General features: G+C 40.6%; 2 protein-coding genes across 3 annotated transcripts; one reads left to right on the plus strand and one right to left on the minus strand.

The window, feature by feature from the left end:
* Positions 1 to 8,829: 8,829 nt before the first annotated feature.
* On the plus strand, positions 8,830 to 43,051 carry plxnc1 (plexin C1). The gene is made up of 31 exons (XM_083935501.1): positions 8,830 to 9,876; positions 11,706 to 11,828; positions 15,520 to 15,654; positions 15,740 to 15,840; positions 17,702 to 17,807; positions 17,884 to 18,040; positions 18,255 to 18,357; positions 19,225 to 19,300; positions 20,536 to 20,577; positions 20,675 to 20,808; positions 22,720 to 22,899; positions 24,564 to 24,672; positions 25,208 to 25,381; positions 25,464 to 25,631; positions 26,262 to 26,358; positions 26,497 to 26,598; positions 27,742 to 27,845; positions 27,961 to 28,002; positions 28,089 to 28,213; positions 28,952 to 29,150; positions 30,244 to 30,390; positions 35,498 to 35,666; positions 36,152 to 36,252; positions 37,808 to 37,883; positions 39,218 to 39,252; positions 39,417 to 39,512; positions 40,508 to 40,671; positions 40,759 to 40,906; positions 41,556 to 41,696; positions 41,778 to 41,852; positions 42,247 to 43,051. The coding sequence occupies exons 1-31, from the start codon at positions 8,842 to 8,844 to the stop codon at positions 42,349 to 42,351; spliced, it is 4,569 nt and encodes a 1,522-aa protein (XP_083791627.1). The 5' UTR covers positions 8,830 to 8,841; the 3' UTR covers positions 42,352 to 43,051.
* Positions 43,052 to 43,985: 934 nt separating this feature from the next.
* cep83 (centrosomal protein 83) lies at positions 43,986 to 58,360 on the minus strand. 2 transcript variants are annotated; one of them, XM_083934804.1, is made up of 16 exons: positions 58,300 to 58,360; positions 52,802 to 53,008; positions 52,502 to 52,652; positions 52,311 to 52,403; positions 51,160 to 51,291; positions 50,788 to 51,039; positions 50,454 to 50,585; positions 49,907 to 50,021; positions 49,463 to 49,607; positions 49,198 to 49,347; positions 48,597 to 48,672; positions 48,327 to 48,481; positions 48,083 to 48,212; positions 47,718 to 47,821; positions 46,044 to 46,233; positions 43,986 to 44,851 (listed from the first exon to the last, which is right to left on the minus strand). In XM_083934804.1, exons 2-16 carry the CDS (start codon positions 52,999 to 53,001, stop codon positions 44,714 to 44,716), a joined length of 2,163 nt encoding a protein of 720 aa, XP_083790930.1. In that variant the 5' UTR covers positions 53,002 to 53,008; positions 58,300 to 58,360; the 3' UTR covers positions 43,986 to 44,713. The 2 variants fall into 2 exon arrangements, with proteins under 2 accessions (XP_083790930.1, XP_083790929.1); XM_083934803.1 differs by having other exon boundaries at positions 48,327 to 48,484.
* Between the last annotated feature and the right edge of the window lie 13,729 nt (positions 58,361 to 72,089).

The following is a 72,089-nucleotide window of genomic DNA, read 5'->3' on the forward strand; positions in this document are numbered from 1 at the left end:
CAGAGGTCCTTGTCAGGCAGAGGTGAGAGAGTTATTATAAAAAGTGGCAGGATAGATTTCCTGAATCTGTTGCTACGACAGCGACGCTGAAGCAGCCATCTGGAGAAGGTGCTCCGTTGCCTGACCAGTGTGAGTTGGAGAGGGTGGAGAGGATTATCCATGATGGATAACAGTTTTTTCAGTGTCCTCCTCTCTACCACAGCCTCCAGAATGTCCTGTTTGCAGCCAATCACAGAGCCAGCCTTCCTGATCAGTTTGTTGAGTCTGTTGGTGTCGCTGGCTCCGATGCTGCTTCCCCAACAAACCACAGCAAAGAAAAGTACACTGGCCACCACAGACTGATAAAAGATCTCCAACATCTTGCTGCACACGTTGAAGGATCTCAGCTTCCTCAGGAAGTAAAGTCTGCTCATCCCCTTCTTGTGAACAGCTTCAGTGTTAGATCTTTAGTCCAGTCTGTGGTTGATGGTAACACCCAGGTACTTGTAATCCTCCACCGCCTCCACATCCTTTCCCAGAATGCACAGAGGTTGGAAAGCCGTCTTCCTCTTCTTCCTGAAATCTATCAGTGGTCTGGTCTTGCTGATGTTCAGCCGCAGGTGATTCTGTCCAGTCCATTTCACAAAGTTGTTAATTAACCAGGCGACCCGACCCCGGATAAGCGGATGAAGATGAGATGAGATGAGATAAGATGTAAAAACTTGGTTGAGTTAAATTAAAGTGAGATTTTGTCTGAGGTGTAAAGTTCATTGTGTAAGAGGAAGCTTGGTTTAATCTAACCAAAATTAAATTTTCCACGTTCATTTAATACTACTCTCCCATTTAAAAAAGGTCAGAGGTAAAGATCCCTGAATGTAGGTTTGTGTCTGGTGTCAATCAAACTTCACTTGCCTACATAGTGCAGTGAAATAAATCTGTTAACTTCATCTATCAGAAGTCAGGAGGAAGACACTGCCCTGTTATTGGTGGTTGAGCTGGAATCTATTGAAATGATAAAATGATAGGCTTTAACCCATGTCTCTCTTGGTTTGTGCATCCATTTAAACAACATCTGACGTTGTGGTCAGTGAACAGCTGAGCTGTCTTTTGTGAACATGGGGAGGAAGCTTTTGCCCTCAAGATGAGCATGATCAAATCGCGACAATGCACAAATCGTACATTTCATCACGCCTAATAAATTACTGTCCGAACCTCTCCACAGGAAGCATCACACTCCTAAATATATATATCAGATGTGTGGTCTTAAAATGTTAACCCTTTAATACCAAATCATCTTATACCATACGGTATAATATACACATACAACAGTTGAATACAGGTCAATCTATGCTTGTTGTGCATACAGAACATTTATTTACTGTATGCTGTTCCACCTACTACAAAACAGAACTTATTCAATTATCCATGCTATATTTATTACAACACTCTTTTTACTCGTATTACTATTCAAACTACATTTCATTGTTTAATCATGATTATTCAGTGAGGAAAAATTAACAACAGATTTGATGTTTTCCTTTTTACAAGAAACCCAAGATATACAGCAATGTGAATTATTCAAATATATAACCTGTCATGTCACAGCAGGCCTAATCATCAAACTTAAATATTAAGTCATAAGTGCTTGATTTTAACATTGCCTTTCCTGAGACCATTGTAATTGTGTGGGATAAAGTGACTTTGAAGATATGAAAGTTACCTTCAGCACTTAGGTGATTTACAGAGGTTTGGCCAAATAGCTATACTTGTTGCTAACTGTGGTTAGCTGCTATTAGCTCAGTTAGCCGTACAGTTAGCATTCCTCATTTTGTGTTGTTCTTACAACAAGCTAATGTTCCTGTTCTGTGTAGAAACAGCAGAGGTAACACAAGACTGCTGGGCAGATTTAACCAACTTTCAACCATTACAATAACACACCCATGACTTTCCCAAAGCTTATTGAACGCCCAAACTAGACTTGAAAAACTCCTCAACAGCAGTAGTCCTAGTAAGATTGTAATGGTGTAGAAAGCCCTCTGCTTTGATTGGTCAACTCTTTCCCTCTTTCCACCCTTTTCCCCTGGCCCTGGACGAATCAGAATGCAGAGAACAGAAAGGCTGCAGAATGCGATGATGACCAAGAAGAAAACTGAGAGGCCTATATCCATGATTGCGAAGCCAATATCAAAAGCCGCCGCCATACTTGCCATTACAATGATAAGCAGCCAAACCCCCCCAATGGTAATATTTCTGATTCTGATCCCTCTCTCTCTTCTCAGGCTCAGGTAGGTAATGGGATGAATGACAGCAAGGTAGCGCTCCAAACAGGTCAAGATATGAAAGAACATCTCTCCATACCAGGGAAACCCCCCTAAAAAAAACCCCACCTGTAATCGAGTGACATGATACCTGTAGATACTAGAGAAACAGAGGATGCACCCCAAGAGCCCAATCAACTCAATCATGACCAAGTGGTAGGTTAAGCTGTCTGAGTGACTCAATCCTGCTGTGGAGGTGGAGCGCTTTTGCCGCCATTGTTGGAGACCCTGGTAAACCACGAGGACGCAGAGAGGGAGGAGGAGGAGGATGTAGGTGATGTAGAATGTGGTAATGACAAAGGAACTTGGTCTGGTGACAAAGCAATGAAAGTCGTGAGGGACATCAGGAGGAAGGGAGTCATTGGAGGAGGAGTTTATTGCCATGCCTAGAAGAGAAAAAGACAATCAAATGGACAAAACTTATAAATTGCATTTATTCATTTTACTTTAGATGCATGTTATAGGTTTCTCCTATACTCTAAGTATCAAACCTGTGACAAGCTTGTGCTGCTTGAAAATGAGCACATCATTAGACTCAGGTGTGTTAGAGCAGGGAAAAACCTAAAACATGCAGGGAAGTAGCTCTCCTGGAGCAGGACTGGGCACCCCTGCCCTACATACAGTATATTGATGGTTGATTTCCATGTAAACAGAGTTTTGCGGCTTGCTGACACATTGTGCGCAGGTGTCGATGACATGAACTGTTGCGCGACCAACCAACAACACAGAAGTTTTAAAAGCAGAAAATAGCTGACCACAGGAACGAGAGATCGCCTGGTCATCATGTCAAGATAGCAAAATATCGGCCGTCCAAAAAATGGCAACTGCATCAGACCACAGTGTTTCCTGTTCCTGTTCCTGAAAATGATGATGATGGTTTAACGGCTAACTTCTTCTGAAGGTATATTGTACATCACACGTTTTGCTTCAGATCACGTCACATGTTTGTCTATCCCAGAAAGCCGACTTTTGGGAAAGGAGGAATATTACGCCTTGGTTTCATATAGACAGGTCGGAAAATATCCATGGCCGCCAATGTGATGGCTTTTCTCTATAAAAGCACCTATTGACTCCATAACCAGGCATTAAAATGTGTCTTGTACGTTGTAAAAGGGTTGCACCTAGTTGTAACTTAACCTTATGACATTTACAAGTTGTTGTAGTTGTAGCAGATTAAAAAAGCATTTGCATTTATACTTAAATGTGGTCCCAATGCATCCCTGACCACTTCCAGAGGTGGTTTGGCCAATAGGATCTCAATCCGATCAATCTGATCACCCAACATGCTTTAAAAAAAATTAATAATAATAATGCTGTGTAAATGTGTAAATTATTGACCCATTAGCTGCCATCAGGGGCACTCGGGTTGAGGGGTATCTGGGGGTTTTGAACTGGATCGGACAGCACTGTGAACTGTTGCTGTATATCGACCTTTTTATGGAGTTACTGTAGAACAGTGACAGTTATCTGAGGTATTGAAAATAAAAATTGCCACAACAAGTCTTGGCCATTACAAAAATGTTCAACTGAAAAATAAAACGCAAACATTAAATAAACTGTGATCTCATAACCAGGTGTTTTATTTGGATATTTTCAATTTCAATGTTGTTGTTTTTTCCAATAAGAGTTTTTTTTTTTTTTTTACGATGTCAGGATTTTTACAAAGTTTATTTCACTTTCAACTTTCTGTCACTCTTGGCGGGGAGAGGAGGAGCCTTTTAAGGTCTGATATGATGGTATATCTGCGATGGCTTCCACTAATTCCCCCATTCTCGAGTACATCTGTATTTCTAAATAGAAGCAGGCTATAGTTTGATGTTCACTTTTAATGGACGCTGTGCTGGTGGGCCAGAGGTTAGCTTAAAGACGCTGCTGAATATAATCAATGACTATAAATACTAGATTATAGAGGACAGATTGACAACCCAGGGTTGACATGTGGTATTAGCTAGGTTTAACGTTAGTGCTCATTAAGATAACCTCGGCCCCAAACAGCACAGCGTCCATTAAAAGTTAACATTAAAACAGCCTGCTTCTATTTTGAAAAAGCAAGGACAAAAATACACAGACAGTCTTGAGTTTTGGTGGCTCCAGGTGATTTTGTGGAAGCCGTCCCAGACATGTGGTCATTCAGGCAGAGGTGAAAGAAGTACTCAGAGCGTTTGTTACTTATGTAAAAATTCAAAATGTATTAACATCAAACTGCACTTAAAGTACAAAAAAGTAAAAGCACTTATTATGCAGAATTGCCGGTTTCGGAATAATATATTATTGGATTATAATTACCGAGAATTTATGTAAATATCGAATGTTGCAGCTGATAAAGTTGGGTTTCATTTGAATTACTTCATAGACTATTGTGTAGCTTAATCTATAACAGTATAGGCTATTTTATTTGTTGACATTTTGTATTAATAATCAGAATCTTTAAAGTTACCAGTAAATGAAGTTACAAAAAAAATGCAGTGGAATGAAAAATGAAATGTAGTCGAGTAAAAGTATAAAGTAGCATAAAATTGTACTTAAGCACATTACTTGAGTAAATGTACTTTGTTACTTCCACCACTGCATTCATGCATCTGACAGCCTGTGTCACATGCGCTCTTGTGCTGGTATGCAAAGTATATGCAAATTATCTACTGTATATAATGCGCCCCCCTTGTCCCTCCCCTCAAGCCCCTCCTCTCCACGCCAAGAGTGACAGAAAGAATAGTGCTGACATGGTAAAAATGTAAAGATACATTTTTTAAAACACAATGCATAAAAATATAAAAATAAAAAAACATAACATGATTGTGAGATTATAAATTTTTAAGGGTGTTTTATTTTGCAGTTGAACATTTTCAACGCCAAAACTTGTTGTTTCAATGCCAGGAGTTATTTTTAATACCTCATTGTCACTGTCACTGTTTTAGCTCCATACCTTTTAAACTGAACATCCACATTATAGAGTGGTCCAGAAGATTGGACCTGTGGAACTGCAACCGAGGGGTGACCAGAGCATCAGCCCAATCCGTGTGAGCTGGTCACACTAGGCAGTGGCCTGGGGTTGAGAGACACACATACACACACACACACACACACACACACACACACACACACACATACACACTCCCACACACACACGTACACACACAGGAAAAGTTTAACATATAATGCATCACGTAGGGGGAGGCACATGGTAACAGGTTGAGATATTTAGAATTTACCACTAGCCTGGTTCATTAGAGCAACAAGAACAAATATACTGCTAGTGTAAAATCAGTGGAGTAGGTAGGAGCCACTTTAAAGTTTCTGTAGAAAACCACTGAGTTACAAAAAAAATGTTTTCTGTCCGTTTCAGATATTAAAAAGTAATTATAACACCAACCTTTTCTGGTCCTCCTCCTTCTCTGGACTCCTGTGTCTGAGTGTCTGAACTAAATACTGCATAATGACTGCACCCCCTGCTCCTCCTCTTCCTCCTCCTCCTCAGCTCTCTCTTTTCCGTCAAAGTTAAATCGGAATTCAAACGTTTATTTGAATCAAGAACAAAGATGCTGTGACAGATCAAATGGAAAATACAGTATATTCCAGTATCCTACATGTATTCATTTAATAAAGTAATCATAGTGTTGCATTCTTGATTTGCACATACAAACCACACACCCTTTGTTTATCCAACTATAATATCTTAACACATTTTAAGCTGAGGTCGTAAAAGTAGTTGTACTGTACTAACATCGGAACAGACTTAAGTGTCAAATTAAAAAATTTCAACAACATATCTGATGGGGAAACTTGTACTTCTGGTAACGTTTTCTTCCATGTGTATCCGCACCAAACTTCGTCACGGCCCGGGGGTCCTCTTTTAGCTTTACGCCATTCGAAACTTGTACTGAGGTCAGCACAACAACTGGATAGGCGTGCAAGTCAGTCACTATGTCAGGCACAAATGAAGCGCCTGAGCTGGAAGACCACAGGTACCCGGTCAGCTACAACAGCAATGGAGAGTTTAGTATAAGATGGGGGGTGTTGAAGGGTGTGAATGGAAACCCATCGAACATGCTAATGCATGGCATCACCCAGGTGTGCCTCAGTTGTACATTCTTGAATATATGTTTTTTTAAAACACAAAACTGACAACAGGGAGGCTCTTAGTACATGTATGCATGGATAGGTCTTACCAGAAACGTAATGTCTGCTTACATTTCACCTATATGGTGACTAGATTCTTGTATAATCACTCCATGAGGTGGGGGTAGACAATGTGTGTGACCTATGGACATTTGACAGAATTCAAATGATATATAGACAAAGTGTGCCGTGTATTCAAATCCAACAGATTCATTGACTGTTTTGCATGGTGGTGTTATGTTATTCACCTTTTTCTCCAAAGCCCTTTTTGTTTCATGTACATAAACTATGTATGCTGAAAGTTGAAGCTCTTTGCGGGAAGCATGAGCTAAATCAGACATGTGAGGTCTTAAACAAATGAACAATTCCTGTGCATTACCCCTTAGATAACATATCACCGACTACATGTATATATCATATGGAGTGTAATATGCATGCATGTACAGAATTTGAATAAGATACATTCATTGAGAATGGTAAATCTATGCAGGCTGTAGATATTGTGCATATATATTTCTATGTAAATAAATCACTTTCTACATATAGCTCATATGACCTCTACGGAAGCCCTACAGGGTCACACATACATACATTTTGCTTCCTCCGTTTTCACGTGATAACAAGATAATTTCTCTCAGTTTTCTGTAATAAATTTGAGAGATAATGAATGAAACATGATAGGCCTGAGATTTCCATCACATGTGACATGTCACGCCTCGTAAAGACTTCTCACCAGTTTTAACAGACAACATCACATCACTCCAGTTTTAGCCTCACTTCACTGGTTCCCTGTTCGTTTAGAAAGATTTTACTGATCTCTTTAAAGCTCGTCAGGGTCTAGCGCCTGACTATATTTAAGAAATGCTGACCCCATATGAGCCTGTTCACAGCCTTAGATCCTCGGGCACGGCCCTTTTTTAACGTTCCAAAGTCGATGCTTGAAACTAGAGGTGATCGTGCATTCTCCATTAGGGCCCCTTGGCTTTGGAACGACCTGTCAGTGGAGAGCCTGCTGAGTCAGTGAATTCTTTTAGATCACTTCTTAAAACACACTTTTATACTCTTTTATACTTGTATACTTCTGTCTCTCTCTCTGTCCCTCTCTCTCTGTCTCTCTCTCTCTCTCTCTTTGTCTCTCTCTCTCTCTCTCTCCCTGTCTATCTCTCTCTCCCTGTCTATCTCTCTCTCTCTCTCTCTCTCTCTCTCTCTCTCTCTAATGTATCTCTATTATCTTACATTTATCTAGACAAATAACCAAGTCCAGTTGCTTTTGACTGAAATTGCTTTGGGGGTTCTGATTTTATTATTATATCTTATGATAGCATATGATAATGTTGTCAGAGCAATGATAGAATCTGTGATTGGGATGTAATTTAATTTATATCAAAGTAATGTGAATCCTAATTTTCTAAACTCTTGGTGAAGGGACATTTTTGTGATGCACATATTGAAATTGATCATTTCCATTGGGAATTTGCTAGTGCCTTTTGGGAAGATTTGCATTATTGTACATTTCTCTGAACTAACAAAATAAAATATGATTTTGGTGTATTTATGAAAGATGCGGACCATGATTTAGCAGTCAACACAGTCATAATTGTTGGTAAATTATTATTTACAACGGAGGTGTGTTAATATTTCTTATCACAAAGTAATGGAGAACAATAATAACTTTTTTCCTCTTTCTCAATTTTGTTTTTATCAATTATTTTTAATTTTCTTCCCTTCTGATAGTTTTATATGTGCATCGTTATATATTATATTTGCTCTTGTATTTAAACCTGTTTTTTTATTCTTGTACTCTGCAGCCCTTTGGGATTTGCTTTTTTCAACGAAAAGGGCTTTTATTGATATTATTTTTATTATTATTTGATGCTTGTCTGATGTCTTGCAAATAAATGTTTGATAATGCATCACGCCACATTTGTCTGTAAAGACCTTACACATTTCAACCAAGTTTGGTTTTAAAAAAAATATATAGAGATAAAAAAGAATGTATCAAGATGAACCCCTTTATTTCACATGGGACGTGGACTCCGCTTCCGGGTGTCAGCCCTGTGTGTCTGACTCATACCACCCCGACTTTCCACCTGGAGTTTTGAGTCTTTTAATACTTCTCCCAACCTTTGTCGCACTACATACCACTAACAGTATCCTTTTAAACCAAATCTATGGAGCTGATAACCGCTGATAATGCACATTATTTACTATTCGAAACAGGTGGTGTAAACATGGTTACATTAGGACAAGTGCAGCTGAATGAAAACGATAATGTTTCAACACCATTATAAAGAAGTGATACTTTCGGTTTAGGCGGGCGCGCTCCCTCCCACCTCGATCACTTCTCTTTTCAATAGACGCGCACTGCGCTTTTACGCACGACTCGCGCCACCGGAGGAGAGCAGAGTGTCATGAAGACCGTCAGTGTATGAGCCTGTTTTGCTGCCCTCGCAGAAACAAGATGATCCTGCTGCCTGGTCTGCTTTTAATCATATGGGCAGAACCGGGCCGGTGCCTGGATGAGTTCACTTTTGATGGAAACCTGCGTCACTTCGCCGTGGCCGCCAACGCGGTTTACATCGCTACAGAGGAGAAGCTCTACCAGCTGAACCACGACCTGACTCTGGTCCGGAGTCGGAGCCAGAAAGGTGTTTTGAAGGGTAACCATCAGACGAACAACGCGGGCTTTTCCCGGGTTTCTCAGAGGGATGAGTCGAACGCAACTTTCAGCCTTAATATTTTATTACCCATTGTCAAGCATGACACTCTGATCTGCTGCGGTGTGATCGAGTGCGGTTACTGCGAGATGCTGGACCTGAAGAACATATCAAATGAGCTGTACAGGGAGCACATCCAGCTAGGATCCACATCGCGCAGCAGTGCGTCCGTCGCTTTCCTTGTGGATGTGGAGCAGGCAGCCACCGAGACTTACATTCTGACTGCTATCGAGCAACCCGAGGACGCGTCCACGACGAGCAGCTGCTCCTCGGGATCAGAAACAGTGAACCTTCATAATTCCGATAACAAACAGAGCGGAGGAATATTTTCGTCTATTGGAAATGACATTACCACTACAATACACAGCACACGCAAAGTGGAGTTTGTGGATGGATTTCAGGTCAACGCAACCGTTTATCTCTTTTCCAACCTGCCCTCGGGGGGAAGCAACAGAACCCGACTCATTTGGCTCGAGGGCAAAACCAGCAAGAAGGACAGTCTCAGGTCGCTGCGGGGCGCGACCCTCAGCATCTCTGATGGTGATGGTGAGGGGAAAGGCGGCAGACTCCTCGCCTCCGCGGTGATCCCGGGTGGGCCGCCGGTGCTTTGGAGCGGCGTGTTCAGTGTGGACGGAGGACATACCAACACAGAGCTGCTAGTGTTTGACATCAGCCCGGATCTCACCGGAGACACCAATGCCGATCCAGACTTCCAAAGTGCCCCCTCTGATAAACAAAAGGAGAAGGTGGGTCGTTGAGTGATCGATGTTTTTGTTTCCTCTGAACGGTTTCATGCGTAGTCATTCAGCATCTATATAGAAATTGAGATCACTTCATTATTCTATGGTGGTAATGTTACAAAGATAGACATATACTGTATATATATTTGGGGTTCAGCATGGCAGTGCATGACTAAAAAGATTAGATATTAGGCCTACAGCCAGTGGCGTGCACAGACTTTTTGAAGGGCAGGGGAGAAAAGGGAAAAAAACGGGCACATATAGCTCGTCCTCGCCACTGAAGAAGGCACTTTAGCAAAAGTTTGGGCTGTCATGAAGGCACTTTAGCACAGGTTTTGGCTCCCATGCGGGCACTTTAGCACACAGTTTGGCTCCTAAAGGGAACTTTAGCATGCGTTTTGTCTTCTAGAGGGAACTTTAGCACGCGTTTTAGCTCCTAGAGGGAACTGTAGCATGCGTTTTGGCTTCTAGAGGGAACATTAGCACACGTTTTGTCTCCCATGCGGGCACTTTAGCACACAGTTTGGCTCCTAAAGGGAACTTTAGCATGGGTTTTGGCTCCTAGAGGGAACTTTAGCACGCGTTTTAGCTCCTAGAGGGAACTTTAGCACGTGTTTTGGCTCCTAGAGGGAACTTTAGCACGCGTTTTAGCTCCTAGAGGGAACTTTAGCACGCGTTTTGGCTCCTAGAGGGAACTTTAGCACGCGTTTTAGCTCCTAGAGGGAACTTTAGCACGCGTTTTGGCTCCTAGAGGGAACTTTAGCACGCGTTTTAGCTCCTAGAGGGAACTTTAGCATGCGCTTTGGCTCCTAGAGGGAACTTTAGCACACGTTTTGGCTCCTAGAGGGAACTTTTGCACACGTTTTGGCTGCCATGAGGGCACTTTAGCACGCGTTTTGGCTGTCAATAGGGCACTTAAGCGCACATTTTGACCCCTGTGCACGCCATTGCCTAATCATACATTTGTGTATCTTTCATATTCTAATGCTTTACAAAGTGCTTTTTTATGAATATTTATTGAACATGTCAAAAATAATACCAACTAAATAAAGTGAATAAGCAGTAAAAAAAGCAGAAAAAAAGAAAAACAAGCAAATGGGATCCATAATTCTAAGCAAGAATACATCAACTCAAATAATATATGTTCATGTTCAAAAGGGATAGGAATAAGTTAAAAATGTATTATTTATAATTCTTAATCACAAACAAAGTAAAAATTCACTTTGAATCAAGTTGGTGTCTGATATTTGGTTGCATGTTAAAATAAATCAAAACTATTACAAAGAAGAACAAGAGATAGACGGCTTTAATAGTGAAATGAATAAGCAACTTCTAAGAATGGAATAATAAGACAAGGAAAGTTATTTTAAAATAAAATAGAGAGTTAAGAAACCTTATTAAATGACACGATTCAAAGTTTTAACCCATGGAAGTTTCCGTGTAATCCGAAACATTTCCACAGTGTAAATGAACACAAAATAAGGTCTTTAAAAAAACGATTTCAAAGTGCAGTCTATCTACTGGTGACAACATATTTGAGGAAGGACCTAGGTTTCGCTGACTGAAGCTTGACATATTACACAATGGAAGCAAAACTGTAGTTCTTTTAAAGGTGAGATGTCATGAGGCAGTCAAAGGCACAATGAAATGAGAAGACAAAAATGAATGAAAATGACTCATCGTAAGTATGCTTGATAACCCTAGCATCGAGCCTTTAGTGATCATAAGCTATCTAAATCATCGCCCATACTTGCAGCTCTACTCATCAGAAATCCTTTGAAATCCTTTAACCTGATGGATTAAAGTCTGATAATCAATGTCTTTGTGTTCATCAGCCAAAGACACTGAAACCAAAGGCAGTGCTCTTCAGGCAGAACTACATGACCACTGTGCTGGCAGTGAGGCAAAAGGCCTGGGTGGTTTTCTTCATCGGGACGGGAGATGGACAGCTCATAAAGGTGTTTGTATAAACAATGATATACATCTATTATTGAAAATACTTACTTCAAATCCACTTCAATAACACAGGTGGTGGCACACATTAAAGACTTTCTGTTTTGTTCTATTAACTTTATGTACGTACGTAAGTCACACAAACCCATCATATATATTTCCTGAACAATAGTAATTATTTAATGATCGGAAGGACAATGCTCTTTAGGAAGAAAGTTGCTCTAAAATGCCTCCATTACAACTTTAAGTTGGAACTATAATGTGATTTTATCTGATGCGCGTCAGTGTAGAAGGCGCTGGCAAATTGACATTTCACTCTTCTTAGCGGGGCGTGAAAATGAACGTCTAATGTCTCGCATTAGCTTTGGTTAATACTGACGAGCTTCCTGTCATCCCCTTCTTTAATATCTCTGTCACTTCTCCATCACATCATCCTCAGTTCTTCTTTCCATCCCTTCGATACAACAATTGATATTCTGCATAGAGTCTCTTTATACATGCTCACTCACATGATTAAAGAATTGAGCAGAAGTCTGGGAACACTCCGCAGTTACCCTCTGGTAGACACAATAGGCTCTTTCATGCTGAGTTTACTTTCACAAGTGTTCATAAAAAACGCCTAAGTGTATTTCTCACCGCTATGCAGCTGAGGCCTAACAGGGAAGAATGGCTCTTTTTTCAACATTTTACACACAGAAAAACAATAGCAATGCATATGCATACCGACAAATACCCAGTATCAGAATGACGTAAACAAAGATGTATATACAGAGATACATATATCAAATAATTACAATTAAATCAAGAGGAAGCAACTACCATTACATAAATGGCAAAATACTAAAAATAAAAATAACAACCATTAAATAAAAATAGATCACAACGTGAAAGGGGGTGCATTACACCCACACGGCTCTAAATTCAACAGCTTCCTACATGACCTCCACAACAGATGCCTCCATCATCCTTCCCCAGACTAGTCCAACGACCAAAACAAATAATTAATGTTGCCTTGTCTTGTTTTGCCAAATTTGTTAGATTTTTTTATTCTCAAAGTAAAAACAGATACAGTCCCTTGAGCCACAGTCCTAATACTTGATCTACCAGTGCTCATCCATGTTAAATATGTGGCTTTCTTAGTTTGTAAAAGGCACAGGCCAATAAGGATGGAAATTTAGAACCCTTCTGATAACAAACCGTAATGAGAATCCAAATCAGATGCCCGAGGCAGGCTTAGCTTTTTTTTCTTTGAAAAGCTGTATAAGTATTTTCTTTTTTCATCTAAACTGTGTTGACTCAGATAATAAAAGTGTTTAATTGATGCTAACAAAACCTTTTGGAGGCCTATTTTATTCCACACAGAAAATGTATCAAGAATCAATAGGGAAATCAATAAAGAACCGACCCTGATGTGGTGGAAGAGTAGGTTCACGTTTATGGATGTGCACATGGTTGAGTGGAGCAGGTCTAACCACTCTAACCAAACTTATTGGCAGAAAGACACTTATTGACCCCAATAACATACCCACTCTCAGCCCTTTCTCTCTTAAAGTGTAATTGCGGCGCAAAATCATCCCATGGTCTTTTTCGGCACTTACATACATCAAATAAGCTATTGAGACAGTTTTATTCATGTAACAACTATTAGCGGAGAAATCCGGTAGAATTGCTAACAGCTGGACGTGGCTTACACTGATTAGCTCGGGGCAGTACGGTGAAGGCATTAAAACGGCTTTTTAGCCACTAATACTGCTCAAAATAACACCAAACCTCTGCAGTAGCATGAGAAAAGTCCCTACACATAAAATGAAGCACCAACAACGTAGTTAGTGAACCGGGAGTTTATTAAAAGAGTGTTTTGAAAGTCTCACCAACTGGCCCCGGTACCAGCTCAAAAATCAATCCCAAGGGAAGGAGCCCATTGATGCTTTGTTTTACAGTATGTGTTGGGATACTTATCATGTTTGATGGGGTTTGATGATATTTTGAGCAGTATTAGTGGTTTAAAAAAGCCATTTAATGCCTTCACTGTACTGCCCAGAGCTAATCAGTGTTAGCTGTGTCCGGCTGTTAGCAGCTCTCTGGGATATCACCGTTAATAGTTGTCTTATTTGATGTATGTAAGTACCGAAAAAGACCATGGGAGGATTTTGCACCCGAATTACACTTTAACATTTAGGATTTAGGATTCATGGCTTGTCAGAGTTCACCAGAAGCATAGTCTCATTGCAGACACTCTCAGAGGGCAGGAAGGGTTAAAGGTGGTTTTACTTTAAATATAAGACTATCAGCAATTATAAGCAGGTGAGCAGAAAGAACAGGCAACCAGATCAGGGCACGTCTGAGGCAGAAGGGCAGGCTCTGAGGCTAGATGCGAAGTCTAATGCTGCCTTTAGGTGCTATAGAAAAGATGGTCCTTTCTATTTTTAAACTGGAAATTATGTGTAGTGCGTTGTGTTCAAGTGCTATTGTTTGCATCTACTCTGAGTAGGTAAACCATACAATAATGGTATTTTTAAGTGTTAACACATGAGATTGAAATTGTCTATGCCACACCATTGTATTAGCTACAAAAACTATCCGCTAACAGCAGCAGAAAATGTTTTATAGTAAGCAATGCTTACCATTCACGACTCTTGCGTTGCACTCCACCCTGTTGAAAAGGTCAATGGTTATCTCATCTCGGCAACTCTTTTGTCAAAATATTACGAGCTCCCCAGCAAAATTACCATGAGGGGGTATGTATGTGCAATTTTCACAACGTCTTTTGGTATTTATCATATTTTACATAGGACATGAAGGCTCCAAAACATACAGTTAACCGTTCACAAGCATCTACAGCAGCATTGCTGGCAAATCTGAAGCTAAAAGGTAGACACCATGATATTTCTGCCTAATCATTCCCCCTGAGAAGAAAGAAAAAAAAGAACATAAAGTTGCAAAACAACCTTTGTGTTGGTAAATGATAAAGTGCGGCAACACAGTGGAAGTGACATTATGACAGAAACTCAACAGAAACCCTTTTTCTGTTCTGGTGTGAGCTTTTAGTGGTGTCAGAGAACAACACAGTATCTCCATTAAGGCTAAAAAGCATCAGTGGATTAAAGTTGTCCTCAACAACCTTAATGGTGGTGGTCATTAGGTAGTGGCTTGACATGTAAGAGACGCCTGCACCGCAGACTCACGGAAATGCAACTCTGCCTCCAACCAGCAGATAATTTCCCCAGTGTTTTGTCTGTACAGGTCTTTTCTGACTTACTGGTACATAACCTTTGTCAGATTATATTTTTATGTTTTTGGCAGGCTTTACTTTTAGTTGCAGCCCAGCAGCTAGTTAGCCTACTGCCTTTCCAACGTAAATCCTATGATCTTAGAACATCTTAAAACACATTGTTTTATTTTACATTTTTTAGTTAGCTAGCCCTAACTTCACCATTTTCATCAGAATCAGAATCAGAAAACCTTTAATGACCCGCAGACGGGGAAATTCTTTTGTCCCAGCGGCAACAGAATATTACAAAATAAGATAAAAAATAGCAAAAATAAGCAATAAAGTTAAATTAAAAAAGGGAAGAAATAGAAATAGACATATATACATATTCACATTCACATTAACACATTTGTTAAACTATAACCTTTGATATTTACCAGCATAGAAGTCTCCGAAACATAACAAAGCTACATTCTTGTTGTCAGCTTGCTGTGGACGAGAACTATCACACCACCTGTCCCAGTGTGCTCTACAGGGCAAATGACGACCGCCAAGTGTTTCCTAAGATACTTTTGGATCAAGTGGACCGTAAACATGTGTACATGCCACTTCAAAACCAGGTAGGTGCATTGTGCCTGTATCACGCAAGGCTGTGGTGAACATCAGTATTTTTAAGTGTTACTAATTTACCGTGTTTTGTTCTAGATGAAGCGTGTCCCGGTGTCAAAGTGCAGCACGTACACAGATGTGCAGGGCTGTTGGTCTGCGCAGGATCCATACTGCGTCTGGTGCGGCTCTGAAAAAAGGTCAGGGAAACAAAATCTGCCATTGACACCTTCAAACAATTATAGACTTAAACAAAGGGGCTGTACTTGACATTCAGAAGATTAAAGGGGCTGTACTCAACTTTCAGAGCTTCATATAGCATCAAACCAATTTTTGCTACCTAAAGATGTAGTTGCGGTATGGAGTCCTGAGCCGAAAATGAAATCACTCTCCCTCTGTGTTTGTTGTAATCGAAGCTTCTCTGTTCTTATTTTGTGTAGCCGTTCTAGCTGTGCCTGCAAGTGCAATTTAGTGTGTGTGAGTGAATGTTAGTGCTTCTGAGTGCATGTGAGTTCCCTTCCATTGGTGTCAGTATTTGACATGGGAATGGGTGGTTGAAACAGTTGGCCCCGCCGCCCCTTGTGTCTCGTTGGCTGGCTGATCGCTATGCACTGGCTGCCTGGGCTGGGCTTCTCCAAGAGATGGCTGCTCACAGCCTACAGAGGTTACCTGCTAATTACGCCTTCATCCTGGTTGGAAGGGCTAACATTACCGTTGATGAGCACCACTCTCCCCGCGGAGGCCAGGTTGTCCGGAAGCATGGCCTACTCTGCCTCTCTTGCCTTCATTGGTTGAATTTGTAAGGTTTAGGCATGATGAGTGAGATTGGTTAGGGTTTGGGTAAGAATACCAAGATTAGCCAATCAGAGTCAAAGTAGGGTAGGTTCTGCCTTCACCATCCTAGGAAAAAAAAAATTAATCTTCGTGAGTGTGAGCTAACCATGGAGCAAACTAATGCTCTGTTTGCAATGAAGCCGTTGCGCTGTTAGTGCTCACCGCTTCCTCCACCATGTCAGTTTCTTAGTAATCTACGGAGCAGCAGCATGAGCTCTGTATGACAAGCCCTGATCTAACATGAAAGTCTGATCTGAGTAGTGCACAGTGCAGAGCAGCAACAATTAGCTAGCCAGTGAAAGCACTATTGCCATTGTTAGCTCGTGGCTAGCAGTGCTAGCTACGTCCATTATGGCTCAGCCAGGTCCATGTTAGTTTGTCAGAGGCTAGGGCTCTTGGACGATATGCTTTTCTCCCAATCACGATTCTACAAGTATTGCGTTTCGATATAACAATTTATTGCAATTTTTGTTTACATTTTTTAAAATTAATTTTCTTAAAAAAACTGGAATCCTGCACTGTGAGAGACATTTACTTTGGAAAATCTCTAAATTGACAGAGTAAACATGTTATATTTTCGACATGTATGTAGTCGGATAAGTACAATATACAGTAAATATGCTTGAAATGTGTCTGTACTTAGTCAGAGATGTCCCTAGCTCAAATATATCAGTAATTGTCCTCTCCTCACAACTGAGTGATCTTTTCTTTTTAATTAATAAGAGAAAACCAGACACACATGTATCTCTCCATAAAAAAAATAAATCTGGCTCTGCCCTCCCTGTCAGTTATCTCTGTTATTGAATCCGAGCCATTTGAATGCATTTAATATAAGCGTCAGTATATAAATTGATGCATGACAGTTGAAGCGTTGGATGATTTGAACACGGAGTGACGGCTAGCTTGACTGCAGTCCAGCCAGATGGGTACTAATGTTGGCTGTATCACTGTTACTATACTATCGCATTGCCAATTGCAATCACATTTGAATCGATTCAAGCTATAAAGAATCTATTTTGAAAATCGTTCATAAAGAATGGCGATACTTAAGAGAATGTTTCCCCCCCACACCCCTATCAGAGGCGACAGCCATGTGTAGCCAATCCTGGCCCAGACTCTGACTGTCAATCAAACTCTGTTGAGAGCCATGTGGAGGCCGCCCACACTCATTTTTTAAATTGAATATTTCGAGGACAGCCCCTTTAAACCATCATTTTCTCCTCCTAGTTGTACATTTGAAGATGACTGCCAAGATTCAGACTGGGTATCCATTCCTGATGATTTTCAGCAGAAAATGGTTTCCTACAAAGTTGTAAAGGCCAGCAATGACCAGGTACAGATTCAACACAAGGTTTTACCGATAATCAGTTGTGAGTGTTTTTTAAAATCTCACATCTTTCCTTTTTCAGATCGCTCTTAACATTCAGACACACCTGACAGTGGGCCAGAAGGTGCTTGAAAAATTTGCCTGTAATTTCTCCCCAGTTGGGCATTGTATCAGTGGAAGCCCTCCTCGGTTCCCACAATGCACCTGCATCCTCTCTGATCGTGCGCTTGCTATTGAAGGTCAGTGGTTTTTGAAGAATTTAATAAGCCAGTGAATTAGATACCTTGATTGATGTCTTTCACACTGTTACAAGAATCCTGTAAGAAGAAAAAGTTGATAAATTGGAGTCATGTAATGCTTTATATATTGTTACATCATCTAAAAATATGTATGTTGCTTTATATTCTGACCAAGACTCTGAATTATTTGCACTGTATTGTTTTCACCTAACAGACCTGCGTGTCACAGTTAGGCTGCGACTTGGGACATCACAATATTTCGAAGAACTGCAACTGTCCAACTGCTCTGACATCACGGGACCGCCAACTTCTGCCCTGTAAGTACACCACCATTTTCAAGAAATCTCAGCTGAAACACAGTCAGATACATCAATAATTAAATTCTCAGGAGAGGAATGTGAAAACACCACACTACACTAGGGAAATGCACAGATATGCTGTAAGTCAGTGCAGTCAATGTCAGGTATTTTAGAGGACATAGAAGAAAAACATGTTTTGAGTAGAGGGGGACTTGACATTGGAAGTTAGGTGAAGCGTAAGGTCAACTAACAAAGCCTCATTGTGCTACTAACAAGGGATGAAACCATTTGTTCTGATGAAAATAGATTTAAAAAATCAAACAGAATAAACAGACAGCAAGGAAAAACTGTAAGGATGATAAGGAAAAAACAGAAAGAGGTAAAACCTGGGCGGCTGTGGTTCAGTGATAGAGTGGGTCATCCTCCATTCGAGAGATCGGCGGTTCGACACCCCCCCCCCCCCCCCCAAGCTCTCCCAGAACGCATGTCGAAGTGTCCTTGGGCACGACACTGAACCCTGAATTGTGGTGTGAATGGTTAGATTAGGTTAGATGGTATGTAGAAGTCCCCTGCCATCAGTGTGAATGTCTGTGTGAATGGGTGAATGTGACAAGTAGTTTGAAAGCGCCTTGAGTAGTCAAAAAACTAGAAAGGCACTATATAAGTACAAGTCCATTTACCTTTTACCATTTAAAATGACTTTAACAGAACCAATGGTCAGCTTACCTCTTCTCCCACATCCTACCACTCAGCTTCATAGTTTGAACATAGCTGGTCGTGTTTCATCAGGAGACAGTATTAATAGCTTGTGCTCTCTGTGTTGTGTCAAGTCGTTATGATGATTGTTATCAACAACAATAGATGATAACATTGTTTTCTCTTCAGGTGTCGGAAGTGTATCAAGGCTGGATGTGGCTGGCGCAAAAAGGGCTGTTCCTGGGCAAATGAAGGAGTGGCGAATGTAACTCTGCATGTTTATGAATTATTTATTTATCTTACTATAGACCTATCTTTAGAATTAAGAATTGATTTATTCAGGATAGCCCCTTGAGATGAATCATCTCATTTTCAAGGGGGTCCTTCCATATAATGATATACATAATATAAAGTAAAAAAAAAAATACAGTGAGACACAATACAGGACTTATACATGCACACAAACACAGTCACACAGACAAGACTCTAACCTAACCCCAGCTAATCCCCAGACGGCCAAAACTCAACTTTGTAATCAATTCAGTGATAGCCATGCTAAAAAAAGAAGAAAGGTTACAGAGATACGGGTTTATGAGATACATATATTAAATACAAGAGTGATATAAATGAGAAATGGATGGAAAAGTTGAATAGGGATAAATAAATAGATAAGTAAACAAGAAAGCAAGAGCAAGGGGTTTGCAAATGAAGTAGTAGTAATGCTTTGAAACCATGAATCTTTAGACTTTTCCAGATGCATGCATGTCTCCAAGTCCTACATTTAAACATCAATGCAAAATCATCACATTCATTTTGAGACATTTGTAAAATTAAAGACTACGTTTATTGATTATTAGCTAATTATTTCAAGAGACTGTCAACTCACAATCTGCCAGTAACAAATGTTAACAAGATATGTGTTATTCACGTTGGCTACTGGAAATAATCAGCAATCGCCAGATAAAGTGATCAAGAAAATCAGTTTATTCCACTATACATTTTTATTGTAGACTCATAATTCATTTGTATTGCTTCAGTCATGCAAGATTCACTTATCTGATCTTAGAACAAAGGGAAAACAAGATGTAAAAGTTAACTTCCATCAAAAGTGTCCAGCAATACACAAACAATCTTATTTTCATGTTGTGTCTTGTTAGCTAATGTTATTAAGCTAGTCCCCAACTAACCCATCATCCTGCTTGCTCAGTTATTCAGAGCATAGACACTTGAGAACGGTTAAATTCCTGTATTAGCTTTAGCTAAGCTAACTGCTTGTTAGACTGCTTGTTAAAACGGATGTCTAATTTTCTGTTTCTGCATGTCACATATATACAACATGTAAATAAGACTACTTATTTGTTGGAATATAATCTAGCTAGTTTTGTAACTTACTGTTTCCAGGTTTTTGAGCTAACGCCAAAACAGGTCCTGAATCAACTCCTTATAGTAGCTTTACGGTGAATGTAATGCTTAATTTCGTCCCCTCACTTCCTTCTGTAGGAAAGCGTTTGCCAAATGATGGAGGCAGGGATAAGCTTTTCCGTGAGTCTGGTCCTCAATTCTCACACACATTCAACTCATTCACTTTCAGTAGAGATTAAAACAGTAAACTGATTATTTTTGTGTGTTTTACTGTCAGAGACCAGAGATCTCCTCCATCACTCCCAGCGTCGTGTCTTTTTACGGCAGAAACCATGCAGTGTTGTCCGGTTATAACCTGAGTGACGTGACCAGAGTAAGGATCCAAGCAGACATGGACTGCACTCCACAAGAGTGAGTCTGCTTCCACTAAAATTAGGTTTATCATGACCGAAAGAACGAGGTTGTGGGTAAAAGCGGCCGATATGGGTTTTATCAGGAGGGTGGCTGAAGTCTCCCTTAGAGATAGGGTGAGAAGTTCAGCCATCCGTGAGGAACTCGGAGTAGAGCCGCTGCTCCTTTGGGTTGAAAGGAGCCAGTTGAGGTGGTTCATGATCATCTAGTAAGGATGCCCCCTGGGCGCCTCCCTAGGGAGGTGTTCCAGGCACGTCCAGTTGGGAGGAGGCCTAGGGGAAGACCCAGGACCAGGTGGAAAGATTATATCTCCACACTGGCCTTGGAACGCCTCGGGATCCCCCAGTTAGAGCTGGTTAATGTGGCCTGGGAAAGGGAAGTTTGGGGTCCCCTGCTAGAGCTGCTGCCCCCACGACCGTCCCCGGATAAGCGGATGAAGATGAGATGAGATGAGATTTTATTAAAGTAAAAGCAACACACCTTTTTGCTTGTCAGCACTGTTGCTCGGACAGACATTTTGGTATCCAGTCATCAACTTGGAACTAAAGCTGTTTATCTTTTCAATAATGTTTAAATGATTTGGCTCCATAGGTTTGCTTTGGAGTTGTGTTTAGATGCTTTTAGACACAAGTGTTTTACTGTGTAAAAGCCTTTCTCCATTGTGTCTTTAGTGTGTGATATTTTGTTAAAGCAGTTATCATTTATATATGTGAAGCTTATAAAACTAGCAATATTTTTAATACCATTATCTTGTGGTAATAACAGGTTCATTATTTCATAATCTTAAGGAAACATGCTTTGTTATCTCCATAATGAGATAATTAAATCATTATCACGCTAAAGAAAATGATTTGGACTTAGTAAATGGACTTGTACTTATATAGCGCCTTTCTAGTCTTCTGACTACTCAAGGCGCTTTCACAGTGTTTGTCATAATTCACCCATTCACACTGATGGCAGTGGACATCTACATACCGTCTAATCTAATCATTCACACCACATTTACACACCCATGCACAGCACAGGGAGCAATTCAGGGTTCAGTGTCTTGCCCAAGGACACTTTGACATGTGGACCGGGGGAGGTGGGGATCGAACCACCAATCTCTCCACTCCTCCACTGAGCCACAGTCGCCCCTTTCCCCTCATCACTAAGAATGTTTATCAGAGATTTAGATAACTTTAAATTGATGTTGTGTGGAATGTAGTCAGGCATGTCCTCAACTCAAATGTATCATCATGTCAGAAATGATTTATTCATTTGCTTTCCAGCAGCCCAAATATGAAAGAATAAAGACATTTTACAATTTATTTATCAGGGACACAGCTAACATGTTTTATACTGTACCATACTTTACTGAATATAGTTAAAGTAATCTTATTTCTATATAGATTTGGAATATACCCTTTGGAAACACTTTATTTAAAACTGGATGTACTGACTGACATGGGTATCCTCTCACTATGTCTGTAGCCGTAAGCTGGATCTGGGCCCTTTGATCCCTGATAAAAAATATAAAGAAATTACTTTTCCTCTAAAAGTAATAAGAGGAAACTTTTTTTTGTTTTCTTTTATTAAGTGTCAGCATATGAATATAAAAAAAATAAGAATTATTTCAAGAGACTGTCAACTCACAATCTGCAAGTAGCAAATGTTAATATATAATAATAATAATACTAATATATGATATGTGTTATTCATGTTGGCTATGGAAATAATCAGCAAGTGCCAGATAAGTTGATCAAGAAAATCAGTTTATTCCACTATACATTTTTATCGTAGACTCATAATTCATTTGTATTGCTTCAGTCATGCAAGATTCACTTATCTGATCTTAGAATAAAGGGAAAACAAGATGTAAAAGTTAACTTCCAACCAAATTGTCTCTGTCATCCCGTGTGTGCTTATCAGATCTCCTGTATGGAACAACACTGGTGTGAAACTGACGTTCCACGTTCCAGCTGCAGTTAACAAAGGCGTGGTCAAAGTATGTGTTCTCCTCCCAGACGGTAGTTGCCATGGTAACGCTAACATCATTTACCGCTCATCCCCATCCTGCATCAACATTGTACCAAACAGCACCTGGATCAGGTATGACTGGATTTGTTGCCATTTTTAATCACAAACATGCAGACTATGATGACATTTGACTCTGGTTATAGAACATAACTGGGTCAACTTCTTACCAAGAACACTTTGATGAATGCGACAAAGTAAAAATCCGATCTCACTCAGATAAAAATAATTCCAGCAGCTACTGCAGAAAATGTTGCGCGGACTAAAAGTAGTCGAAATCGCGTTTGGAAACGAAACAAGAAAAGCCCCTTTCAGCAGCTCATTCAGCCAATGGATTTAAAGTGACACATGCAGCATGCTGCCATCAGTAAGTCATAACCAAATCATTGAGACAGTAGAATAATGATCATGAACAAACAAGACCGTCACTGGCATCAGCTTCTGCAGCCCCTTTCAGTGAAGAGGGGTTATGAAGCAACGCGGGCTGACAGGAAATGTGGTCCCAATATAAACATAATGGTCTACATCACGGTTGACAATTTAATTTGATACATTGACATTAAAACTACTCTAGACAGCAGTGGGATACGCCCCCTTTGTAAATAACTTCAATAGACTTATTCTAGGAGACTATCAGTAAGTGAGTAACAGTTACAGGTTGAGGTATGATGAGGAAAGACATTCACTTCCCCAAAGCAATGTCTTTCACCATGAGACCGCTTCCCTTTTTTAGTTGCAGTAACTGAAAGGGTCACTTCTGCCTTTGTTATAAAAACAGCTTTTAACTCTTGGTGCAAAAGCAATTTCTGCACATATTTCTGGAACATACAAATAAATTGTCAGCATTATGTTAAAAAGAAGAGCTGATAAGCTTTGCCCGGAATTGTAACTTAGGTTTAATAATAACACAGCTTTGTCCTCAGTTTAAGCATTTTAGCTCCCTGCTATTGCACCATAACACAGCCCTTCCTCAAAGTCTTAACATTACAGTTTCCACTATAGTCATTTTTCACTCATGCACCAGTAAGCATGCACAACTCTCCAATATGCCTGAATGATTGCTCTGATGGTTGTGATGCAAACTCTTAAAGGGTTTTAATTTTAACATAACAATGGCCATATTGGTTTGTCTATCACGGGCCGTATTCACATACTATTTTACGGCTAAAAGTAGCACCTAACTGGCTGATTAAAAAATGGATGTCGGTCCAAAACCAGCCCTGATCTGTGAAAAGTTAGAAGTAGTCAAGAGGACTCCTGAGTCACTAAAAGCAAATCAAAACAATCTTAAAAGGGCAACCCTCTTGTAATCTTGTCAACATTTTAGAAACCTTTAATGTTGGCATATCTTTTCTCCTATACTTGTATTTTGGCTTTTACTACCAGGAAATCTCCCAGTGGTAAGATAAAATGTTTTGTGACTACGGGCCCAGTATGTTAAACACGTAAACAGTACATATCAACAACTCACAATCAACAGACTTGCCATGGCATTTGTGATGAATATGTATGGTCTCCAGAGGACAACACAGTCATATTGGTGAAGTAAACACTGAAGCTTCCAGGGGCCACTCTAACATATTTAAAATTATATTCTCATATGTAGGTGACCCTTATAAAAGTGGTAGCCGAAGGTGTGTTTTATCATCAGGCTCCCATGGAAAGAAAACCCTTTCTCTGATATTGAATCTGTATTACATTTCCTCCTCACTGAATGGCTGCTGCTGTGTGGCCTGTAGTGGGAAGAGGCACATCACATTAATGGGTTCCCACCTGGAGCTTGTGGAAGGGGTCATACACAGCCACGCCCCAAAGGATGTCAGGCCTCCCAGAAACAGCAACAATCAGGTGGGTGTGTTGACACCACAGTTACATCTGATGCTACGTTACTATGTCACATTATATCACAGCAAGCCAAATTGTAGTGTATTAGACACATGTCACATTATCACACGTAATCTTCTAACATTATGTCTAAAAACACTGCATTATGTAGGGCTTTATGGTTTGGTCTAAAATATATATCACGGTATAATTTGAAGCATGGACATCTTCAAGCATCTTCAGTTACCAGTAACTTTACCAAATTAGATTTTTTTTTATTTCTATACAGTTTTTTTCTCCCATTTCCAATCTATTGCTATTGTGATTTTGTGGTCATCCCTCTGGGATAACTTTGAGCCTCCCCTTGGTCTGCACCTGCATCCCAACCCCCTCCTTTCCTGACAGTCACATTGTTCCATTGCATGATGCTGTGAAATTGTCATGACTTGCATAGCTTCGTTCACCATGTGATCATCATCACACTGTCATGATACGCTATAAACAGATGATGTTATATAATATACAGCTATAACACAGAATGTTTTTAAATCATCCGCAGAATATCACCTATGATACACCTGAAGCTCAACATGTTGGGATTCTCACCAGCACTGTGTCTCTTAAAGTGGCCAATAAAACCTTGGGCTGCTCCACAATAACCTACTATCCAGACCCAGAGTTCACCAGCTTCACATCCACAAAGACAGGGGACGATGTTCGCATCACCATACAGGTAATGCATACTTCTTGGCACACATACACAGATAAGAAATGAATACATCAAAAGTCAGTGTTTGTTTCTTTCATGATTTCAGAAAAAGGCAGACAAACTGGAGATGATCCCAGCAGAGTTGTTGGTGTGGGGCATCAAGGAAGGAGAAAAATACCCCTGTATCATGGAAGCCAAAGAAACCAGTTATGAGACGGACTTTTTCATCTGTGAGATTCAAAAGACACACATTGCTAAATTTCAGCAGTTAATGGTAAATCTTTCTATCACACAACACCAATCTAGACGATACTAAAGAGAAATAAAATGCTAATTTTATTGCTGTGGAAAAAAACTGTCAACAAAGATAAGACTCAAGCAAGTCTTGGCTTTTCTCTGTGGTTTTATTTCTCAAAGCCTTTTCTGCAGAAAAGGACTGTGCTCCACACACACAAACACAGGCTGCTGGAGAGACAAACCCCGAGCTAAAAAGCAGTTCTCATTTTATACAAAAACATGAATACATAATCACCATTTAGATCGGTGACGTACAAGGTAAAGCCCTATCATTAGTCACATTTATAGCATATGATTTCTCACTAGCATACGAACAGGCAATAACCTTCGTCATACTTGTATCACAAGATAGGAAGTATCTCAAGGAAGTTAACAAAGAGCTGAACATTATATGCTCAGATTCAGAACTTCTGCGTCACAAGGAGATGTGTCTTGTTCTATGTTGTGAAACACGTAAATTGTAATTTCCAATGTTGTAGCAAATACGTCCAAAGTCCTCACAAGTATTTGGTTTCCATGTAATAGTTACAAAACATGGCTTTTTTACAAAGAAATAAACATGTATCTGCGCACTGTAAAATTCTGTGTATTATCTCTTTTATTACAGATAAAGTATGGAGACCAGACAGTCACACTGAGTGTTAGATCTTCCAACCTGTTCCTGATGCTACTTGTCCTTCTGCTGATACCCTGCATTATTGTTGGTAAGTTTGCAAAGTAGCGTTCATTGATTGGACCCATTTTGGTAGACTACCAACTTCATAAGCACATATAGGTCAAACCTTAACTGGAATACTGTTTTCTTATTCGCTAATTTCTCTTTGCTTGGTTTTGTCTTTCAGCGGTGGTAATTGTTTACCGAAGCAAACAGAAGAAGCTCACCGCTACGATGAACAAGCGTATGGAGGACCTGGAGCTCGACATCAGAAATGACATTAGACAAGGTCAGTAACAAATTTTCACAATGCGTCTGTGGTACAACGGTAAGGTAAGCCCTCTGTAGTCTGCTCCTCATCTCTGCTTGAGGCTAGAGTGTCAATGCTGCATTAACTGCTGCTTGCACAACGCACCCGAATCCCTGACTCAACTGTCAACCCTCAAGTTGCATTAGAAATTGTGGAAACCGTATCTGATCATACTTTATAAATGCCTCAAACTTCTAAGACACCGGTCCCTGTGTTTAACCACTTGACTTTTCTATCTACAGTTAGCTCAACCTCAACAGACACATGCAGTTCCCATTTATGGTTTGAAATGGCCTGATCATGTTCCTTTTTCTGATGTCATACACAAATACAGAACAATGTTCGACACACAATCGCTCATGCAAGGCCTCACTTATAGTAATCAGCTTTGGGCCTGCAGAGGTGTAAGAACAGTTAGTGAGTTGCTGTAGCAGTAGAGACTTTCACTTCCCCCTTTTTATGTAGCCTGCAAACTGACTGAAGTTTCTTTCTCTTTTTTTTACCCTGACACAAAAGATATATATATATATATATATAATCTGATTTTTACCGTTTTTATGTAGAAAGTGTTATCTCAGCCATGCCAGATTCAGTCACTCAATACACACAGATAAAAGCAGCATCACTTTAAGATATAATCCGTAAGGTTTTCATCTAGTTAATTGTCTGCTAAGTTACTATCTATCAAAGACTGAGTTAACAACGGTGACTGGTCATATGACCCACTATTGAAAGCACGTACTTGCGTTTTTGTTTTGATTGGAGTATTGCAATCAGTGTGTCTGTGGCGACATTCCCTCTCTAAATGAAAATACGCCATCATGTTAGTAACGCTGCAGAGAGCGATTGGTCTGCCGGTGGAGCGCATCACTGCCAGTTATGCTGTGTTCACTTGTACTTGGAAATCTGGAACTTCCAACTTCTGAGTTAGGTTTTTAGTAAGGGCAGAAGTGTTATAGGAACCTGTGTGTATGGATTCAGGGGATGGACATAGCGACCTTTAATGTGGCAAGTAGGAGGGCTCTGAAAGGCTTGCCTACAATTACATCTTATGGTTAAAGAGGCCGCTAGAAACAAGGTATCTCAAATCTTACGGATTATGACTTTAACTGTCCTCCTCAGGTTTTGTGGATCTGCAGACAGAGAAAGCTGACCTGATGGAAAATGTTGGAGCAATTCCTTTCCTGGATTACAAGCACTTTGCCTCCAGAATCTTTTTTCCTGAGGTACAGTGGAGCTGGAAAGAAAGAGAATGTACCTGGCAAACCGCCGCTGTAAATTTTGAAATATCAAATTAATCATTGCCAGATTTACAAAGCTATTTTATTATTGTTCTTTCAGAGTGAACATTTGATGAAATTGTGCGTCAAAGACATCAGTCAGGTAAGGTTTAACGCCAGCTGCTGTTGACGTCTGTTCCATTTTGTAAATCTGTCAGTGATGCATTGTTGTATCTGACCTGAAATCAGGATGCGGTGAAGGTTCAGCTTGACGAATGTTGCCAGGGGTTGTCCAGGCTGATCCATGATCGGCTCTTCCTTACATCTATGGTGCATGCTCTGGAGGAGCAGAAGAGCTTTACCATCAAAGACAAGTCAGTTATTGATGTCTTACTGTGTGTGATTGTCTCTTATATACAGTGTAATACAGAGGTTGTCTGAAATGTGATAAAAGCAGCTGTAAATCTATTGTATTCTGTGTCTTACAAGCTCTCTGCTTGTCAGCCCATCTACCATACTCTATTCTCATCTGCCGTCCTTGATTGTGGTCTACTACAACCTTATTACTGTCTTTATTTCTGTCTGCTCCTGTCTATTTTATCATCTTCAGTTCCAGTTTTAGATTCTGCTCTTTTATTGTTGTTCCATTTTTGCTTTTCATGGTCTCTCCTATTTTCTTCACCTTGACAGATTCCTTCAGATTTCTTCAGTTGCTTACCCATGTCATTTAGCACTGCAGCTATTTTGCCGATTATTTTTTAGTCTATGGAATGTTAAACAGTCTAAAAAGGCCATTCACAACTTTTCATACCGCATGGTGATGTATTCAATTTTGATGTTCTGCCCTCTTCTGAAATTCAATTTACTGTCATATATGACAAAGAAAAGCAGCTAATCCTCATTTGAGACACTGGATCCAGAGAGAGTTTAGCATTTTTGCTAGAGAAATAAATTAACTGATTTTGAAAAGAGTTGCAATAGTTAAGCCGGATAGACTGTTTTATTGTCTCCTATGTTTCTCTATTATTTTCTTCCACTGCATTGTATTATGTTTGAACCAGATCCTGTTCTTGCCTACTTTTGTCTCCTCACCTTCATCTACTCTCCTCCAGGTGTGCATTGGCGTCATTACTGACCGTAGTGCTCCACAACAAGTTGTCGTACCTGACAGAGGTAATGGAGGCTCTGCTGCAGGCTTTGATGCAGCAGAACAGCAACAATCAGCCCAAACTGCTGCTACGACGTACTGAGTCCACCGTGGAGAAACTGCTAACCAACTGGATGTCCATCTGTCTTTATGGCTTCCTCAGGGTCAGTCTCCATTTTGTCTTTTTAGTCTTTGTGCTCTATAAAACTTCTGGTAAAACTGTAATACAGATATTCATGTTTGCCCTCATGATGAATTGAAATAACTTTAGTGATCCCATGACTTTCTGAAAAATAATAACATGTCTAACAGCCTCTGCTGTACTTTGTATTTATTGCTAATTAGCAAATGGGGGTCATCCCTACATTCTAGGAAAACATAGGACCCTTTCTGTGAAAAGCCGGTCACATACAGAGCGAGGGAACATAGGACCTTTTTTGGGAACAGTAGGGAACAGGAACATATACAGTAGTTACGCTCTTAGCAAATGCTAGCCTGCAAATCTAACATGGTGAAAATGGAAAACATTATACCTGCTAAACATCACCTTGTTAACATTAACATGTTTGCATGCTAACATTGTGAGCATGTTAGCACGCAAACATTAGCATTTAGCTCAATAAACTGCTGTACAGCCTTACAGAGCTGCAGCTGTAGACTCTTAGAGCCCTATTTAGATGATCTACAGCACATGGTCTAAAGTGCATGGCGCTAGTGCATTTACGTTTAATAATAATGATATATAATTTTACCCATCCTCTATTAATCAGAATGTTAATTTTTATGACCTGACTGTCCCAATCCGTGGATTAACCATATAACTGCAGTTCACGCATCACTTATCTAACTGTCTCAATAATGTGCCCTTTAGACTTTTGACCAGATTTTTGTTGGTCAATGGTGCAATTGCTTTGTCACTCTTCAAGATTGCAATGCACACTTGTATGTCGACACAACAGCACGTGAAGTAAACAGGAACATGTTCTGTGAAGCTAAAAAACCCTGAAAATGACATCTTATACGTAGAAGTATCAGCATCCAAGTGTTGAAACCAAATAGTTTTAGAATTTGTGCAATACACAAGTATTTGCTCACTTAAACTGTCTTTCCAAATTTGCATGATAAATAACAAGAACAAAAATGCCACAATCAAAATTGCCCTGCTCTGGTTGACACCACAGAGAGCTCTACACAAAATGACCACACTTCCTGTGCCTTGTTGGACCAACTTGGTTCCTGTTCTCTGATTTTGTGCAGGAAAGCATCGGTCAGCACCTGTACCTGATGGTGAGCGCTCTCACGCAGCAGACAGCTAAAGGACCTGTGGATTGCGTGACGGAGAAAGCTCTGTATACACTCAGTGAGGACTGGCTGCTGTGGCAGGCTCAGGACTACAGCTCCCTGGTACACACATACACACACACACACACACACACACACAAACAGCATTTGTACACTTAAGCGGATTACTTCAGTCCAAACAAAAGTTTATTTCAGCTGAAGTGATTAGTTTATTTACTTCACACTGGAATAACTACCAAACTATGTATGGTTGGTGAGTGTCCTGCACTCTATCAGTGTCACATGTTAAGTCAGTTGTGCTTTTATGTGGAAGCAATCATTAACACTTCCCAATAGTTCTTCCTTCATTCTGCTTTTGGCCTGTTAGTTTGGTAAGTTCAAAACTATACCTTCTTAATGCTCTGTCTAATAAAATATATACACCGTAAACACCAATCTTCCAATACATACACTTTGTCATCAAAAATGATGCTATGATATTAAATTTCCAGTTGAAAATTTTAATTTTAGTGTGAACACTCAGGACTGGACTTTACTTGATAAGACAGTTGTCTGCCACATCGAGAGTTTTGAGACAGCTCGTCAGTACACAGCGGCTGTTACTCAACCACTTCCTCCTCCATGTATTTTAAGGCCCCTTTGAACATACAAAGCAGTAACGGCTTTAAAAATATTGACATGGCTTTATTTACCGCATGCATTCTGGTTATCTTCCTGGACGTTGCACAACAGGGAAGCTCTGAAATAGTTCTAGAAAAACACTGACAAAAAATGTATATCAGATTACTTAACCCATTGCTTAATAGACAGGGATCCTGTTGAAGTAAATTCAACGTAGTCACCTTTAGACTTGTCAAGAAGAGTTAAAAACAACTTTTTGATGTCTCTTAAGAACATAGTTACCGAAGTACCTTAGTAAAACAAGTGAAACTGAAAAACAGTTCCATTCTCTGACTTCCACCATCAGGTCAAACTTTTCACTTATCTAATGAAGTAGGGCAGCATCTACTTGATGGTTTTGGGCGTCCATTAAAAAGTGTTGATGGAACACCTACCAAGTAGTTCCAGTGAATCTGTTTACAATTCGAAATAAATTCACCTTTGTTTATTAGCAACGAAACAAGCTAGCATCTTATGGTGCATCATTTGTTTGTGAATATCATGATATTGATGTGGAGACAATGACATGACTGGATAGCTAGCTTGGTGTTTAAACATAATGTCAAATTATATATGAGGAGCTCTTTTCCAAAACGCTATAAATCCATTTTAATAGTTTTCAGGAAATCACATTTTTTACCTAGACCCACACATTGTTAATATTCAATGTATCTTGTCAAAATGGTTTATGGCTCAGTCTGAACATGTTGAACGGACGGACAAAACAAAAAACTCTCCCGCTTCAGAGCGCTGCTGATTGGTCGAGAGGACGTATCGCATTTAGGCTAAAAATAGGTTTGGCGCTTGCCGCGGTTTGGAAAGGAACTGCATCTTGAGACCATTTTAAACAAGGAAATAAAGCGATTTGGCATGAAACATTGATGAAGCAGTGAAAAGGTTCTGTATACAGCAAAGTGGCATGACAAACTCATTTTCTTTAAATTTGGCTTTTATCTCGTTTTGGAAAAGAGCTCTTCATATACTTTTGTCAACTGTACACAATGTAGCATGTAGCATAACATTAGCGTTAGCTTTCTGGCTGGCTATGGTCAGGCCTATTTAGTGGAGCGGTGAATGACGTGTTGATTGCATAGGGACTTCATGGGATGGTAATGATTGTTTCAGGTATTAGTCAAACCCTCAGGTGTTACCAGAGAAACTGAGTTATTGTATGAAAGAAACTTAGATTTTGATTAATACATGAAATTATGAATGAATAGTCTTAATTTTGTTTAATAAGGCATTTTGCCAAGGAATACAGTAAGTAGGTTAATGCCCTTTGATGTGACCATAATTGGAAATGATTTTACTGAAAATTAATCTCCCCAAAATTGAATTCTTAATCAAATACCTACAAATCTAATACAATTCCCTATCAGTCACAACTGTACTTTGTGTTTAGTGCTGTTAGGTCTTGAAAGGTGGTGTCATAGAGGAGAAATACATTCCCTCACAGTGGATGCAACAAGGACCACAATCCATCAGGGCATCCGGTGAAACCCATAGTCATGATAGTCAGCAGGACAGGCAGGAGAATTGTTGCTGGCCAGCTGAACCATAAAAGCTGATTACCCTAGTGAGGGAGCCCAAAGAGAAGGGAAACAGTGTATGTTATTTAGAGACATTGTCTAAAGTGTACAGAGAGAACAGAGTTTAGTTACGTTGAATACATTGATTTTAACTTGGAAATCAACGGTCTATTTTGCATGAAATCACAGTGCAAATTAGTAAATGTAAACATGCTAATCATTATTTCTGCTATATATCATCATGTTAACATTGTCAGCATGTTAGCATGCTGTCATCGGTATTTAGATCAAAGCACTGCTGTACCTAAGCACAGTCATTGTGTGTATATGAGTTGAGTTGTCTGCCTGTCAGTGCACAGCAGTTGGTACTAAACCACTTCCTTCTCCTCCTAAAGGCCCCTTTGAGGGCATGCAAATGCAAAGTAGTACAGCTTTAAAAAGCTTGATATGACCTTATTTTTTTGCATGTTTTCGGGATATCTTCTAGAAAAAAACACAACAGCAACAACAACAGAGAAGTTCTAAAATAGTTCCAGAAAAAGTATTAAAAAAATCCTTAACCCATAATAAAGAGATAAATCACGTCACCTTCAAAACAACATGTTAGGATGTCTTTTTTGAGGATCATAGTTTCAAAACTTCAAGAGCTTGATAACACAAGCGAACTGAAAACAGTACCACGTCATCCCACTGATAGGAAATCTTGGCTTGCTGTTAAATTTTAAGACTGAAATTGAGAGTGAAAAACATTTGATTACAGCAATGAGGGACCTGTTGTTATGGTGACAGGAAAATAAATGTTGAGAAAGGCATGGGTTGTTCATTAACATTATTGTGCTGCTTCTGATGAGGAAAACCCCTAAAATACTTCAAATTTTAAGCTGCAACAGAACCTGTTTAAGGAAGCAGCTATTCACAGTCAAACGCTTGAAGAAAACACCTAATTCAAGGAAGTGGAGCGGCTCAGTATTTCTCAGATTAAACACAACAATGAACCCACATATACTGTGTGAACAGGCTTCCTTTGCTGCATCTCAGAGCAAGAAAGAAGTTCAAGTTCATTTCATTGAAACTGAGTGAGTAAGAAAAAATATGATTGCATGCCCAAGCATTAGTTAACATGCACAGATACCTGAAACAAAATTAGAACTTTATTTTGTACTAAGATTTCTTTGTAATTTTGTTGGTTTGACAGTGAAGCCTTTTGATCCACAGTTACTGGAGTGTAAACGCTGACACGAGAAATCAACCTGTGACATCAGTCTCATATGACAAAGTCAAATGTGGGTGCGTGCATTCAGGGGCCTCATGATGATGACACACATGGTCATTTATTTAATAATCCTAAAGGTCCTGGAAACATTATATCAGTCAGTGTCCGCTCAGTGTCAAATCCTTGGTGGTAAGTTAGCTACATGTGTTTGTTCTTTGACAAACTAATGCACAGCCAGACATTTATGGGACATTGTTATTTAGATTTAAGCCATTGACTAAAAAAAATTGGACGTAGCCATTACCACCATCATTACCCATTGGTACATGCACTACGGTTTAAGCCAGAAGATTGGCATTTGGCTGTCACCATCTTGGTATTTTGGAGCCAGAAGTGACCAAATTTTAAGCAAGGGGGGACTATGCAATTGATGTTTCAATGGTGCTGAACTAAGCTAAAGAGGGAAACTCTTACTGATCTTCAATCGTCCGACAAAAATCCTCTGGTGGACTTTTGCCGGTGGGGGAGCAGGGAGCTCCCGGTTCTTCCACCATTAATCTGCATGTACTGCAGTGAAATGGAGCCAGTTGAAATATGTCTGTTTCCTTTAAGTTACCAGCTAATGACAGCGCTAGCTAGCTTGTTAAGCAAGGTGCAACCACCGAACGCTGATCAAGACATTTTAGGTGACCAAAACGTTAGAATCAACTTTGATGAAGTGAAAACACACTGTGAGAGGGTCCAAAAAAGTCCTAAAATGATAACACTGGCAACACCCCAGAACAATTTCAGGGCTACTTTAATGTACACATTAGCCGAGTAGCCCCACCCTAAAGCATACCGGGCTTTATCCTCTATTTGACTCTAGATGAACAACATGCTGTATTTTCCCATTGACCTCTATACAATCGTACTTTTTTTGAAAACAGTGGAGTCACCCCCTGCTGAACATTAGAGATAATGCAGGTTTAGGGCACTCCGGCATTGGATTCATTATTCAGGTCCAGGTTATTTTAGCACACGAGACATACATTTGCATGAACACCCTGCACACAAACCGCAAACTATTTATTTATTGAATTACACCAAGTATGCTCTTCCAATGTATCACTGTACTCACTCTGTTACTTCTTCAACATTCTGTGCTGCCTCTTCTTTTACATTTCCTTCCTGAACGTTTTATCTAATCTAACAATCCACTATCTCACTTTACCGCTCATTTCCAACCATAAAAAGGCGTGTGCATTAGCTGCAAAACTACAGAAAGCAAATAAGATGGAGGCTCATGATACATTAAATGGAACAACACTGCTGTGAAAACCTTTCATTAACCACACCTTCCCTCACACGCCCTTGCAACTGTGTTATACTTTTCAACAATAAACGAAGGAAGACGTCTAAGGGGTCTCTAATATTTTTCTCATGTGTTATTATGTGAAACCGCTGTTGTTTCAATGGGGCTAAGATTCAGGTAAAATTTGCTTTATGGGGAAACTGAGGTTAGCATTGTGGTTATATTAGTGGTTTTTGACAAGTACTGGTGGATGCATACTGCACGAGCAGCTGTGTGCATGTGCGTCTGTGGTAAGCTTTTAGTCATCATTCACAAACCATTGCATAAATTCTAAAATCTGAGTACATACACCGCAGAGTAAGCTCATGAATGAATGATGAACTTTTGGACATAAATTCAGAGATATTTCTCTACATTTTTGCTGGCTACAAAGATCGGGCAAGAGTTATCTGCTGGTCATTAGCAAATGCAGTGACATGTCCATTTGTCCATGTTTCTATCTATTGTTTACAGAAGCTGAAGGTGCTGTTTGCAGTGGGCAGTGACGGAGAGGTCAGTGAGCCTCTGGAGGTCAGCGCACTAAGCTGTGACTCAATAGAGCAGGTAAAAGAGAAAATCCTGTCCACTTTCAAGGCCAAGTTTGGTTTCCCCTACAACAGCCCCCTCAGGGATGTTCGTATCGGTAAGTAACCGAGCAGTGTTTTTAGCCCTGTGTCTCTGAATACTAAATGATCCAAACCAACAAAGCATTGATCTTACTCACCAGTCTTGCCTGTGTAGATGAAGCCTGATATATCTTATTTCTCACTCCCAAAAACTGTTAAAAACACATCAGTGAGCCACATCGTTGCACTGGGTGACGTGTTCCTTCATTACCATGGACACTGTTTATTTTGAGTCAGTCCCACGAACACTGTCACAGACGTGCATCAGATGTGTATTAGTCTGCGGCTGAAAATGCTTCCCAACAAATGTGCCATTTCCTCCTGTTTGAGTGACATTTGCTAATAACTACAGGGGCAAGCTGTTGTAGAGAAATTACAGGGCATGAAAATAAAAATCAAACAATATATTTTGACTTGTTTTTTAATTTTTTTTTTTTTTAAAAAACTTTTCACTCAGTTTAACCATGACTTACTCTTTTCTTACTTTCTTTTCTCCCACCAGAGTATGAGAAGGATGGGTTGTTTGTTCCTCTCGAGGAAGTGGATGCAACTTCGAAGATTATTGGGGAGGTGACGATGCTCAACACACTCAAGCACTACCAGGTGAGAAATACGAGTACTAAAACAAGCTGCCTGTTGTTCTTGCGTACTCATTTGTAAAACGTCGTTAAGTGTTTCTGTTTGTGATATACTGTATAGGAAACACGCCCACTAAGACGCTGCTCCTCAGACCAATGCCAGTCAATATGAGAGCAGGCAGAGCTTAGCCTCTGTCAGTTGGCACAACTCCCCTCTCACTTTGAGCATTATTGTTCCTGTCACCACCATCAGGAAAAGAAAAGGCGTACAGGTGTTTTCTGTGGTGGTGCTTGTCATATAAAATTTGCCATGACAGAAACGAGATTCAAAATTGAAATGAATTGCAGTGAGAAGTAGCTGTATTAAATGTAAGAACGTAAAAAAGGTGACACGGCAAATACACACACCTACCCCATCCTAGAACCACCTAATACTAGTGTTACTTTCATTAACAGTTCCATCTCGTTTGGCCCAAAAGCTAATAAATCTATTTTCACTTTTCAGCATTGCTGTTACTCCTCCTGTATATAAAGTTTATTCAACATGTACATCAAAAATGTTCAGAGTAACGTTCGACAATCTGCTTCCTGTTGACGAGAATGGACACATGATATGCGTTTTCAGGCGTGTTAATATGGAGAGGGAATACTTCTTGTGGATGGAGATCGTTTTGGTTATGAAACCCCGTTTTAGAATTAAAACATAATAGGGTTGATGTTGGTGGCCTCAGTGAGAAGAGAAGGAAAGCTCTACTCCATCTCATTTTGTCATGAACCCGGACAAGAAGAGAGGATTTTTAAATAAAAGAATATAAGCATACAGGAGAAGAGCAGTTTGTACTATAATTCAATTCAATTCAATTTTATTTATAGTGCCAAATCATAACAAAAGTTATCTCAGGACACTTTACAGAGTAGGCAAAGACCACACTCTATGACTTATTTATGATTTACTTAGACCCAACAATTCCCCTGTAAAGTACGGTGGCAACAAAAACCTTCACTATAACAGACAGGAACGTCAGACAGACCCAGCTCTGTGGAGGACGGACATCTGTCAACTTGGCTTAATAAATGGATCATGGAGTCTTTTTGACTAGACTTTGTCTAATATCAATCAGAGTACCATCAGAGCCTGGGTAAGATGGAGTCAAACACATGAGTATTGGGATAGCCTGGTGGTCTTGCCTGTGTTGGCTGTATTACAAAAGCAAAGCCACACATTAAAAAATATTATTACACTCGATACGTCAAGCACGAAACAATGCATAGTTGTGTCTGGGAAATTCTCAAAGAGCTAAACCAAAGTGTCTTGGGGATTACTGTGGGTGACTGGTTCCCTCTTACACACAAACGTTAGAAACAAAACACAGTGAGAGGTGTACTTTAAATGCCAGCTTTTATTCCAATAGCTACAGTATCGCCGTTTTAGAAATGTAAGCCTTCTGAAAGTATAGATATGTTATAGTCCTTTCATAGCAGTTTTCTCTTGGCGCACTAACATTTTAAATCAAAGGTTGCAAAATAAAAGGAAACATAATTTATCAACCTTTTCTGTGTGTTGGTCTGTACTTCTGCAGGTTCCTGATGGAGCAACAGTCAAAGTGCTTTCCAGGAAAACTCATCCTCCTCTGAGTCCGCAGGGCAGTCTGAAGGGTAAGAGCTGAGAAGCAAGATGCTGCTCACTTAAAAGGTTAATTTGGCTTTTTTGAAGTGGGGTTTTATGAGGTATTTATCCATAATCAGTGTGTTACCTACAGTAAATGATGGTTAGCGATTTATAGAACAAACAAACGCAAGAAAATACAAATGAGTGCGACCATTCACGGCGGAGACAAGAGGATCCCTTTATTAGACCGAGTACACAGAAGAAGAACCTTTGCAGAGGTAGACTGAACAGTGGAAAGAGTGAGAGGGGAAACTTCTGTGGAAAGGAAAGGGCCGTCTGACAACAAGCTAAAGCGCTGAAAATATTCTAAATATAGCGTACACTTAAACCTTTTGGTGTACCTTTTTTTTGATGGCAGTACATTGCTTACCTTCTGTGTCACTCCTGCCTGCTTCTTCAAACTAGTTACTTGTTACTCTGAGAGGTAGATGAGATGATCAATACCTCATGTCTGCATAAAGCCAGGAGTGGATTATCTTGGTTTAGCATAAACTAGACTGGATATGGAGAGACAGCCAGGAGAGCAACATTTGGTGACTGGTTTGGTACTTGATTAATTGGTTGACTTAAATATGAATAATGTTTAAACTAAGGAAAAACAAAACATGTATGTACACATGTACCTAAACATGTATTGTTTTAGGTAGATAATAAAACATAAAGCTGGTTAAGTTGATTTCAAATCCTTAGTGTTAATAGAAAACTAAAAATATCATGCACCAAATTCCCCTCTATGACTTTTATTTAACACACTATATTATGCCTTTATTATGATTTTTTTTCAACATTATACTATGACGTTGTATGACTTTTTGGACTTTTTACAACATGTTATAATATTACTTTTTTCGACACACTATACTATGAGTTTTGTTTACATACTGCACTACAGAGGAACCTTCCTTTTTTTTTTGTGGCTGTTTTGAGGGTATGTGGATTTTTTTTTTTGAACTGTAAAAGCTTGCTTTAATCCCTGGAGATTATTTTCCAAACACAAATTCAATGTTGATTGTGCTGGGTTTTTTTCAGAAACATGCACAATACAGTAGACTGGCTAGCATCCTCGCTGTAACGTGGAACACAAGCAGCTCTGCAGCATATTCATTCACACTAGCAACATGAATTTTCTCAAGTGCTCCCAGCGAATGTTCAGCTGGCTCCACCCCTATGACATTTGACAAATAGTAAATGCCCCCATCACCTTGAAAAGAATTGCATGTAACACCTTTTAGTAAATCCATAACCACCAAGCCAAATGATGGATGGCAGAGCTATTTATTTCTGCTAATGATCGCTGTTGATTTCTGTTTGTTTCCTTCAGATGATGAAAACTTCTCTGGGAAATACTTCCATTTGGTAAGAGGCAGTGTGTGTTTTATGTTTGCAGAGGTTAATAATCAAATCAGTTTATAAGACATAATAAGACATTTGAATCACTTAAATGTTTTATTTCTGCACATCACTGAATATGAATACAGAGAGGACTAACTGAATGGTTGTTTAATGGCTGTTTTCTGCAGATTGATCCTGATGTAGATGAGGACCAGAGAAACAACCCAGAGAGGAAGAAGTTTAAACTGAAGGAAGTGCACCTTACCAAGCTGCTCTCCACCAAGGCAAGAGGAAGCAGTCACAATGCCTCATTTCACTTAACAAACGTGCACCAACCCGAGTAGAACTGAGACCAGAGTCAGTCTCACATTGTTATGTTTACCACCTGCAGCAGCGTTTTTCTTACTCTTGCTGACCTTCGGGGCTCCGTTTGTGTCTACACAAACAGGATGTGTTCAGGCCAAGCGGCACCCTCAGAAATAAAAATGTTTACAGCTTGGTACAAAAATTTTTTTTGGTCTCGATAGCTTATTTTCCAGCTAATGACAACTGTACTGTGTATAAAATCACCCATTTAAATTAGAAATTAGGGCGTTGACACTTTCAGTGACATATGGGTGCTGTCACAGGCTTCATTCGGGTTATTTCGCCTCTTTGTCCAATTTTGGATTAGCTGGGAGCAGACGGGGTCAGGCACTGCCAAAATGGTCATGGCTGGAGCCACCCTCACTTGCTTAATCCCAATCCACCGTAGGGATGCATTCACATAGCCTCGGCAGCTCTGGTGAATTGGCGAACTTCATAAACCTATGGGTGACATCACAGAGACTTCGTTCACGTTTTGTACAGTCTAATGGATCAGGCAAACTGTTGATTGTAGCTCATGGGCACTTTGGCAGTGCTCAGAGCCCAATACACAATCAGCGTAGAGTAGGGAGTCTTGAAGCGCAAAAATACGCCTTGGGTCCCATATAAGCACGTATATCAGCAGGAATCCACAAGCCTTGATTAAAATAGAAGCATGTGTGTTCTGTCACAACAGTGGACACACCATTGCTGTGATCTTAGCATTACTGAGTTGAAAGGTTTTTGTTTTTCCCGGATAAAGAGAGCAGATGGCACTTTTTAGACACAAAATGAATAACTGACAGTACAGAGTTCTGGTGAGAGTGGGTTGTGTAAGATTGTTTCAGAGGAAAGAATTCAAACTATTATTTTTATGGCTCTGAACTATAAGGGACAGCAGACAATGACTATGACCTTATTCTCTGTCTCTAAGGTGGCAGTGCATTCATTTGTGGAGAACCTGTTCAGATCTATCTGGGGGCCACCGCACAGCAAGGCGCCGCATGCTATCAAATACTTCTTTGACTTCCTGGACAGTCAGGCAGAGAACATGAAGATCATGGACCCAGATGTCCTCCACATCTGGAAGACTAACAGGTGTTATTGGATCATCCAAAGCTCGAAAGGCTCTAACACTTCAAACCGCACCATTTCTTCCTGACATGTCTTTGTGCTGCTTCGCAGTTTGCCTCTTCGCTTCTGGGTCAACATCCTGAAAAACCCCCAGTTTGTTTTCGACATGGAGAAGACTCCCCAGTTGGAGAGCTGCCTATCTGTCATTGCTCAGGCCTTCATGGACTCTTTCTCCCTCAGTGAGACCCAGCTAGGAAAGGTAGCGTACAAAACAAATGTATTATGATTCACTATTACAGGAAGCCAACTTTTCCTTTCCTTGTTAAGACGGTAGGAAGCAGAATCAGTGTTGGATCAACACTAATATGAAGCAGGGTACATGCTCAGTTCAAAAAACAAAGGAAGGTTGCTCTCGAGTATAGTAAGAAAAGGAGTAGTATAGTATGTCGTAAAGTCATAAAAAAGCATGTTGAAAAAAAGTCATTAAAAGTCATAGTATAGTGTTGAAAAAATAATTAAAAAAGTCATAGTATAGTAAAAAGTCAGCTGGGATCGGCTCCAGCCCCCCGCGACCCCAACAGGGACAAGCGGTTGAAGATGAATGAATGAATGAACGATATAGTATGTGGAAAAAGTCATTGAATAGTATGTCAGAAAAAATGTGCGTCAATCACAGCTGTCAATAATGCTGTTTAACCTGTTTTTATAGTATCAAATTACTAATTAAAACCAAACTTATCCAAAGAATGAACACTTGTACAAACATCGTGCTACGAAAAGTGACATGGGAATTATGACCTTTCCTGCAGCCCGCCACCAGATGTTTTGGCTTCACTTTCAGGATGCTGTCTAGCCTTCTTTATATGCAGTCTGCTATGAACTAAAACTTGAATATTACTGTGTTCCAGTATGCACCGACCAACAAGCTCCTCTATGCCAAAGACATTCCCAAGTTCAAACAAGAAGTAAAGGCTTACTACAAGCAGATCAGGGACCAGTCACCAATCACATCCTCCCAATTCAAGGAATTCCTGCGGGAGGAGTCAAAGGTAAAGTCCATTCCGGTACAAAATCTTTACAAACTGACACCGCGAAGACCAACAGTGAATGGATGACTCTTTTCATTTCAGAAACATGAAAACGAGTTCAACGAAGCTGCAGCCCTCAGAGAGCTCTATAAATTCATACAGCAATACTTCACAGAGGTCAGTTCTTTGCATACCAAGATACACACACACACACACACACATACTGTACAGCAACAGTGAGAGTTTTGCAGTGTCACTTTCTGAAAACGCCAGGATATTAAGTCTTTATAGAGAATCTCTATAAACAAGTGGCGTTATCTAAGACTCAAGCCAGTAGTTTTTATGAGACATTTAACACCACAGTAAAGTGCTTGTTAAGCTGCGTGTTTGGAATGTACAAATGAGTCTATATATTCATGTAAATTGTCATTATCGTGACTGATCAACTTAGAGTAGTTATACTATATTTCACCCCATTGACAGGATTTTGTTTGGATTGTAGCAGAGGTGGGGTTGGTTTTTTTTCTGCCTCTACAATAGTTCTTTTTGGTTTGTTTGCCCTTTTCTACAGATCAAAGAGAAGCTGGACCAAAACGGAGCCCCCCCTGAGCTGACGGAGCAACTACATCACGTGAAAAACTCGTTTGATGGACTGAAAAGCTGTTCCTGGAACTGAGCTGCCATCCTTTCACTCATGTGCCCGACACAGTGAGAGGAATACTCAGGAAGGACCAGGAAGAACGAATTTTCACAGAGTGTATCATCTCAGGTTTGCCACCCTTTTTAAGAAACAATTTTTCTCGGCAAAACAGGGCAGCACTAGCTCGGGAACGTTCATCTACCTAATTTACCGGTCTAGTATTGACACATCGAACAAAAGTTATATTCCTTCTTTTTTAATGACGCAGGATTCGTGATGAAGCGTCTCAGATTACAGGTGGCTGCTGCTGCTGCACCTGTCTTTGCTAGCTGTACAACAAAGCCGTCTTGCCTCCTTTGACGTGAGCTACTGCTGGCTTACAGTATACTCTAGGTCCCTAATATGAACTTATGAGTATGTTCTACCTCTGCGACAATTTCAAAATGTAATAATAAAGTCGTTAATCACACCATAATGTACACTGTGGTGTGTGGTTTTGTCATTTATATTTATTATTCTTATAGCACTCGTTTGGTGTAGGAACAGCGAAATGTATACCATGCTTATCCCTTTTTAATGCAGTCCATTTGAAGGTATTCTAGTATTATTTCAAATGTGATGGAAGGATATCAATTTAAAGGCTGTGAGCAGTTTTAAGGGATTTTTCATATGGCCTTTCTTGATGAGCAGCAGCATTGAAATGTATGTTTACTTTTAGGTATTTGATTAACCATTTTTAGATGCGGTATAGCAATGATGCTGCTGAAATAAAAAAAAAACTGAAAAACTGACTAATGTGATGTATGTTTTTGGATATGACTCGTAATATATGACTATCTACAGCATCTCTACTAGGCCTCTCTAGAATTCCACTTGCAGCTCTGGGGAAAAAAATAGACTCCATGCTGAAAAGGTTGCTGCAAGTCTGTTCTGCTCTGTGGACTACACGTTTCACTTATCATCCAGTAAACCCGTTTCGACGTGTCACACAGCTTATACTTCCAATAAGTAGAGTATCAAACAAAATGCTTACTTAAGTTTATGTAGGGGATCTGAGTGAGGGGCTAAAATATACTGTAATTTACATTTTCCTAGACACTTCCTCTATATCTGATCATTAGAATGAATTTCCATGTGTTTCCATGACCGCAAAACTAGTCTCTAAATTTAGATTTTTTGGGATGCCTACTATGAAGATGAAGATAAGGTACCGAGTTTATAAATAGTTTCAGAAGAGCAACAAGGAGCTGCTAACTCTGTAATTTCACGAGTCAGTGGGAAGTTTTGTGACGCTTTTGCATTAAAAGTCAACTTCTGAAAATGCTTAAGTGAGGCACATATCACCTGTCAGTAGCTTTTTCAATTCAACAGCTTACAGCATTTGTGTCAAACTGATCCAGTAAAGGGCCGTGTGGCTGCAGGTTTTCATTCCAACCAATCAAAAACACACCTGGTCCAACAAATCAACTGTGTGAAGACAGTTCAGGTGATTGAGTAAGTCGAGTCAGGTGTGTTCTTGCTAGATTGGAATGAAAACCTGCAGCCACACGGCCCTTTACTGGATCAGTTTGACACCCATGGCTTACAGTATATAAAATGGACTTTTTTAAGTACTGCCGTTAAGGAACTATGCAACACATCTACAGACAATTACAAACATTTTTGTACTGCAGTTTCACAGTGAGAAACTACTGAATGATTTACCACGGAAGATTGGGAGACTTGTGGGTACCCATAGGACTCCTTTTCATTCAGATATCCTGAGGTCAGAAGTTAGTTTTTCTCTTCTCACTTTAGAGTGTCATTTAGCCTTCCTGAACATCTAGTGTGACATGGTTGGTACAAATACAGTCCTTAGATCCTCTAGTTTCATATGATACCAATATGTTCAGCTTTAATATTGAGCCTCCAAAAGAAACAAAGTTGAGGACGCCAGCGTCCACAAGGAAGAGATTTGTAACCACACAATGCTAACTGCGTGTGCGTGGGATCTTGAATAGTGAAGTCAAACCCACAGATATGTCAGAAAAAATGTTCATCTGTAAGGCATTATTGTTTCAGTACAATTCAATTTAAAGCCTTTGGTAGTTGCATCAACAGTCTGTACAAACATTGTACAATTCACAGCGTATAGGGCTTCTTTATCAACTTCCCAAACTTTTTTTCCTGAGGATGTTATGGCCAAGTTTAAAAAAAAGTTGCTGCAACATTTCAAATCACCATGCCTCAATAATGGCAAAATCAATTTTCATCCTTACATTTTTATGCAAACACGCCAATAAATATGCTTCTATTTGTTATAAAAAATAAAAATACTGCTGGTGTCCTTGTCGAGACAAATAAAAGACTATCTCATTGTATTTCAAAGGCAAGTCCAATGGAAAGTATTGTAGTGGGGTCAGAGGTCAGGCTGGGGATTCAGGTCCCGGTCCCTCTGCACCAGAGATCCAAGTTCCTCCAGCTGCTGCTGCTGAGCGCTTTCCAGGTCCTCCAGCCTCCGACGGAGCAGGCACAGCTCCCTCTGATGCTGCTCCTCCTGCAGCAAGGGGAAAAGAAAGGGGAAAAACAACAAGCTGAGCTAAGCCTGTGAATATTCTCATTTGTCCAGGTCATCGTTATCCCCAAAGCAATTTCAGTCAAAAGTCACTGGACTTGGTTAGTCCCAGCCTGGTCAGATGCGTACATGAACTGATGAAGCCTCGTGGATGAGAGGTGAAACGTCTTCCTAGACAAACAACCAAGTCCAGTTGCTTTTGACTGAAATTGCTTTTGGGATAAGCTTAAAACAGCCTTATTATCTACATTTTATGCTTCCCTCCATCACATACAACACAGCGTCACACTTCCTGTGTTATTTCACACTTGGGTGAATAAACATCAGCCTTTGATCCCTTGTTACTTCCTTTGTGGTAACGCTGCTCTGCTTCTACAGATTGGTGAGGTTTATGGTGGCCATTGAAAGGACGTCACCCTGTCCGAATATGGCTCCGAAAGGGTTGCAGCACTTGGTCTTACATCTCTGAATTTTTTGTAACTATGTGCACGCTGCTCATTTCAACATGGACAGCTGGGAAGACTGTACAAACATTTAAACGATTCTTCACACAGAGACCGCAGGGACAGTCAATCTGCTGAGACCTGCACTACGGTGTCTCCTGCAACCATAAACAAAGCTTCAGGCTGTGGGGAGTGTCAAGTGGGTGTGTTTGTGATATTTGATGTATATGATTGAAACATTTGTTAATTTGTAACTTAAGATGCTCTGCAAGCTCTACACAATATACTGCTACTTCAGTTAGTGATTTGACATTTTAGGAATGACCTTCAACAACCCACAGAGAAGAGGTGTGAGCTTACTGCATTAAGAAGCAGATTTTCTGTGTGTGTGTGTGTGTGTGTGTGTGTGTGTGTGTGTGTGTGTGTGTGTGTGTGTGTGTGTGTGTGTGTGTGTGTGTGTGTGTGTGTGTGTGTGTGTGTGTGTGTGTGTTTGTGTGTGAAGAGATTTTTTTTATCTCCTCTAAACCCAACCTGTGTTGGTGCTGCATTGCATTCTGGTCTATTTCCTGTTGATGTAGAAATTGCTCTCTGTGCCTCTTCTGTGATATTTTTTTTCCAGTAGCTGTTTTTTTTTTGTGTGTGTGTGTCTCCATTCATCTTTTTACAGAGCATTATCATCCAACTATTACACTGATGCAAAATGGCCTGTTAACTAGTGATGTTTTGCTTACTGGTATGTTGGACAAGTGTCCCTCAGACCCGAGGAAGAGGAAGGGGGTGGATGAGGAGGTCAGGAAGGCGGGGCCAGCACTGTAGGGACCCTGGCTGCCCAATAGGAGGCGTCGGAACTCGTTGTGTCGTCGCTGCAGCTCCTTCAGCCGTCTGTTGAGTTGAGCTTGCTCCTCTGAGAACGATGAACGCCTGGACAGAAAATGACTCATTTGATGTTTGAAATGAGCCCATTATACACCACAGCTGTTATCTAGACATGCCAGATTACAAATATGCTCGTAATTAGGGTTTCCTAATGGTTAAAAGGAGGACAAAAAGATCCACTTTGTGAGCATCTGAAGAATATATTCACACAGGACAAGAAATATTAAAGAGTTAGGGCTGAAGCACCCAATGATGTAACAATATCCGGACAATGTAATACAATTTGCACGTGATCGAAAATGTGTAAAATTAAAACCCAATAATGTAATAAAATGTTCTGTCCGATATTGTAATAACATGTTTCAGGTGGGTGGTTTCAAAACTGATGATTTCTAACAGATTATGTGATAATGTAAAGAAAATGATGTGAAAGTGTGCAAATGTAGTAAGTATATATCACTGTTAGTGTAATGTGTAAATGTAAGACTATGAAGAATATGAAAAATATATAGTTGCACTGTCGTTATTTGCTGCTCTGTGTGCCCTGAATTGCCCCCCGGGGACAAAGTTTTTTGAATTGAATTGAATTGAATTGAATATGGATTAGGCAAAGGTGCGTGAAACTAAAATCTCTTCCAAGGGGGAATGAGCCTGTTCATACCTGTGCTGATTGGTTGCTGTGTAAGGATGGATCATTAGACAGGTGTGGATCTTAGGTTACACACCATCAGAAAAAAGCCAAAGTATATTTGTGAAGTGTTTTGATGTCAAACGTCAGAACTGTTGTTAGCCCAGATTTGGTTAGGTCAGAGCCATAGAATATTAAACAATCTATGAAATGAGTGATGTTGTTATTGTCAGTGACATAACAGTTTGTTGCAGGTTAACTTAACTCAGTACAGAGGCTGGAAAAATAAGCTCCTTATCTCTTTAAATGACTTTAAACTCAGAATAAAGGAAGTGGTCACTGCTAGCTGAAGTTCCTTCAATTTACCAACAAACAGAATTGCTGCCTTGTTAAAGCTGCAGTCGGCAAGTCTGGCAGATCGAGTTGACTCAGTCAAATTTTGAATGTTTACAACTCTCACGCCCTCCCCCACTACCAACGAGCTCCTCCGCTCCCTCCCATCGAATGCTCGTCAGTGCGTGTGCACCAGATTTTTGTGAACTCGCCCGCCTCTTCTCTCATCTATAATCAGCATGGAGTACACGCTAATTTACTCATAGATAGCAATTGCTAACATAATTTAGCTTTTTTTTTTCTAAAATGATTTATGTTGTTCTATTGGAGCACAGTGTCGGTTTCAGTGAAAATGATCAAAAAATGTTGCAGACTTCAGTTTTAATGCACTGTTGTATTCTGTCACATCTATTGTTGTTGTTGTGATCTAGTGTTTATGCTGCTTTGTGACTATCTTGGCTAGGTCTCACTTGCAAAAAAGTGTTTTAATCTAAATGGGACTTTCCAGTTAAATATAAGTCATAGAAGTGTTTGACTTCATTCATTAAATGAGAGATTTAAGGTTTACTTCTTGGCTGCAGCAGTTTCCAGTTCCAGCTCTTCTATCTTGGCCTCCCGCAACTGGATCTTATCCTGAAGTCTCTTCTCTTTGTTCTCTGTCAGCGTTTTTCTCTGTACCACACACACACACTTTCAATATTACAGTCCAAAAATGACACATGAGTAAGCTAAGGAACACCCACATATATTATTATTAGCTTACAGAGTCATCTTGTGGACTCACACCTACATAAAACAGACAAATGCAGATTGTGCTAACCCTGTTCTGGAAAAAAGACGCGGGAGAACATTTGCATAATTAAAGCTTGTTGGAAAGTATTTGAAGCATTCGCCCAAACTCATTGTCAAAGACATTGTAGTGAGCAGCAGTACCTTCTTCTGGGCCACCGCTGCCCTCTGCAGTTTCTCTTTGACCTGAGAGTATTTCTGCTGGAGCTCGGCCTCTCGCTGCTGCAGGCTGTGTTTCTCCTTCAACCACTCAATCTGACGCTCCTCCACCAGCCTGGAGCGGAAACAACACAGACAAAGAGAAGGAAAAAAAGAGATGCATGACTAGATGTTAGTTATCTCAGCAGACAGAGGCAGAGTTAGGCTGAAGTCAAAGCATCAGATGCACCTCTCTGCCTCCTGTTGGCTCCTCTCAGCCTGGGCTCGGGTCGTCCTCAGATCCTCCCTGACTCTGTCCAGTGTTTCTCTCAGTTGCTTGTTTGTCTCCAACAGCTCACTCTCAGAGTGAGACAACGTCCCCAACTGGATACCCAGTTCCTGGTTCTGCTGTTGGGTCAAACAAGCAAAAAACAAATGTATTTCAGTCATACAAAACTCCCCTGGCTTTGCTGACTGCAGGAAAATTAACACTTCAAGGTAGTTGATGTTGATAATGAACCTGCTGTAGATCAGACATCTCTGCTTTCTGTCTCTCATACTCCTCAAGCTGGGAGCTCTGCTGCTGTAGTTTGCTTCTGTAAGACACAGAACACAGTACTGGATTACCCACTGGTTTGAGCGAGCAACAGGATGCTTATTCAGAAAACCTTTAAACATTTCCGGTTGCTGTAATTTTCACTAAATAAAGATCACTAAATAATGATATAAAATGTCAGAAGAATCTTCACGATCTAGGCAAGTCTAACCATTTATTTTGTGCCCAAGACATTTGAATGGGAACAGAAACTGGGGTAAAGAGACTGAAAATGAAACAGAGGCTGTAACAGCCACCTACGCACAGTGATGGGTGTTATGTACAGTAATCTCACAAACGCCAGCCTCCTCTAAAATTTGTTTCAGAAAATAAACTGTGGCTTCTACATGCAGTTATTTTTTTTAATGTGAAAGAGAACTAAACCTAAAGCGGTAATGTCAACACTAAGCTCAGATGTAGCAGATAACAATGGTGGCTATTACATAAAGAATGAGCATCTGTTTCTTCCTCCGACAAAGGCGGCGGTGTGGATGTTGTAACACTCAACATTCAGCACGAAGCTGACCTCAGGTTTTGCAGTTCCCTGCGGGCTGACTCCTCTCCCTGTTGGGTGTTACGGAGACGCTCCTCCCATTCCTCTTTCTGGGCTTGGTCTGCAGCGTCCTGCAGCGCCCTCTGCTGTTCCAGAGCAGCAAGACGGTTCTCCATCTCCAACCTAACAATAAAAAAACAATTGAAAGTCCTCTTAAATTAAATATACACTAGCAGAAAACACAACCAGAGAAGGAGAAGGATGAGTTGCATAGTGGTAAATCAAAGGGGAGTCTCACTTTTCCTCGTGCAAGCTTGCAGTTTTGCGCAATTCCTCCTCGCGGGCAGACTGTACCTTCCTAACCAGTTCCCTCTCTTTCTCCACCAACAACTCCTTGTGTCGCTCCATCGCCGCATTCAACACTTCCACGTCTGCCTGCAGACCTGAAACACACAAGGTAGCTTGAAATTCTGAGACACACTGTAAAAATGATTCTGTATTCTTCTATAGAGACGGATGATGCATATAATCTGAGATGTGAAAAACTGGAACAGTTGATGAATTCTCTGTTTCCTATGATCTTGAACAGTTAAAGTTCAAAGCAAAACATAAAATCTGTTGCTGCTAACATGTTTAGTTCTCACTATTTCCTAGACAGGAAGAAATTAATACAACATCAAAAGGAGGTTATAAGGATGAGAAACAATGACATAGAGACAGAAGTGTGTGTGTGTGTGCATACCATCAATCTGCCCCTGCAGTGTGTCTCTCTCCCTCTCCAACTCTCCTTTAGAGCGGGCACACTCCAGTTTGACGCCGGCCACCTCCAATTTATGTGAATGCTTCAGGCTTTCAATCTGACAATGAGAAAACCCCATGCATTACATAATCTCAAATCTGTTTTTTTCCAAGTTTGAAACCACATCAAACTTCAACCACTCTTTGAAATTCAGTTCATTAAGGCTACGCCATGGCCAAAATGATAATCAAGTTTATTTTATTGATATTGAGAATACAATTATTAATTAAAACTATTCAGTGATTTTAGGAATACAATATTTTCATGGCACTTCACTCCATGTTGTGTATGCGTTTTAACAGAAAATTGGTTTTAATTTCCAACATTTCGATGGATAATTGTATATTTAGTATATATAGTACATACAGCATGTATAGTGCACTGATTATTGCACTTCTTCATCACATTGAACAAGATTACATCATAAATCCTTTCACTGAACTTGGTATATTATGGAGGATGAAACATCAGAGGTTAAAGAGCAGTGTACCTGGCACGTGAGAGAGTTGACTTCCCTCTCAGCTTTGTGCAGTCGCCCTGTGAGGTGGCTGTTCTGATCGTGGGTCAGATGAAGCTCACTCTCCATCCGCTCCAGCTGCAGACGCAACGACTGACGCTCTGCCTGTCACACCAACAACCAAACAGATCCAACAATCAGCATAAAATCCTATTTTGCCCATCACATTTATAGCAAAATCATAGCGCAAGATGAAATATGATCATGCAAGCTGGCAGGCTTAGTGAGTAAGTGCTGCAGGAAAGGCAAAATGATAAAGCAGACAAGTCTGTGCAGGTTTAATAGAATCCCAAGTCCAGTATTTCACCTCCAGTGACTTCATTTCAGCCTGAGACTCTGTTAGCTGTCTGATCTGGATGCGTTGGACGTTCTCAGCCAGATGGCCGGAGTTTTCTTTCTGGGCTCGAAGCTCAGCCACCTCTGCCTCCAGGCCCTTCAGCCGCAAGTGGTGCTGGGCTTTCTCTCTAAGCAGAGCCTCCACTCGTTTCCCATCATGCAGTGCGTCTGAACCCTGGTACTGGACCACCAGGTCCTCCCTGTCCTTCTCGAGGCGAGAGATCTGTCAACAGGAACGGGATCATTTAGTTTCTACTTTGATCAGTAGACACCAGTGTATGACAACTCAAATTCAATTGAAAGGCATAAACAAAAGAAATGCTGACCAGCCACACTAAACTACCTCTGCTTCGTAGCGGATCTTCCTCTCCTCCAGTATGTGAGCATGTTCTTCTCTCTGGTGGTCGAACTGAGACTTGAACAATGTCAACTCATACCGCAGCTTGTTGTACTCAGATCTGTACTTCTCGCTCTCCTACAAAGATTGCACAAGGGATGTTAATAATTATTCATTAAGCATAACAATTCAGGGATCCAGACTGCGACCAAATGGTCAGTGTGTGTGTGTGTGTGTGTGTGTGTGTGTGTGTGTGTGTGTGTGTGTGTGTGTGTGTGTGTGTGTGTGTGTGTGTGTGTGTGTGTGTGTGTGTGTGTGTGTGTATGTGTGTGTGTGTGTGAGAGAGAGAGAGAGAGAGAGAGAGATTGTTCTGTCAGACTTTTGCAGGCACGTGAGCAAGTAACTCCCTATTTTAATGTACTGTACACAACTCCATGGATACACGTTGCTATGCCTCTATCCTGATGACAGGCTGCCGTGTTTCACTCTTGACTTGAAACTAGCGATTGAGACGAAACACTCATTAGGGACACGTTTACTGAGGGAATAAATCAAGCGAGATTTGATTTCTATGCAATCAGACTTCTTTTTGGAGTCAGTGGACATGAGAAAGAATGCAGGTTTAAGACATTTCTGCACTGGCTTCACGTTTCAGGCCAGGAAGCTATGTCTATTATATTGCTTACTGTCTGATTACACCAGTACCATTTTGTTAAACGTTTTCCATCATAACTCACTCACCATAAATCAATTACTTTAATCCCATTGTGATCTCTACTAAAATGTAGCTTTGATTGTTTCTAAGCACAACTAATAACGTGTGTTTGTATATGTGTATGTATACACAATAACAATATATGTTTGCAGTAGTTAGACTTTTATCCCACTGCCTTTGAACTAGGTGTGTAACACTAACATTATTCACATCACAACACCAACATAATGTTTTTTTTTTTATTATTTTGTTTTTCCCTCATTTGACAGCAAAGCTGTAAGAATGACAGGAAAGAACAACGCGCAGCAAAGGGCTGTGGGTCAGCGTCGAACCAGGGCTGCTGCACCAAGGACTACTGACTAATGGGTAGTAACTATAAGTGGCATAGTACTTATGTCACACCTACTTGACCTACGACACAGAAACAGACTGACTGACTGACCTCCTCCAGTTTATTGAACCTCTCTCTGACTGGAGCCTCCATCTCCTGCTGCACCTGAGCTCTGAGCAACTCCAGCCGCTGAGGGGTCATCACCTGGTCAACACACACACACACACACACTGTTGTCAAGACAGACAGAGGAAATTGTACAGAGGCAATTGAAAAAAAATTAAAACACAAATCTGGTTTACCTGCAGTCGAAGTTCCTCCAGCTCTCTGGTTTTGTCGAGCATTCCTCCTTGGAGCTCAGCCAACAGCAAGCGCAGTTTCTCCTGCTGAGCCTGTTTGTCGCTCAACAGGCGCTTCAGTTCACCCTGTGCCCGTGTGAACTCATCCTGCAAGCTGCAAGAAACATACCAGGGCCGAGAATGAGAAATTATACTGAAGACACAAAGTTTGATTCAGTGTATTCCCTCATAATCCGTACACAATATAAAAAAGGCAAGAACAGCAAAAAGGATTAAATAAAGTTTACATGAAATCAGATATACCTGGCGTGTTCAGCCTTTAGTGTCTGGTAGTTTGTCCTGTGGTTTTGGCACTTCATCCTCTCGTCGATGAGCATCTTCTGCAGCTCCATCTCTGCTCCCTCCAACCCGGCAGACATCCCCAGCATGGCTGCAGACTTCCCCATCCCAGGCTCCAGGCTTGGGAGGAGAGGTGTCGACTGGCTGAGTGCAAAGGAGGTCATTTCACCTCTGAAGGAAAAAGAGAAGAGACAGGAGGAGATATAGAAAAGCTGGATGTACCAAGCAAAGGAATACTGAGTGTGTATCAAAAAAATGAATAATGGTTTCCAGCAAGCCCAGTGTTCTTTAGTGACAAACTGCCTGCACTTTGTCCAAGTGTGTTGTGCTAAATTGAGTCCTGGCTTTGTTGTCGGTAAGTTGCCATGGTGGCTTTGAGAAGAGTCCCCCAGCTACTTGTTCAAATCACAGCCTCTTAGCCAGTCAATGCACTGCTCTGAATCAATCTCAAGTGATTAGTTAGCCCCACTCCCTGGCTGCTGGCTCTCCTGTGGATATCGTCTGCGATCGCAACGATTAAACCACTTAAGCCACTTAACAATAGGGATAGGCTTTTTATGTCGTTTCATACTCAAGTACTCGCACAAAAAAAACAAAAAATAAATGTAGGAATGGGGCAGTAGGGTCTGAAATAAGTTTTTGGTGAAGTCTTGACTCTGGCAGAAATAACGCTCCCGTACAGCGGCTCATTATGCAGCCTATTTTTGGCAGTATTAGGCTAAAAAATAATAACTTCCATAATTACCTTGGGGATAATGTAAATAAAGTGATGTGAGAGAAGATCAGACCTATGTGCCTCCCCTAGGGTTTTTGTTTAAGCCTGCAAAGAATCTACCCCGTGACGGAAGACTTTGACCAATCACAGAGCAGCTGAGAGAGGGAGCCTGGCAATCGGATGTTTTACTAAAGCAGATATGGTTGGAAACACCTGCATTCAGCGCAAAACAATCTCAGAAGAGGAAGACGGAGTCGTCAAAAAGGGGAGTCTAAAAGAGAGGTTTACATAAGACTCAATAAAACGCGGATAAATGTCGGCGTTGCGTTTCAAAGATGGAGAGAAGTCGGGGATAACATTGGTTTGAACTTGGACTCGGAGCTCGCCGTTCTTCTCTTGGACAGGTAAACTACTAAATTATTTTTCCTCTTAACAACTACAGTTGCTGACCATGTAAACAGCCTGCTCACAACTGCTATAGATAACGCATTTTCGGAGGTTGCTAATACGTTAGCCTCCTGCTAACCGTAGCCAAAGGCATCCGGCAATCAGGATCAAGACTATTGAAATGAGGGACGGGTAGGCATACCGATACAGGTGAACATATGAGTAAAGTTATCCATTTCAGTCTTGAAAATAAAGAACAGCTTTTATTTGCTCAAAGTTATAACTTAATACACCATGGTCTGGGTAGTACTCGATTCTGATTGGCTGGAGGGTGTAGGTTAAAAAGTGGTAATTTACACCTAGGAAAGAAGTTCCGTCAAATTGTCTGATGACAGTTCTAAATTATTGCGCTGGCTCAAGCGCTAGATGGTAACCGTGGCAACGGAGACTCAACGTTATTCGTGGGTGTGTCGCGGGTTTACACCAACCACAGCCCCCGGAGCACAGCTAACGGTCGTCTCTCTGACGCCAGGCTGGAAACTCGCCAGATCATGTCGGTGACGGCATAGACATAAAGAGTAGACGCCTCATCGAACGTTGGGCCTATTGGCGCTGACGAGCGGTGGGGCCGCCATCTTGGCCCGGTCGCCCGCTCCACTCAGTGTAAGGACAGGACACGGTTCAGCGTATTTTAATATTCACAGTGGGATTAACAGTAATAGAATATTCTGATATATGATATATGTGATGTATGATAGGTGTTTTACAAACACTATAAATATAAACACAACAATAGAAATCATTTATAGAGTATTAATAGGCTGTATTTCATACATGAATACATAAATCTCTCTCTCACTCACTCTCTCTCTCTCTCTCTCTCACACACACACACACACACAAACACACAAACACACGCATGCACACACACACACCCACAGAGAAAATTAAAATACATATAAATCAAGAGTATCAATACAATTAGGTCAGAGAGAGAGAGAGATGACATTTTGGACACATCTAAATACAAGTCAAACAGACACACTTCCATTTAAAGCACTAAAAAAAACAAGAGCCGAACCCTATATGTTAATAAATATTCAGAAATGATCCATGCTCTGCCAGTGGCATAGTCGTGGTAGTGGAGAGGAGAGGGAGGGTCCACATTTGAGCGAGTGTGTGTGGTATACAAATATATATAACATTTTGTTAAATCGATCATTTTCACACTGTATTGTTCTTGCACAGTTACCAATGAGAGTGTAGCTCTCATTCTAAAAGACAGTGATGTTGGAGGAGTACTTTGTATAGTATCTAAAATGACTGTGTCCTTTGTTTTTAGGCAAGGTCTAATTATGTGAATGTCTTCTTTATTACATATTTTAATGATGTAGTAATTGTATTTAATGTGCAAACAAAAACACGGGGCATAGTTCAGTAATATCCATTTTAAATTATACAAACGATTTAAGATTTTTCCTTAGTTAAATAAATGTATGATTTTTTCTTTTCAGACTGTTTCAACTTCTGTGGTACAACTGAACTAAAAAAGCCTGGACCCATCAGTTCTGGTTTACACACATGTGACGTTCGTCCTGCTTTAAGTGGAGATGTGGAGAACCAAGTAAAAATGTATGGGACATTTTGTTCAGCGGTGAGAATATCGGGCACAGAGTGGAAACACATGTTAAATCTCTGATTCATTCTTTATAATAAAGCCCACATCATGTTGCTCCTGTTTGATGAAACAGTTTAACAGCAAAGGATATTGATCAGATTCTGTCACTTCTCCTTTGATAGTCTAAACTTTAAAAAAAAGTGACATGACATGAAAAATGATCTCATAATTCATCTCAATGTCATGTTTAATATTTAAAAAAACAAAACTGAGAATATCTGAGGTGACCTGAGATGAACTGTCTCTGAAGTGTCTTCCTCTCATGAAACCACAGCACATCCTCCGCTGACCTACTGCTGGAAATGTGCAATCCATTTACACTAGACCACATGTACGACAACCCCTCTCCTCCCTGCTTCTCCTTTCATATCTACACAGGCTTGCACACACACATCTGGCCGGGGGGTAAATTAACTAACATTCCCACAGAGGCTAGTCTCCACGCCTCTACTGTGACAAGATAATAATAATAAAATAAGGGACAGCAGCTCCTCTGGCAGCTAAATATGTATCTACCTGCCACAGCCTGAGGGACTCACTATAACATTCAAAAATGCATGGATTTATGTATAATTGTTTAAAATTGTACTGTACCGTACTGATTATGAATTGTAATATTGTAATATTAGATTAGAGCAGGAATACGCTGCACAGTGCTCTGGCATCTTGTTCCTTCTGCTGCTCAACTCAGAGGCTCAACGAGTCACTCATAGAACTTATCTGGGAGAAGGACCGATCCAAGATGGCGGCCGCATTTCTCGCGGCCCAACGTTCGATGCGGCATCTACTCTTTATATGTCTATGGGTGACGGGCCCTCGTTGTGAGAGCAGGCTGCAGGCTTACTGGGCTCCGTCAGTACAGCACAGACGAAAATGGAGCAAGCAGTGGTCGTGGTGGAGCCACAGACTTCAAATCTCCGTCACCAAATGCCGTGATGACGGACATGCCAGTATCGCTATCAAATTTTACAATTGATGGAAATGTTGCATTTAATTATAAATAGTATGTGATGATCAGAATGAATGGTTGAAAATATTTGCAGTAATAAAAACCATTTAGGAAATTATCTGTGAACTTTGATTCTTTGAAACAACATTTCGCATCGTCCTCTTGACACACACAAGCGGTAAACAGAGCACTGACCTTCTGAAATGATACTTTATATCACGGAAAGTAAGTTTAAGCCATCATCTCACTTCACATCACTGATCAACTGCTGCGGGCGGGTCGCTATGGCCTCGCTGCTTGGCAACGCCTGCATACGGGAGATAATAAATAGTCCGCTCGACTTGTAAAAATAAAAAAACCATTGCGATTTTAACTCTCATTCTTTCATTCAGTCATCCAGCTGACATCTGGCGTGAGGCGGGGTACACCCTGGACAGGACGCCTAAAACACATTAATGTATTATTCATTTGTTAAATATTTATATCTTCCGTAGGTGACCATGGTATAAGCGGGATAATGCCCGACGAGGTGTCCATTAACAGAAATGTATTGGACTTCTTGTCAGACGGTTCACGCCCCTGCGTCGTTCGATTCATTTGTTTATGGACACCTCGTCTGGCATTATCCCTTCCATAACTCTTGATGTGAGACGTGTCCGCTATCTTATTATTTTACACTAAATATAAATACTGTTTACTATCGCTCCTGTGTTTTAAAAAAAAAAGTTACCTTTGATTCGGACATTACAGAGGATGATGTAAAAAAAAAAAAAAAAAGAGAAGCTTTGTCAAGTTGGCCATTGCCTCGGGCAGGGACTGTCGGGTGCGTGTATGAAGGAGTTTCCTGCCTACTGAGTCTTTAATGTATTAAAGTTTCATTCACATTAGTTTTAGTAGCGTTTATTCAAGTTATTAAATGCTAAAAAAAAAAAAAGAGCTAATGAGCTAGGTAACGTTATTGTTTTTATAAGAATAATCTAATGACAATTAACTTCAACATGCTATCATTATTACAGCAGAATTTGCAGTTTGATATGCACACTTAAATCGACCCAGAATATAGCTAGTTGGGGAAACATAACGTTAAGAGTAACATAACAAAACCAGACTATCGATATTTACCTTACTGTGCAAATTATGTTATTAATATCAGGCTCTCATATAATGCAACCTACTGTAAATCAACGTTAGCTTAATTAACGTTACACCGGAGACAAACACAAAGTCAGGCCTCAGCCTATGAACAACTGTGGTTACAGTTTATATTGTCCTTGTATTCACCTGATCAGAACTCAAGGGTTTGAACTGCAAAGTGGAGTCTCGTGTCATTCGCATTGAGTTGTTTTTAAATATCGCGCTCTGTCTCCTGCGAGACAATATGCTAACTAGCCAACTAGCTACTGCAGTGCGTCCGTTATCGGACACCCCTTACTTCTACTAACGTTAGCATTCGCCTTCTAAAGTCATGGCAACAAGCAGTCGATAACACGATTTAGACATGGTCTCTCAATTAAATTGCAACCAGACAACATTAACATACAACAACAACTAAAATACAGTTCAAAAGAATCATGAGCGACTCACTGCAGAAGCTAAACGTCTGTCTGAAGGAAGTAACTTTAGGAAAACATGGCTAACATTATGGACAACCTAGCGCATATTTGTGTTTCTAATAACGAATTAATTTACTTATAGGCTGGATCAGTTGTCTGCCAAAAATCACTTAACGTTACCTTTTTGTTGCTTTATTTCCTGCTTCGCTAGCCAGCGCTAGCTAGCTAATCTGTAAACAACAAACTGTGGGATCATGGGAATTGTTTCTTCTTCGTTGATTTGTGGCGCATCGCAAACCAACGTTTAAGGTGCATACCGCCCCCTACTGTACCGGAGTGGGTAACACCAGGTTCATATACTGTACTTCGGTGTGCTTCGTGTTACAGTCTTAGATTTAAAAAACAAAACAAGGAGAACTATATTTTATGATCTAATCCTGAATCTTTGAGACAACTAAAAGGCGCCCTGCTAGTTTTCTCACTTTATATATATATATCACGCAAGATGTTCCTCTCATAATTACATGCTCTACATTTTTAACTACATTACATAGGCCTACATCATATTTATCTGACATGCTTACTTATTACTAATAAATACACAGTTAACTTTAATCCAGTGTGTCCAAATCTCAATCTTCCCTTCCCCTCTTTGGCATTTTCCTTTTGGAAACCTTCACGTTAAATGATTTCTGTAAGCTGTAATAATGTCTTCCATAAGAATCTCTGGTGGGCCTCACCTCTTCCAAAGGGAAATTTCATTATTTTGTTATAATTATACTTTTCACATTCTCTTGGCAATCTCATGTTTATTTCGTTACCCTCAACTTCATAATGAGCAGGAACCCAACAAAATCGACATCAATTCCAACTCTTTGTAATTTCAATAATATCATTTACTATTTCCAACAACAAAGCATTTCTACTGTTTCTTTTGAATTCAAGGTGCAGCGCATAGTGGCTTGAATTAGAAATAAACAATCCACTGCAAACATGAAATAATTGAAAGTATTTCTGCAGTAAATACAGACAATCGATGAGAGTCATGGAAATTTGTTTCTTCTTCTCATCCTCCTTGGAGCTTCATTGGCTGTTGACAAGCAACATTTTGGTGCATCACCCGCACCAACTGGTACGGAGCATTGTTCTGAATCTAGTAGGTATAAAAAAAAAAAAGACAGAAAGGTAAGAAAGCCCTCAATCATATTAATTTGTCTAAGATACTAAAAAAGCACTCATTCATTGAGTTCTTTTGCAGAATGTCTTTTAGATCACAGTGCGTTCTTGTCTTTATTAGCATTTAAAGCTTTCTTTCTCTCTTATATTTTTGACTATATAGTAGCCTATAACATGCTCTACTATTATTATCTACTAAGTAATCTTGCCCATAGTAATCACATCCTCCTGTATTTTGTTTACCTATTTTGAATAAAAAACTGTAGTCCACTGTTAAGTCCAGTGTGCTCAAATCCAAGCCTTGATGTAGTCTCTTCTCTCATGTTCCTTCTTGCACTTGCACACCATTTAACACACGGCCTTGGGGCTGTCTTCAAAGCACCCAACAGATGGCAGCAGAGCACCATTTATATGAACTATATATGAAGTCCTTTTAAATTGTGGTCTATTTGGTTTGGATTATGGTTTATTTTTTTCTTAACTTCCCCCCCCCCCCCCCCCCCCCCACACACACACGTTTCTAGAGATTCATCTAACTTAGCATGATGTTTTAGCACACTTGTTTTGACAATTGAGTTGTGTTGTGTAATTTTGTTCCTCTTTGGATTTTGTTATATCCAATAACTTGTGGGCCACAGCTTCAGCTCAGATGTTTAATTGCACTGCACAAAACTTCTGTCTGCCAAAGTAACTTCTCACAACAACCTCATATACGGTGACTGTTGTAAACTGCTGCCACGAATGCTGTGGCTCATGCACAACATTTCCCCACATGACAGAATATGCTTGGAACACTAGTTTAGAAAGTCAAAATGTGACGTAGTCTCTTAGGTAACTTGGCTTAATCAGGACTCGGGCCAGGTGGGCTACTGGATCAGCCAGGGGACCATAGTGCTAAAGACCTTGTTGGTCCCTTGGCCTGTGATGAGGGGGTGATGCCACTTTTCAAAGGCAGCTCGCGTGCCAGCATGATCCATCGGACAGGCGGGTTGTGTATTGCCCCAGCTGGTAGGTGACCTGCCTCAGCATGAACCACAAGGAGAGCAGTTTGTGGGTCCAGCTGGGCCAGCAATCCCGGACTCAGTCCAGCACCATAAACGGGGGTGGTCTCAGCCTCCGTCTGTTATCAAACTGCTACAGCCACAGCCAATCCAGGGGAAGCTGGAGCTCGTGTCCAATAAAGGCTTGGGAGAAACCAGTAGTGGAGGGTGGTGTTGCCCGGCCAGTTCTGCTTCCTGAGGTGAGAACGGAAGTCAATCTCTTTCCACGGGGATGCGTTCATCCTCTTGATTATGCCTGCCTCCAAGAGTTTTTGCAGTTCAGTGGTTATATTGTCTTGAAGGGCAAGACGTGTATTGGCCGAATGACAGGACACACCTCTGGTGGTTAAATGCAGTGAGACAGCCCAAACCGTTGATCTGAGAAGCACTCAGTAAACCAATGATACGTTGCCAAGGCAGACTAACAGTCAAGATGGCAGATCTTGTGTTGTCCCAGAGGGAAAAACCCAAGTCACAAAACAAGTCAATGCCCATAAAGATTGGCCCCATGTCGGGACACCTGGAAGGTGAACGATGGGAGGGCCTTTGACCCATAGCACACAGGAAAGTTGATTGTGCCCACCATGCCGATTTTACAATTTCCATATCCACACAGATTCTCAGCACGGGTTGTGTGTCTGGAGTGGAAAATTCTGGCGGACGGTAAAAGCATTTTGGAAGTGACCGCAGACCCACTGTCTGAATCAATAGCATGGGCTCGGGGAGGGAGGGGCTGGAGTGTGCTAGTTGTGTTGCTAAACCATCTGCAGATTCAAGCTGGACTGCCATTTCCACAGCCTTTGCCAGGATGAAATCATTAGGGGACATCAGAAGATTCTCTAGGAGATTTAGATTATTACTGTGTTCGGCCAACTGGTTCCCTTATCAGTTCATCCTCCACTGCCATCAAAGTACAGAAATTAGCCAGGCCCCTCAGGTCGACTGCGTAATGGTGGACTGACTCACTCGCTGATTGCTGCCGGAAAACGATCCACCGGAGCATGATGCTCATAAGTGCAATGAAATGTGCAGACAACTGTGTGACACATGCAGCGTATGTAATGGCAGGTCCCAGAGTCTGAGAAATCCACTGTCCTTCGCTGCCCAGGTTGTGGATAAGCAGGGCTCTCCTCCTGTCGCTGCTAGCATCCATTCATCCGATGGCTGTTATGAATGTTTCAAATGATTCATGCCAAAGAGTCCATTGAGGTGGCGGCTCACCAGGCAGGGCAAGGAACAGAGAGAGAGAGGTGGGAACAGAAAATCCATCTTTGTTGTAATGTTGTAAGCAATAACTCGCGGACCGAAGCTGCAGCTCAGGCATTTAACTTTATTATGAGCAGCATATAACTTCAACTTGTCTCCTTCAATAACTTCTCACAACAACCTCAAACAGAGTAACTGTTGTAAACAGCCATGCTTACTGCATTAACTAGGGCCACAGCCACAACTGGTGTAGCTCATACACAACAGTAATTTTTAAGCTTCCTTGGCCACACAATATATGATAGTTGAATAGATCACATGAGTAACCTATGTCCGTCTGATAAAATGCCACAGCATTAGAAGACTCATATCTGTACCATAGCGTAATGGCTGTCCGTCATTGGCATCATCAGATGGTCTTAACCCTGAAGGTTCGTTCAGACCAGATGCGATAGACACGATGGAAGCAGCGCGATTATATACAAAGTCAATACAGACGCAATGTCAAGACGGGCAGTGCTTTACACGCGTTACTCACAACGCGATAGACGTGAAAATCGATCAATATTCGCATCCATCGTGTCTGAGTGAGGTGATTCTCTGCTTGTTAACAATGGAGGAGATGTATCTCAGACTTCCACTACAGGTACAATGCTGCAGCGGTGGTTATCTCAGCCATGGTTGATGAGAGTGTGTTGTGGGAGCCTGAAATCGGGTCCCAGAGTGGACTTTTTTTTTAAAAACCCGCTGCTTTTGGGTTGTCGTCTGGACAGCTAAACTGCATACTTTGTGCCACCCCTACTGAGTACATGTGCAGTGCTGCTGCGTAACAGGAGATGAGAGGGGGAAAAACACCACAAATGGTAGATGCCTCAGCGGCAATGGAGTTTGATTAGTCTAAGGGCCATGCATGGGAATGAATTACCATATACAATACTTGTCCCTTTTTCCTGATGGTCTGAATAAATCACTATTTATAAATAAAGTTCCTAAGAGGGTCTGAAAAGTCACTAAATCTAGTGAGAAAGTGACCCTTTTGGGACGGGGTAGGGGCTTCATGGCAGCAGCCGCTGCCCGTTAAAGACAGTAACTGCAGAGCGATACATGCTTTCACATCAGAGTCTCCAAACGCCAGAGGAGTCTCCAATAGGCCAGAAACAGTAGCTACATTTGTCACTAAACGCTTTTGACCAAAAAAAAGTCGCCAAGAAGATAGGGAAAGTCGCTAGATTTATCGACCAAGGTGTCTACACTGTTTGTATACAACGTCTCTCCATCTCTTCTTCTCTGTTTGTTGTGTATTACTATGTTAGAGTTACAGTGCCACATATAGACCTGGCATGTGTACTACAGCGTGGTTAAGTATGGACACAGATATTCTTGAGACGGCGCCATGTTTGAAGTGTCTTATATCCTGATACAAACCAAATCGAACTCCCTACACTTTCATTGACACGTAGCCACATGTATGCATCTCTGAATTCCAGATCACAAATCTGGTAAAGCACATGCAGCTGCTTGGTAGAATCAGCCTCTGAATTCCATTTGTTAAAACAAATCGTTGTTTAGCTGTAGTTGGGTAACAATTAAACATAATGCATACATTAACACAAACAGACTAATGTTCTCTCACTTGTGCAGATCATTTAAAAATTGAAATGATAAGGAACCGGATACACTGCAGTTCAGAGCGGATTCTGTATCATTGCATGTGTCTTGGGAAGAGAGATTCATCAATATCTGTCTGGAATGCATCTGACATCCCCCTGAGGTGGGTTAAAACAATTTGATTTCAATCCAATGCATTTACACGTAGCTTTCCTTTCTTTAGATATGGAGCTGAGTGAGTACACAGTATTTGAAAATGGGCTCTAAATGTTGATTGTTCCCCCAAAATTGGCATGAATGGCTAGAATAATAGAAGAATATGCTGAACAGTCACAAGGAGAAATGAAGCCTTTTACATATGTGCTTTTTGGATTACTGGCTGAGGAGTTTAATTCCAAAAATGAAACATCTACCATTTGTGGTGTTTTTCCAAATACCGAACATTGAATGTCATGCCTTTTTTTTCCCCTTCAAAGAATAAAAGTGGAGCATTTTGTATAGCTTCAGATATTCAGCTCATTCCAGGTCTAAAAGTGATTATGCAAGTTCCAAGCTGCACTTCGCTTATTAAACACCTGCACAAGTCTGAATCATCATTACTCACAGCAATAATGTGACATCCTCCAGGAACCCTCTTGTCATCACAGTCTAATTAAATTGGTCAGAAGATTAATGGAGTTGTGCTCCTATTATGACCTGCAATGCAAATTAATGAATTACAGCTCTCTGTCTTCCAAGCTAAGGCAGCGTTTCGGTGTGCTTTTTGGGTGTGTTTGTCGGTAGTTATCTTTTTCAAACTGCATGTCAGGCAGCTAATTTCCCTCTCAAACCAAATCACGCATCCACCTACTGGGCCTTATCATCTTTGAGCGAGTTTTTGTTATCATCTGCATAACCAACACAGAGGTAATTTATTCATCACGCACCTTGTCATTTTATTTTATTCCTGCAGCTCTGCTGAGTTCAGAGGGGGATTCTCAGGCGCTCTGGTCACAGACATTCTAATAAACCCCAGTGCTGTCTGCAGGCAATACACAGAAACATCTAATTGGACTGATAGATGTGGAGGAGAGGCGCTGAAGTGGACGGGCCATTCTGCTTGAACTCTGGATTTCAAACTGGGCGGCACTTTGGGAGATTTTACAGGCGCGGTGAAAGACGAGGAGTTACACTCATCAAGGGTTTAATGCTGATAGATGGGAGGATGAAAAGGTGGCGAGTCACAGCATGTGTAATGGCATTTCTCCTGCTGTCAGTCCCCATTTAGATAGAAACACGCACACACTCACAATACGTTCCTGCCGCCTCAACTATCTCAATTTTGGATGACAAAAACTATTGAACAAGCACAAAACGTTGAATTATAATCAAGATGCAAGTTAAGATAAGTGAAGAACAAGTTCTGAGATCACTTATGGACACAGTGGTGGGATGTTTTACACTGAAAAAAAGTAATTCGATTTGGGCGTGGGCTACTGATAACATGAACTAGAGAAAGAACAAAATATATTAGTATTAAAATATCTTAATTGCCTGTCAGGCAAAGGAAATTATGTTAGACCAATTCTGCACTGATTATTGTAGCCTTTCCAGTGGCCGAGCCAGACTGTGAGTGTGTGAGAAAGCTCAATTCTGAATGTTGATGAGAATCCGTGTTGATAACGTCTCTGACAATGACCATAAATAATTGAATGTTTGATTTCATTAAATTATAAATGTCATTTATATTTTTTTTAGACAGATGGTTGAGATGCTGTCCACAGAAACGAAAAAAAGAAACTGAAAGTGTTGAGTACACATATCTACATTTTGTTCATGTCGTTTACATATTCTACATATATACACATTGAAATTGTAGTGGAGTGCTGTTTTGATGTCAATGTGACTGTCTACAGACCATTCACTGTGTTTGTGCTGGTGAGACGCTCGCGTGTCGTGGTTAGATAGGCAAGACCTTGAATCGCTAGGTGACACGCAGCCGAGCCAGCAGTGTGTCTGCTCCAACCTAAAACAGGTGGCAAAATGAATAAAAGCAACAGGTTCCGGCGACGCACGCACACTTCTTGCATGTGCAGTACGGCATTAGACAAACCTTTCATCATCCTGGTTTTCCCGGTTTGATCCCTCCCTCTTCAGTTATATGGTCATACAAGACAAGGACTGTAACCAGTTATAGGTGAATGGGTCCACCCACTAACTGCCACACAACAGGAAATGTATTTAACATGTGACCAATTTGTTAGAGACTCTGGTGGTGGTATATCCTTCACATTAAAATCAACCTTGCCAAGTTGGTCAATGCAGGCTAACCCTTCAAACACAAAACCAATCCTGAGTGTGAAAGAGGTGTTACTGTCTGTCTCGCAGTGACGTGCAGTGAGGGTTGGGGTTGGGGAGGCACTGACTCACAAGTCAGATTTACAAACATACAGTAGGATGCCAACAGGATAGGATGAGAGAATAGGAGCGAATAGGATGCTGAAAACCATTTTAAAACACCAGTGCCACTGTATATTGCAGTATATCTAACCTTTCCTTGTACATGACTTCTTGCTTTGACTGAAAGTCCAGCTTTGAAAAATGTCTTAGTTTAGAAATCAAATCCTCCATTTTCAGGGTGAGAAATGACAGCTTGTCGCTAAGCTCTACAGCGTCGCACAGCACACACTGTGTTTACTTTTTGCACACAGGTCAGAGTTCACCGTGATCTGGCTGGTGTGTGGCTATCAGGCTGCTCACTATCGCCGCCTTCCTTGAGGCAGGGGTACTGCCTGCCTCAAGGCCAGCATTTTCCCTGTGGATTTATGTCACATCAATAAGATGTAAATATTAAACACACACGTAAAATACATTACTGAACACCATGGAAAAGAAGACGTATGCTTTTATTACATAAAAGTGTCCTCAACCATCATATTGGAAACATACACAGAAATGGGAACAAGCACGCGCAGAGGGCACGCGCTCAATACAGTTTGTGAGTGATTGCGCAACCTGGAGGGAGGCTCGGCTGTCCGTGCCTCACCTCTGGTCTGTCCGTGCCTCACCTCTGGTCTGTCCGTGCCTCACCTCTGGTCTGTCCGTGCCTCACCTCTCGTCTGTCCGTGCCTCACCTCTCGTCTGTCCGTGCCTCACCTCTGGTCTGTCCGTGCCTCACCTCTCGTCTGTCCGTGCCTCACCTCTCGTCTGTCCGTGCCTCACCTCTGGTCTGTCTGTGCCTCACCTCTCGTCTGTCCGTGCCTCACCTCTCGTCTGTCCGTGCCTCACCTCTGGTCTGTCCGTGCCTCACCTCTCGTCTGTCCGTGCCTCACCTCTGGTCTGTCTGTGCCTCACCTCTCGTCTCCGAAGAGACTCCGTTTATTTAAGCAGGAAATACAGAACTTTCTGCTATTTTTACTATAAAAACGGTCAAAATACATTAAGAACCACACCAAAATCATAGTCCAGAGGACAAATATTAATACTTGTGTTATTTTATTATTTCGTTTCTTTTTCCTCTCATGATGACAGGGGAGGCACAGCCTCACCTGCCTCCCCTGACCGCACGTCACTGCTGTCTCGCATGTTCACAAATTCAAACACACACAAACACACACACACACACACACACACACACACACACACACACACACACACACACACACACACACACACACACACTTAATCATTCAATGTAATGTAATATTACCCTACTGTCATTTAGCGATGTGTAAAACACATTTACTCTAGAAATAAAAACTCTCCTGAGATCCATGAGTCTAGAGAAATTGTTATTTTTCCCTGCGAGAGAAACTATTATGATTAGAAAATGGAATCCCAGCCTGGGCGCTGGAATTGCAATGGAATGAGATCATTGACTGAGTCTAGTTTACTCAACCTCAATTCAGGAAGTTAATTCCCCACTCTGGAGCCTTTAATAATAATCTTCTGTATTTTGCATTTGAAGGGAAAGGGCAAGAAAATAAGCTGACAGTGACTTTGTGAGGTCAAAGCAGAAACGTCATGTGAGCGTGTTTTAAACAGCCATTCATTTCTAATGGATAAATAATACATATTAGCATGCGATGTGTTGTAAAATATGTGTTATGACATGGCATACGCTTTATTGCCAATATACAGTATGGTTATTATATGATATGGGAAGGCTTTCTACAAGATTTTTTAACCTGGCTCCAGGGATTTATTCCTATTTAGCCACAGGAGCAGTGAGGCCCAATCATATCTGTATGGCACAATTCATTTATGCCAATGGAATTGCAGCAGGCAGTTGATTAACTCTTGGGAGTAAAGTAAATAGGATCTATTTTAACTGATGAACTTTGACATTTGGCCTGTTTACCAATAGCAGAATAAACTGTGTGAACGTATTATTCCAATGGTGACTGAGCTAAAAAGCTTGTCAACTAACACTTTGCAAGTTCACTGGCTCAGAGAGTTGGTTTTCCCTCCTAAATAACTTTGTCATGAGAACAGAGTGGGGTAGTAAATGGAACAGTGCAGAGGAAAATGGAAACAAGCTCCGAGAGCTATTGTGACTGACTAGTGCTAGCACATTCCCGTCCTCTACAGTACTGTAGCTTACCAGCCCTGCAAGTAGCTGTATGACTAAGCTTTTAGAACCACACATTTTGCGAAGCCTTTAGTGAGGTGAGCCAATGATGTTGGATGGGTTGAAGTCCGGTCCCTTTGCTGTGGGACGGACACAGGGTTTTGATATACTTTCTCTTTTAACCTCATTTAATGAGTTTATTAGAAGCTGTATTTAACAAGGAGAAACCCATTGAGATTAAAACTCTCTTTTTCAAGGGACACCTGGCCAAGACAGACAGCAGCAGGGTTACAACACAGTTACAAACAGAAAACACTAGGGCAAAATATATAGAATTTAAAAAAAGCAATTTACAATAAATCATATCAATTACAGTTTAAAGCAAAGGAGCCATTTTTGTAACAAGAACAATGGAAAACCTGACATGTAAAGGAGTTGGTCTCGATTTCTTGAATTTTTGATTTAAAACCACTTAAGAGCCACTTAACCATTTAACCACAAAATAATTAATGTACTAAGTTTCAAGTCATTCTGCAACAAATTGCATGTTGAGGGTAAAATGTAAACAAACGCACAACAGGATTTGTTGGATTACAAATATATATAAAACACACTTTTGGTTAATGTTTTTTTAATTCACTAACAATACAAACAACAATAAACTGTGGCATAACAATGTGTTAAAAGTACATGTCAAACAAAATGGATCTATCATGTCCACCTGATGGAATAAAACTGTATTGCCATCAGCATGTGTCAGGTGTAGCTAGGAGGATGGAAAACCAGGGCAGACTGTTGTGTAGATGAACTGATGGCTGGCAGGTGTGTAGACAGGAGCAGGTGTTGTGAATGCTGTAATCGGGAGGGGAGCTGGGAGGGTGCCAGGAGGAAGCTGCACCACACAAACAGAGAGATAGGGGAGTACAGGAGATACAAGGGAAAGGAGACACAGCCGAGACTGTGACAACATGAGTCTTCCCGTCAAGAGACAGTGCCATATTTGTGCATATGAACACGTGACTGTGTGTGTGTGTGTTTGTTAAGCCCTGTTTCCTCTGAAGATGTGACCTTTCTTCCCAGGTGGGAGTCCTTTGTTATGTGCCTCAGAGCAGTGTATGTAAATCCAGCAGTGAAGGAGAGAAGGTGACACATTATGCTGCTGCTATAAGGGATTTAAATGCACGACGCGTAATCTCCTCACAGCCCTGACTCCAGCATTGCATGGGCACTTTCCCCGCTACTTTTCAACTTCTCTTTGATGTGCTGGATAGACTAAAAGTCAGTATGTGTATGCGTATTGTGTCTATGTGCATGTGATATGCAGGCAGGGTCACAGTCAGAGCCTGTGTTTTCATGCCCCTGGCCTTACCTAAATTGCTCTCCACAGAATGCCAACTAAGCAGGCAAAAACTTCTATTACATTTGATGATGCACCGTCTGGCCTGGCGGGCGCTACTGAAGAGATATTTTCCACAGCAGGGAAAAGGCTCCTCTTCTTCTTTTCCAAAACACATTCACAAGTTTACTGTACTGTTTACTAGACACCAAAAATGTAATCTTGATGCATAAATGCATAGACAATAGTACAGAAGAAATATAGAGGGTAAACACCTAATACACTAACAGACAAAAAATAAGAGTATATTTTGATATTTTACTCAAGTTGAAGCTTTTAAACATGCTCTAAAAATGCAATCAAACAATGTGAAATAATTGTAATCAACATATTTAAAGCATCTTTCATAACATAAATTGCAGCTCAAATCGTTTTACAAAAGAAACAAATCAATAACCGGTATTAAAAACAGGAGATGTGACAACAATACAATAATACAAACTCTAAAGGAATGAAAAAAGAAATCGGATAATTCTGATAAAAGCAATGTGCCGATAGTGATACACAGTTTCCAGATGTAAAAAACAAAAACAAATTTAAGAAGAAGTTTAACATATCAGATCTGTTAAAAAAAGTGGTGGGATTAATTAGAAGCAAGATCAGAAAATGTTTTGAGAAAGATCATAAAAAATATGTTTTGAGCTCAACAGAATCAACAGAAGTTGCTTGTGAAGTATGTGTTGGGAGTTTGCTCCAAACCATTGGTGCATAACGGCAGAAAACTGCTTCACCGAACGTTTTGTAAGTCATTTTCGGTACATTAAGCAGCCAGCACCAGAAAACCTAAGGGAATGATTTGGAATATACTCAGATAAGCAGTCAGAGACGTGTGAATGAGCTAAACCATTTAGGGCCTTAAAAAAACAAATAAAGGAACTTAAAAATCAGTCCTATGTAATATGTGTTCTTGTTAAAACTATGGCTCCTAAATTCTGAAAAAGCTGCAGTTGATATATGCAGTAATCAATGCAAGAAAATACAAAGGCATGGGTAAACTTTCTTCATCTTCCAAAGCAAGGTAGGGTGTAACTCTTGGGGTGTTTTTTAAATGGTAAAAGGCAATCTTTGTAACGTTATTGATATATGATTTGAAATTCAGCTCAGAGTCAAGGATAACTCTGATAACTCATGGATTTTTTCACCTTAGGTTTATTATGTAGGGACAGACTTCCAGGATTGCTTAATATCTTTGCTGGAGAGATAATTTAAGAAGGGGTTAAGGGCAGTATCATATGGCACTACCGATAAATACAACCGAGGGTCATCAGCATCACAATGAAAATTGACTCTATGATCACAAATTGAAGTGCAAGCATACAGACAAAACAGTAACGGACCAAGGGTTGAACCCTGTGGCATACCAAAGATAAAAATTATGCTTGTCTGAAACATGGTCACCTTGGCTAACAAAAATTTGTGCCAGTGAGTATGAAACCAATTTAGAATCACCTGTGATTGAAACATTTCTATTATCGGTGCTCAATCCAAAGTAATTTATTACTTTTTTAAGTTCTGTCTAAGTACTTTGTGCCCTTCTAAAACCATACAGAAATGTTTTATGTATCTTGTTGTCATGTAAGAATGCATCAAACTGAGCTGTTTTGAGTGCATCTGGAAAGATGTCTGTCTCTAGAGAGCAATTTACAATAGAATAGAATAGAAAGACTTTATTGATTCCAAGCTGGGAAATTGCAGTATCTAAATACATCACAGGTGAAAGTACCCAAAACCTCCTTGAAGCAAATTGCGAATTGCATCCAAGGAGCAAGGGGAAGACTTCAACTGCATAAAGATTTTAGTGTCCCCTTTCACAGAGGCACTAACTGTCAAATAGTTTTGATAGTCAACATAGTTTAATAAACATTCTAAAGTGACGTCACTCGATCAGTTTCCGCTGAGGGCTACAAGTTTGACAAATAAGATAATCTAGAGGTGGATGCAGGCTACAGGCTACTAGCAAAGTACAACAAATTGCTGGTTGACGTATTGCATTATGCTTAATGTAGGCACCAGGGAAAAAGAATGCATGGGATAAAAACGACAATATCTCAGGTTGCGCCATATTGATTTTTATATATATATATTTTTTTTACTTTCCATCCAGAGTCAGATCATTTTACGGAAGTGCAATGATTGTAATGTGCAATCAGTGGAGTACACTTTTAATGGAAGCTTGTGATAATGCATTGATTGAAATGCAGCTGCCTCTCTTGTCCTCCCTCTCTCCCTGTGTGTGTTTGTGATCTTGTATAACTTAACTGTCACATCTGCTTCTTTTTTTTGCACAAAAACATCCAAAAGGAAAGATGCACTATCATCCCATTCACACACACCTTTCATTTTTACAGCCATTACATAGACGGCTTATATAATGTGTCTTACCCTGAGGCTGTGGAGACTGTTTAACATTGGAGGTGGATGTAATTTCTGGCCTGCTGGGTGGCCCATTGAGAGAAGGATATTAGCCTCCTGACTGACCTTACACAGCTGCAGGGCGAAGCCAGAGGAGGAGGCCGATCCTCCAGTGCCACTTGTTATACACTTTAATGGTTTCAGGTGGTGCAGGTAGATCAGGCATGTCTGAGGGACAGGATTTACTATGATTATCTACATAAGATCTAAATCATCAGTTCTAACAAGACTTGATGTTTTTGCATTGATTACCCAAGTTTCCACTGGTACCGTTTGTTGCATTTTTTTTTATGTCAAGAAAATGACGTTGCACGCTCCGAACTTGACTGTACCAGTTACGGTGTTGACGTTCAGAATCTTTTTGCCAATATGGAGGTTTTCCAGATTTTTGTTGTTGATTGTCAATGTTGGTCTGTTTGGCAGGCAGTCCACCACACACTGAAATATTGTTAATTAATTATTTGATGCTATAAAACGCTGTGCTATATATGTTGTTTTCATTAAAAAAAAATACATTTATGAATGCAATATAGTGTTAACATTTACGGTTGCAACATAATACCATATAAAAATTCATCATAAA

Source organism: Echiichthys vipera (genome assembly GCF_963691815.1).
Source record: "Echiichthys vipera genome assembly, chromosome: 20".
NCBI classification, from domain to species: domain Eukaryota; kingdom Metazoa; phylum Chordata; class Actinopteri; order Perciformes; family Trachinidae; genus Echiichthys; species Echiichthys vipera.

What these genes read in the sequence shown, in the direction of transcription:
- plxnc1 (XM_083935501.1), top strand. Translation starts at nt 8,842, where the DNA reads ATGAGCCTGTTTTGCTGCCCTCGCAGAAACAAGATGATCCTGCTGCCT. An exon ending in AGCTTTACCATCAAAGACAA is followed by an intron (nt 28,214 to 28,951) that starts GTCAGTTATTGA and finishes ACTCTCCTCCAG; the next exon opens with GTGTGCATTGGCGTCATTAC. An exon ending in ACACACTCAAGCACTACCAG is followed by an intron (nt 36,253 to 37,807) that starts GTGAGAAATACG and finishes GTACTTCTGCAG; the next exon opens with GTTCCTGATGGAGCAACAGT.
- cep83 (XM_083934803.1), bottom strand. Translation starts at nt 53,001, where the DNA reads ATGACCTCCTTTGCACTCAGCCAGTCGACACCTCTCCTCCCAAGCCTG. An exon ending in CTAAAGGCTGAACACGCCAG is followed by an intron (nt 52,653 to 52,801) that starts GTATATCTGATT and finishes TGTTTCTTGCAG; the next exon opens with CTTGCAGGATGAGTTCACAC. An exon ending in AGATCCGCTACGAAGCAGAG is followed by an intron (nt 51,040 to 51,159) that starts GTAGTTTAGTGT and finishes TCCTGTTGACAG; the next exon opens with ATCTCTCGCCTCGAGAAGGA.